The sequence below is a fragment of the Periplaneta americana genome, chromosome 5 (genome assembly GCF_040183065.1).
Source record: "Periplaneta americana isolate PAMFEO1 chromosome 5, P.americana_PAMFEO1_priV1, whole genome shotgun sequence".
In the NCBI taxonomy this organism is placed as follows: Eukaryota; Metazoa; Arthropoda; class Insecta; order Blattodea; family Blattidae; genus Periplaneta; species Periplaneta americana.
In genome coordinates, this window is record NC_091121.1 from 31247921 (window position 1) to 31320009 (window position 72089).

The following is a 72089-nucleotide window of genomic DNA, read 5'->3' on the forward strand; positions in this document are numbered from 1 at the left end:
AATTTATTTTTTAAACTAGACATTGTTCGACAGTCTCTGACATGTTGTGGTATCATGTTACCAAGAATTTTACTGCTTTAAGTTTTCTCCGCTATTCAAGGGACTTAAGGGGATACTCCACTAAAAATGATAACTTTTTCCTAATTATTTGTTTTCAACCAAATTTTGAGAGCATGTTTACTATGTAAAGGACTAACAAAATTCAAGATTTTATTTTGGAATTCTTATTTTTCTCTACTTTTTTAGAAATATTTTCAAACCATAATTTTAGTAGCAGATCTCAATTTTGAAGCTTACTTTTTATGGTTGCATTCACATGACAGAGAGAAACATTTCTATGCATTCGTTTTATTAAATATCTCATATATTCACTTTCAGAATTTCTTTTGAAAATGTTATTTTTCTATAAATCATGACAAAATAATCAATAAAATGAACTAGCAGCTTTCTTACAAAATAAATGCATAGAAACCTGCAGCTACCTCAAAAATACTTGTAATAAAAATTTCATCTAGATTAATTAATATTTGGCATAAAAAGTTGGTGTTGAATCAAGAAAAGTAAACTTACGGAAAAATGGATATGAAAATAAAATTAATATTTATCTGACACAAAAAATCCCCACCGCTACATTCATCTAGTAACTTCAGGGAGTCAACTTTAGAACAAAAAGTTAGTAATCAGAAATTTGTAAAAAAGAATTTTCTGATGAAATAATAATTTTGACAGGTTTAATGAACAAAAAAATAAACACTTTTGTAATCAGAATTGAACTAAATCCATTTCTAAGTTATGTATTTCTATAAAAATTATGGTGAACATTTATTGCAAAAATTGTAACTATTTTCTTTTTATAATCATTACAATGACTATTACACTTTTACTACGTCACATTACTTTTGACCAATAAAACGGTACGAAATGACGTCTTTCAACCAATCATGGCTGCTTATCGCACAATTTTATCGCGTCCCTAGCATTTCTTTAATTTTATCGCGTCCCTAGCATTTGTTTATTTTTATCACTACCCTAGCATTTGTTTCTTTGTTTGCCAACATTTCAAACTGCTCTGGTCTGGACGTCAAAAAACAGAAAATTACAAACCACTCCAGTCGATGCACAGCACTTCCAAATATGACTCGCATTGGCATTCAAGAACAAGAATTAATAAAGATCACTGGTCATAGCTATGCATCTTCCCTGAAACCCTATTTACAAATAAATTAGAGCACCATTCGGAAACCCTGAATAAGTTGAGGGATACACCATATACATCACCGAGTTCACTTATTTTACGCACACGTCAAATATAACATCAACTGAACCACCAACCACTAAAACATTCAAATTTGAAAATTGTACCTACTTTCAATAATTGTTTCTTTTAAAATTATTCATATTTTTTTTATTTCAACATCGTTAATTAAAACGTTTATTGTTTATTTTATCATCCCTAATTACAACTTTTCTAACACTTGTTTATATTATTAAGGTTATGTTATAGCTTCTGCTATATGATATTATGGATAGTCACGTATCAGAGATTGTTTAATACTAAGATTTGTTGAAAATCATCTGTCAAGTGACGTTGATTACTGGGATCCGGATGATTTAAGTGGAACGCAAAGGTTTTAATAAAAGTGAAACTGAATCAACGAAGCCTTTTTGGCTAGTAACCGTCCATAGAGCTCAATGAAGATTCCATAGTTGGCACAAATGATAACAAGAAAACATAATCATAAAACACTACTGCCATCTAGCGTAATGTTGAGATGGTACAATAATACACTTGAAGACAGTTGTATTTTCATAAGCCAATTAATATTTAATTGTATTGGAGTACTTTGTTACTTCTAATCTTTAGCCAATATACAGGGACATCATTTTATTTTTACTTCAATTTTTATTGTACCTGAGTTTTTGAATGTACTTCACTCTCACCCCTTCTACTAATGAAATTCCAACTGTCCTCTACACATAGATCCAAGACCGCATATAGTAAACAGCACTGAGTTAGTGAGTATAGTACGTTCCAGAAATATGTTCGCGTTTTCCAGTGACGAAAGAGCTTTCAATATTGAGTCATATTTTCGCACAGTTGCTGTCCGTTTGCCTACATCGCATCCCTATTTACTCCACCTGCTTCTGTTCGCCCCTCTGTAAAAGCAGGGCTGTCTTAGCTCTTTTCTGAAAACATTAATTTCTGTTAGGAATTGGACGTCTACGTAATATTATACAATTGTTTAAAATAACTTAAATAAAAGGGCCTCGATAAGTAATTAACTGTCACGTGACTCCCCCCCTTTCTACGATCCTGCGGCATAACCACTTGGACGGACAGTAGATAGCATGTCTGAGTAATTTTATCTGTGCGGGTCGGGCAGAAGTGAAGATTGAATTTACAGTACGTAAGGTACGTACGCTTTTGCAGAGTAGGTACATGAGTTACTAGTACGAAGGACGAAACTGGCAATTGGAATTAGATGCAATAGTCTATAGTGCGATAATATGCACAAAAGAACTGAAGCCTGTCTCTAAATGAACTGCCACCATTTTCAAAAATGTTTTTAAATATCCATATTATGATTATTTTTCAATTTAACTTCATTCTCTTTATTGTACGCTAATGTGCTGTAGACAGTATAATATACACTGCATAATGAATACGTTCGAATGGCTATCTCAGTTCGTGAGTAAAAACACTTATTCTTAATATAGTACTCTATTAAGATTAAACAAAAACCTAATGAAAATTATCGAACTCAAAATCGCGATATTTCCGAGTTTAAGTAAATGGATGAGCTACTTTTCTTCCCTCCTATATCTAGTAAAGTGATTTGTTTGTGTGTTACGCCAGTATCATCGAACTACAGTCGTGGAAGGGGGAGCAATCTGTGTTTCCGGTTCTCTAAAGGTATAGCCAGGTTAATATTAAAAATGTTAGTAAAAATAAAATGATGTCCCTATACTTTCTTCTAATCGTGTAATAGTCAATTAAATCCCACTCGAGGTTTGATTTTCTCTAGAATAATCAAAATCTCTAGTGAGATTACTGTTGATAAATTCCTGCAGTTTATTAGTTAAATGAAAGTTTGTCGTGTGTGATCCAAACCAATAATAAAATGAAAAATATGATAATATAATACAGAACAACAAGCCGGAGATTTAAAAAGGGCATTATTTTCCTTTAATAGGCCTACTTTTAATCACTAGGCTATGTCGGCCAAGTCACCATATTACACTGGTAGGCAGGCTCGGGAAGCTATTTATCAGGAGAAATTCCAGCGAGTTGCATGTTACTATGCCGACGACAGATTGATAACATCTAATACAAAATTAACTCGGAAAGGTCAACGTGGAATATTTTGCGAAAGTCTAAAAAAGTGCACCTTACATTGCGTAAAAGAAACTGTAAACATGAATCAATACTGAAGAAACTGTGAGAAAATTGAACTCTAACAATTATTGGTACAGTGTAACTCCAGAAATAGACACAGCAATGGTCCGTGTGCGAGACGAGGTACGAACGCTGTCTTTCTACGGAGTACTGCGGGCATTGGTAAACATAAGGGCTGTACAATGTTTTTATGGCGTGCGGACGGAAACATAAGTAATTAACGTATATAATTTTAAATTAGTACTATGTAACGAGCCTATAATGATAGTCATTAAGATGCGAGCATGTTTGTTTATGAAACGAGCGCAAGCGAGTTTCATAATTTTCATATGAGCGTCTTATTTACCATTATAGGCAAGTTTCATACGACTTTTTATGCTCTACCATATTTCTAACTTGAAATTATTCGTAAGTATTCATGTTATGGTTATGTAAGTGAGGATGAGAACTGACCTTCTAAATTGTGAGATGTGCGCAGAAGCGAAAGTATTGATTTTTTCCGAGGAAGGAATCTCATTGACCTTGATATAATCTAGAGAATAACATGAAGATTAGTCTTGATATAACCTGGAAATTGATTTAGATTTGAAGAACGAGATGACAAATTGAATTTATTTGAATATTATTTACAATTAATGCTAATTATTATAGTAACAGAACATAACCTTCTGCGACAGTATTGGATTTCCAGCCTCCGTGACTTTCCGCTAGTTGTCTTTCGATTGCATATCAGAGAATAATCGATACATGCGCTTTTATAATGGTACAATGATTATTTCCCATTGGCTGAGCAACTGAACTATAATGAATACGTGTACTTTAATGAGGTGCATTAAAAGGCTACTACCAGGTGTATAATTACTACATTTCGGCATGGTCGAGCATAAAATATATTGTAGTATATGCAAAATATACAGAGTGTTTCAAAAATACGGGGCATAATTTCAGGTATGTATTTCCCACATGTAGACAATCAAAATAGTTCATTACAACATTGAAATTCACCGGAACGTTTTTCTTTCCGCAGGTCGTTGCCGTCAAAGCAGACATTAAGAGGGCACTCTGACAATTCATTCCGAGGCGAAGGTTACATTCAGTGTTGTGTAGGCGTTAGACTGTGCGACATGTATTCAAATCAAGAGCTGGCAGGGATACACTTCATGTACGGTAAGGCGGATGGCAATGCTGCGCCGGCTCGTCGTTTGTATCAGGAGAGGTACCCACAGCGACAATGTCCAGATCGGAAAACATTTGTACGTCTCCATTACCGTCTGTGCGAGTATGGAAAATTTACCTCTCCTGGTTTGGGAAGGGGCCGACCAAGATCTACAACTCCAGAAGTACAGGAGGAGATTCTGGAGGCTGTGAACATGACTCCTATCAGCACACGAAGGGTAGCGTTGCAAGTCAATGTTCCTCATACGACTGTCTGGAGGCTGTTGAAAGAATATCAATTGTATCCTTATCATTTGCAACGTGTACAGGACTTGTCACCAGCAGATTACCCTGCACGAGTTAGGTTCTGTCAGTGGTTCTTGCAGCAGTGTGGTGTAAATCCGAACTTTCCTGCCTTAGTATTATTTACAGATGAAGCACAGTTCACACGAGATGGCATAACAAATTTCCACAATCAGCATGTATGGGCGTATGAAAACCCACGTGCAACTGTTCCATCTCATCACCAGGTGCGGTTCTCCCTCAACATGTGGGCCGGTATCATTGGTGATCGATTAGTTGGACCCCATGTACTTGTAAACAGACTTACGGGGTAGGCGTACACAAATTTCCTGGAAAACACCATACCTCATATTTTAGAAGACACTCCACTGATCAATCGTCAACACATTCACTTCTTGCATGATGGCGCTCCTGCACACTTCAGTCGTACGGCTCGCCGGTACTTGGATCGAAGGTTTCCTGATCGATGGATAGGTAGAGATGGCCCAATTGCTTGGCCTCCACGCTCACCTGATCTGAACCCTCTCGATTTCTACTTGTGGGGGGGGGCATTTAAAATCATTGGTTTATTCGTCTCCGGTGCCTGATTTGGAATCCCTTCGGAATCGAATTGTGGCATGTTCTGAGGAGATACGCTATACTCCTGGAGTTTCGGATCGTGTTCGCAGGTCAATGAGACATCGATGTGAGGTCTGTGTGCAAGCAGGAGGTGGACATTTTGAATATCTTCTGTAATGACAACGTCGGAAATAAAGCATTTCCGGACATATGTTGTAATGAACTATTTTGATTGTCTACATGTGGGAAATACATACCTGAAATTATGCCCCGTATTTTTAAACACACTGTATAACAAAACAAATCCGTGATTAATTATAATACATACGTGATACATCTGAAACATAAAACAAGATTCTGGAGGAAAAACTCTCTAAATATATCTACATACATTTCAAAACTTCCCACTCTAAATAACGAGTTAATTAAATTGAATTCAATTTGAACCAAAAAAAAACACCTAAATTTAGATATCAAGGGGGAATTCTTAAACCAGGCTTAATTGCATTTTAGATTTCACCTCCCACTCCCAGCCACTCCCACTTTGAAATTGCAAATGGCACCCCACTAATTCAGTAGCATTCTTTACTTTTTTTTGTAACACTTACCTCTCTGAAAATAGGTATATTTGCACTAATCTCAAAAAAATTATTTGCAGCTATGCACTTGTAGGAATTTCATTGTTAAAACAAAATCAATGGTTCAATGAACTTGTAAAAATTTCTGTGGGTAAGTACTCTTTGTCCCTTGTGGCAGCTCACGAATGGTGAGAAGATTTATAAATTTATTTAGACTTAAATTTGAAAGATCATTCAATTGTTTATACACCACATTCATTTGTTTTCGCATCTTTTCTATCGTCGCCTGGTAACCTACATTTTTGTTATTGTTGATTACAGTCGAAGAGAATAAAGCTACGAAAACTTATTGAGCATTTCTCGTAATAGATGTGTTTGTGTATTAAATTGTTTGAAAATGCTGTATACCCTTCAAGAGAGAACATAAATCATCCCTATTGATTAAATTTAGGAAATATACAAAATAAGCTGTGTTTTCATCCTACAGTCAACTGATAATAACAAAGCTTCTTATAATCACTACATAATGCCTCGTAATTAGATGAATTTTGTTTTATCCTATGCACTGTTCTGATCGAAATGTCAAATTCTTGAGGGATGGCTCTGATTGATTCACCTTTTTAAACCGTTCCAATATTTGTAACGTCTGCTTCAACATAAGTACATATTTTTTGTTCCCTGCCTTGCTGTCAACGTGTACGGGTATCTGCACACTACTGCACTGGTTCAACCGGTTAGCCCTGTGCAGCGCGGGACAGGATGCGTTGACTTACCTTGTATCGTGAAGTATACTAGAGTGAGCGTCTGTTTGTGGAGTTCTCCTGTATATGGAAAAATTTCTCATTAGAAATGGCAAATATAGCATTCTTATGGTCTACATTTCAATCTTCAAGACCTGCTAAGGAAACGATATTCACTCGCCTCTTACAAGGGAACGTTCAACACTGAAAGGATGCGTAGGATCTTCGAATTTTGCACAATGATACGTCTTATTGGTGCAAGATGTGTAAATAATATGCAAGGAATTAAAACGATGTTCCGAACATCGCTGTGAATCTAGTAGTTGCGGAGTCTTTTGAATGTAGCGTGTGGCAGAGACGAGCGCAAAACAAAGCTGCAACTCAATATCTGTAGACGCAGACTTAAATAGGGTCATCATTACGAACAAAATAAGAACTGATTTTATGGAATTAAACAACCTCATAGTACATTAAATTAGTAAGCTATGTTTAATTGACTCAGGCCCGGTTTCTTCAACCTTTGTTAAATTATAACAGTGTGTTATTTCATTTTAACTGTAAATTTAACAGTTGAAGCACTTCTTCAAATACTGTTAGTACTAACAGGCTGTTAAAACCTATGTTAATTTAACTGCCCAATTTCATGCACTTAAATCATTTAACTCTCTGTTAGCATAGAAGTATCCAATATGGCTGGTGCGTTAGATGCTGAACTTATGTATCTGGATTATTTAGAAAATGATATCCATGAATACATAAAGAGAGGGGATGATTTCTGTGATTTGACAGACCAGAAGTTCATACAAAGGTATAGGCTATTTTCTGCCAAGCCTCACATTTCGCTTTCAACTTAGATTCGTTTCTTTGTTTATTCTCATTAATTGGTTTATATTGCGAAATAATTTCCAGCAGAAGGTTTCTTCGAACGAAGAGAAATTAGTCCCACGATTTCTTTTTGTTCCAGTGTTTTCCATTTCACAACAGCAATACCAATACGCCGCTCCACGCTATTGTGATACAGACGAGGAAAGAAGCAGAAATCAAACCTGAGAGAATAGAAAGATTTCTATTCTCTCTGAATCAAACAACGGAAACAAGCGAGAATCACAATTGTCAGAGATCAGAAAACAGAGAAAACAGAAGTGAGCCTATACTTGTTTATAGGTTATGGTTAAACTCTAGAATATCTGGTCCTAATAGAGAGTTAACAAACAGAATGTTAAAATGTGAAATGTAAAGTCGAAGAAACGCAACATTTTTAACAGGAATTTATACTTTTAACGTACAGTTAATTAACTCTATGTTAGGTGCATTTTAACAAAGGTTGAAAAAACCGGGCCTCACAAATTAAACGTATAACAGTATATTTTACAAAATGTAGGCCTACACAAATACAATATAAAGCCCACCAACACAGATTCGTATTTCTTAGAACCTGTCACTATCCTTTCTTTATTTCTCTTATTCTGTCCTTCCACCCCTTCTCCAAGTGGCCCGGGTTCGAATCCCGGTCTGGGCAAGTTACCAGGTTGAAGTTTTTCCGGCGTTTTCCCTCAACCCAATACGAGCAAATGCTGGGTAACTTTCGGTGCTGGACCCCGGACTCATTTCACTGGCATTATCACCTTCATTTCATTCAGACGCTAAATAACCTATATGTTGATACAGCGTCGTAAAATAACCCAATAAAATAAAAAAAATCCACCCCTTCTGGTTGTTTATACACACTACAATCTCACTGAACATAAACAGAAGAAAACTGTGAATTTTTCATGCAGGGACGAAAAGAAAAATCTTATTCCACACGCACAGCAAATAAAAGTGTTGTTGCTGGATCCTACATAGTTTATTTTTAATCCGGTAATATGTTTAATGGACTCCCTTTTTATGTTCATAAAAAGTGATTTAAACTATTGCCCAGAAGAACTAGGATAGTACGAAGTTCAGGAAAGCCACCGGCGTGGCTCAGTCGGTTAAGGCGCTTGCCTGCCGGTCTGAAGTTGCGTTCGGGCGCGGGTTCGATCTCCGCTTGTGCTGATTACCTGGTTGGCTCTTTTCCGAGGTTTTCCCCAACCGTAATGTGAATGCAAGGTAATCTAGGGCGAATCCTCGGCCTCATCTCGCCAAACATCATCTCGCTATCACCAACCTCATTGACGCTAAATAAGCTAGTAGTTGATACAGCGTCGTTAAATAACCAACTAAAAATAAATGAATAAAAAAAACTTCAGGAGAAAATGTTAGATGATAAATTTGTAGTAATTACTATGTGTTATAGCTTTCGTCGTAATATGCATGTTTCTGCCTCATATAATGCCACACTCCACACAAAGCATTTGATTAGTCTCTTCCTTGGTTCTTTTTCCAGAGGTCTGCAGAAGGTGCTCCTTTCCTTTGCCATTGCTATCCTCCTTTTCACTTCCTGGCAGCAGTTCATGTGACTCTTATGGTATACCTCAAGTATTTGTTCTACTGCCTCATTTAGTATTCGCAAGTTTACCTTCTTGGTATCACTTGTGAGGTTCAGACCTGTCTTCGGACAATTGACTAAAGAACCACCTTCTTTATTTTTCTTGCTACAACCATGGTCTTCGTGTTGTTTGCATTTATCTTCATCCAATTATAGATATTATACTTGGCGTCTCTGCACACACATCTTATACCATAATCATGTATGACGTATGATGTTGTATATTATACTATCAGAACTCAGGAGAATATTAAATTATCGATATTTAGTTTCATATTAAGTTGATGACGAATTTCAGTAGAACATTCAATGCGGTGTAATTCTTCTATTTGTCTTTCTGGGTTTAGGAATCTTCTCCAGTAAGGACATCAGAGGAGCATCCTGTGTCGATAAGGAAGCAGACTACTACTTCATCGCTGGAATCTCTGTCCTTGTAAGTGATCAGTTTTATTCTTTATTGTATACGATATTCATAGTTTCGTTGTAGGTATGTTTTAATATCAAATTTCTTGTTTCAAGTTCACTGCTGTAGTAAATGCTTTTGATTGTGTTCTTAAACTTTTCTCATAGTGCTTTGCGGCAGTATCCAATCATAGGACATAAAAATATTGTGTTATGGATTTAAAAACTGCTTTTTTATTACCGAATGCCGACTTATGGTTTTACGAAATTTCAATTAAGTAGACCTATCTCGTAGAATATATATGGTCATTAGGGACCGGATTTATATGTTTTTAATAAGTCCATTTTAGGATTTTGGAATAGAGGAAATAGGTTTCTTTAGGTTTTATGTCCAACCTGTGAAAGGGGTCGCAAAAACTGCCCGATCGTTAAAAATGTATCATTATGGTTATTCTTAAAAATAAATATGTATTATTAAGGCTATGTGGACCACGTAACTGACCTCGTTAAGAACCAAACTGTATATCGAAATGTATAAGATTCGAAATTTTTGCTCCTTCCCCTTTAACATTATTTGTAGTTTGAATAAATTATTGTAACAGTTAACATTTTATCTAATATAATTTGTCTTGATATAACTACATAAATTTAAATTTTGAATAGATAAAAGGTACACTACACACACAGCTTTTGAATTAAATTTGTTGAGACTCGATCAAGAATTATTTAAAAAAATAACTAACAAACAAACAAAGAACATTATTTACTGGTACTGTTCCTGGTTGCATTCTTCACCTGACATAATTAGGAACATTAAATCCTCCAGACTTTTGAGATGGGCAGGGCATGTAGCACGTATGGACGAATCCAGAAATGCATATAAAGTGTTACTTGGGAGAAATAGATCTTTGAGGAGGCCGACACGTAAATGAGAAGATAATATTAAAATGGATTTGAGGGAGGTGGGATATGATAATAGAGACTGGATTAATCTTGCTCAGGATAGGGACCAATGGCGGACTTATGTGAGGGCGGAAATGAACCTCCGGGTTCCTTAAAAGCCAGTAAGTAAGTAAGTTCCTGGTTGCAATATATGACCAAGTACTTTTCAAGATTCTCGACTGAAAAGTGTTTTTCTATTGTCTCTCAAAATGCATTTCAAGGATGAAAAGTTTCTTTTGGCAACACACGACGTCATTTTTGCACAATTTCATTGTTGTCACTGCAGCAGGTAGCCACGGCAACTGACAATTGAAGCTTTCCCCCTGGAGAATGTAGCACACATTTATATCTTGTATTAAGTATAGATACTAACCCCTTGCGTTGTAGTAGTATTTTGTAAAACTCTTGTGTATATATTTCAACTAGACTGTGACTGTAAATAAGACTTCTTAGTAAGTCTACTATTGAGGAACATTAGGCCTGAGTTTTGAAATTTCTACAATTTTAAACCGATTTATTTCAGTTTTTAATTGTTTGTTAGATGAATTCAGAACAAAGTGTGTGCAAATTTTGACCTCAATCGAACAGCTACTTTCGAAGTTAATTTAATTTTAATTATGCAAATTAGTGATGTAATTAAAATGTGCCATGAGCATTAAATTCAGATATAGTAATTCATTTTGTTATGGACCCTAACACAACCGGATTACTTTAACATTGAGAAAATCATAATATGTAATTTATTTTAGGCACAATAAATTTTTGAAATTAGTCTTTTATTTATTCATAATTTTAATAACTTAATAATTTTTAGCTCTCAATTTTTAAGAAAAACAAAATACCTCAATATTAGATCATAGATAATACATGCGTGGATACATACGAGTGTTTTCATTGATTTTGGTGAAAATTGCATGCTCATGGAGAATTTTGAAAATAGAAAATGTAGTTTCGAGAAAAAAGTAAATTTGAGAAAAGAGGTACAATACTGACATATGGAGCAAGCCTATATAAAAATCGCTCCTGAAGCTGAAAGAAGACTCAGAGGAGAAAAACTCTTTACTCCAACTTCCTTCAGTTCCTGAGGAATATTTTGGTACAATAAATCGAAACACGATATTCTGGATTTTTTTTTTTTGTAAAAATTCAGTCCTAGTATCCCTTAAATATTCTTGACATGTTCCATATTCTAACTGTGAAGCGATGTATGAATACCAAGAAATGTAAATAAATACAATATGTATAATACAATACAGAATGAAAAACTTTACCATAAATTGCTCTGCATAACATAATTATAGTCTTAAGTGCTAATAGTAAATTGTTATCAGTTATCTTTGTTAAAATGTGCAATGAACTTTAAAATTCCTTGATGTTACAGACCTCTAGTCCTGTAGGCCTATAAATATGCAGTAATGTATTTTTCAGGATGAGAGTCAAGATTATATCTGTTAAGTTTGAATATATAATTCTGTTCGAAATAATTCCGAAATTCATCAAATTTTATACCGAAATTTGAGATATTTTTTCACCTTAAAATAGGATCCCTAAGCATGACAAGTATAGAAATTTTAAAAGATCTTGATCTAACTGTTAAGAACATTGAAATATCACTGCAGTTTATGCCTATACTTAATGAATGAGAAAACTTGGAAACAGAAGGGAACATACTGCATTTCACAAAGTAATCAACAGAAAATACATATGAATTAATAGCTGATGCCTTCAATTTTTTCACGAATATTGAAATGTAATCTTATTTTTAGACTTTCATTTGGAAACCAGCCTAAATTATGAAAATAACTATCGATTATTATACTTGGCAATAGGCATTGAAAGTATGAACGATCATTTGGTATTTATAATTCATGTGTCCTTATAAACGTATTAAATAGCTTTGTCTCTTGTATATTTCCGAGGTACAAAATTGATTGCATGTTAACCCATGAATTATTTTAGTTCGCCTAAAGCCTCGATCCTTGTGTTTGTGCTCGGTACAATGGAATGGTTCTGTACATACGAGAGAGAGAGAGAGAGAGAGAGAGAGAGAGAGAGAGAGAGAGAGAGAGAGAGAGAGAGAGAGAGAACTCAAATCGATACGCTTTCACATCATCAGTCGACTGTTCGACCCGCTGCGTGCATATATTGTAAACTCTCTCCCCCCCACCTTCACTTTTTCCACCTAAAACTTCCTCGTTTTACGCACCTCACAGTGATTTGCACTGTTCCAGCTGGGAGAGTAATATCTTTTTCCAACGGTCATCTAACATCATTAGAGTTCTTGTCCCTGCGTAAATATTTTTGACTTTTCCTAAATACTTTTTTTAAACTTCTGTAAGCTACGTGACAAGATTGAACGATATTCTACGAGTAGAATCCTGAATTCGGATCCTGGTCAACGGAAAACTGGATGGATGGATGGATGGATGGATAGATAGATAGATAGATAGATAGATAGATAGATAGATAGATAGATAGATAGATAGATAGATAGATAGATAGATAGATAGATAGATAGATAGATAGATAGATAGATAGATAGATAGATAGATTTGATTGATTGATTGATTGATAGATAGATAGATAGATAGATAGATAGATAGATAGATAGATAGATAGATAGATAGATAGATAGATAGATAGATAGATAGATAGATAGATTGATTGATTGATTGATTGATTGATTGATTGATTGATTGATTGATTGATTGATTGATTGATTGATTGATTGATTGATTGATTGATTGATAGATAGATAGATAGATAGATAGATAGATAGATAGATAGATAAAGTGCATTTATTGATGCATGATAAATTATACAAACTCATGTACTCAAGATCCTTCGCACGAGCCCGTACGGCCATTCGTGCTATAACTATGCACAGTTAGAATCTTCAAAACAAAAATAATACTACTAATAATAAAATAGTAAAACAACAGTTATTATTATTATTACTACCGTTATCATTAATTATCACAATTACAACTAATCTAACTTCAAACCAAATTTCACAAAAATAATAAAAAAAAAATAAATTTAAGATATGAAAAAAGAAAAAGAAACACACACACACACACACACACACACACACACACACACACATATATATATATATATATATATATAAACAATTCAATTCCTTATTGAAACTGCACGAAATAATCCAACTAATACATATAAAGGTAATACATAAAAAAACATACATACGCAATAAAATACAAATAGAAAAAAGACAATAAATATAAAAAGAACATTATTCCCTAATTACGTCATTCGTTCAGTGTTAATACTACTCATTACAACATTAATTAATAATTCTTTCCCTTATTTCCTCGGCTCCCTCCCCCTCGGCCAGTTCCACCCTCAACTGTCGAACTTTTGCCATAAATTTTCCCACACTGTCACAAAATTTAACGGTATTTAACATATTGTATGTTGTCAAGTGCCCCCTGCCAGATGTAATGAAGGACTCTGGCAGGAATAGTTTCCTCAGAGCTTCTGTGGCTTCACACTCCCATAAAGTATGGTGTGATGTCTCGCCTCTACCACAAAGAGGACATACTGGACCACATGATTGAACTCGGCCGGTCTAAATTCACCTGACATGATGCCTTAGATACAGTAAATTAATCTGCCTAAGATTTTCACATGGCTTTTACAGATCGATATGGAAATGACAAAGTCACCTGATATAATTCAGGCATTTCCAACTGCTGACTCTGTGACGTCACACATCTCTGCTCTCGAGCTCCTTGAGAGGGGAAGCATAGCTGTAACAGGAAAGTAGGAGGAGTGGCAGTGGAAGAGATGGGGATGTTTAAATAGCGGAGACATAGCATTACCCTCCCTCACGTGCTCTACCAGACCTGCTCCAAGAGGGGTAGTGCGCTCCGATGTCACAGGTTGGCTAGTTGGAAATGACTGTGATAGATTGATCTGACTAGTAGATTAATTGACGACTCTTCTCTCTGACGAAATCTCCTCCCTAACTGACGGAATGTCCTGACTTGCGGACTCTCCTTACTGACTGGCGGAGTGTCCTGAATTATGAAGTATCCTGACTGATGGACTCTTCTCTTAGATGTACTGTACTTCCCCGTGTGACTGACGGAGCGTCCTGACTGACGAAGTATCTTGACTGACGAGTGTCCTGACTGATAAGTGTCCTGACTGACGAAGTGTCCTGACTGATGAGTGTCCTGACTGACGAAGTATCTTGACGGATGAGTATCTTGACTGATGAGTGTCCTAACTGACAAAGTATCTTGACTGATGAGTGTCCTGACTGACGAAGTGTCCTAACTGACGAAGTATCTTGGCTGACGAGTGTCCTGACTGATGAAGTATCTTGACTGACCAGTGTCCTGACTGGCGAAGTATCTTGACTGATGAGTGTTCTAACTGTCGAAGTGTCCTGACTAATGAGTGTCCTGACTGACGAAGTATCTTGACTGACGAGTGTCCTGACTGACGAAGTGTCCTGACTGATGAGTGTCCTAACTGACGAAGTATCTTGGCTGACGAGTGTCCTGACTGATGAAGTATCTTTACTGACCAGTGTCCTGACTGACGAAGTGTCCTGACTGACGAAGTATCTTGACTGATGAGTGTCCTGACTGACGAAGTGTCCTGACTGATGAGTGTCCTAACTGACGAAGTATCTTGGCTGACGAGTGTCCTGACTGATGAAGTATCTTGACTGACCAGTGTCCTGACTGGCGAAGTATCTTGACTGATGAGTGTTCTAACTGTCGAAGTGTCCTGACTAATGAGTGTCCTGACTGACGAAGTATCTTGACTGACGAGTGTCCTGACTGACGAAGTGTCCTGACTGATGAGTGTCCTAACTGACGAAGTATCTTGGCTGACGAGTGTCCTGACTGATGAAGTATCTTTACTGACCAGTGTCCTGACTGACGAAGTGTCCTGACTGACGAAGTATCTTGACTGATGAGTGTCCTGACTGACGAAGTGTCCTGACTGATGAGTGTCCTAACTGACGAAGTATCTTGGCTGACGAGTGTCCTGACTGATGAAGTATCTTGACTGACCAGTGTCCTGACTGGCGAAGTATCTTGACTGATGAGTGTTCTAACTGTCGAAGTGTCCTGACTAATGAGTGTCCTGACTGACGAAGTATCTTGACTGACGAGTGTTCTGACTGACGAAGTGTCCTGACTGATGAGTGTCCTAACTGACGAAGTATCTTGGCTGACGAGTGTCCTGACTGATGAAGTATCTTTACTGACCAGTGTCCTGACTGACGAAGTGTCCTGACTGACGAAGTATCTTGACTGATGAGTGTTCTGACTGTCGAAGTGTCCTGACTAATGAGTGTCCTGACTGACGAAGTATCTTGTCTGACGAGTGTCCTGACTGACGAAGTATCTTGACTGATAAGTGTCCTGACTGACGAAGTGTCCTGACTGATGAAGTATCTTGACTGATGAGTGCCCTGACTGACGAAGTGTCCTGACTGATGAGTGTCCTGACTGACGAAGTATCTTGGCTGATGAGTGTCCTGACTGACGAAGTATCTTGACTGATGAGTGTCCTGACTGACTAAGTATCTTGGCTGACGAGTGTTCTGACTGACGAAGTGTCCTGACTGACGAAGTATCTTGACTGATGAGTGTCCTGACTGACGAAGTATCTTGACTGATGAGTGTCCTGACTGAGGGTGTCCTGACTGATGGGTGTCCTGACTGATGGGTGTCCTGACTGATGGATGTCCTGACTGATGAGTGTCCTGACTGATGGGTGTCCTGACTGATGAGTGTCCTGACTGATGGCTGTCCTGACTGATGAGCGTCCTGACTGATGAGCGTCCTGACTGATGGGTGTCCTGACTGACTCTACTCAATGACTGACGGAGTGTCCTCACTGATTGTCCTGACTGAAGGATTCTTCTTATTGACGAACTTTTTTTCAATGACGGATTATCCTCACTGGCGGACTCCTCTCGCTAATTACTCTCACGACTGATGAAGTACAGCAGAAACGAACCGATCTGACTGATAGACTGTCCGGTCTAACTTATTTAACTGATTTGCACAATGACTGAAATCTGTCCTAAACCTCTGTTCTTGCTGGTGATTTACATAATCACAATTGCTGTAAGATTGCTTTAGAAGGCGTTGATATGTTAGATAATATTAATAAAACCAGTCCCGATTTACGTATATTCTTATGCAGTACACGTCGAAATTACCATAGATAAAAACGCAGTACATGTAAAAAAGTGCACACGAAGATAGACACTTTAATGCTTACATTATGCAAGGAAGAAATTCAGTATAATCTTTATGTTGAGAATATGTAATGTGTGCAGGATTATGCCCCGTGTTGTGCACTGCACATTAAGAATATAAGCGCACGGAGAGTTCGCAGTAAATGTATGTACTACTTAGGAAGCAAAAATATAAAATTGTCTCTCCATCCATGCATTTTAAATGGAACACTCCACTAACGTATTCCGGAAGCCCATCCTCCTGGATGCAGACCCGGAATACCCGGCTGACGTAGGGATATGACCCCGCCATTATGTGCTCCATGCCAGACCACGAGCAAACGAGTCTAATAATTTCAATCAACAGAGCGCACGTGCTACATATGTCAGAAATGTACACGGCCACAGCCGTATCCTTTTGTTCGCATTGAGTTCATGTGGCTGCTCTTCTCGCTAATAATTTCTAACACAGTTAGCCACGCCTCACTTACTGTGGGTAAACGTAAACTGAACTACTAACTGGAGAAATCTATAAATCAGTGCTGTCACCGTAGAACCTGGTCACAAATTAAAATCAATTTTGCAGTCGTTCTGGATGGAATAGCTGTAGGACCAAAGTACGTGGGTTCAAATTACTCTCGTGCATTTCAAAATGATGCGTAAAATTATTGGCGTATCACTGAATGAGAAAATCCCAAATGCGACACTGTACCAACTAGCAGATACACAGGACATCACACGAGTAGCCGTTTCCCTCAACTTAATATGAGCAAATGCTGGGTAACTTTCGGTGCTGGTTCCCGGACTCATTTAAAAAAAAATAGGTTCTAGCCGCCAAATTACTCTTCAAGGAACGACCACTCATATAAATTGAGGGAAAGAAGACAGAGGACGGACACTAGAAAGTTTTCTTTTCTCAATCGTACTATCAGGGACTGGAATGCTTTACCTGCAGACTTACTAAAAGCTTTACCAACAACCAAAAATGTGTTTAAAAATAGGCTTAAGGACTTTACCAATAGACGGTAATTATACATAGTATTTTTTATTGTAAATGATATTTTGTTATTGAAGTGTTGTATCAGTGAAGAATTATGTTGTGTCAGTGAAGTGTGTTGTGTAAGTGAAACGTATTCCTGTCAGTGAAGCTTTATAGTTTATAGTGGCAGTGCAAAGTATTTGAACAGTGAAATGCTTTTGAAGTGTTAGTGAAATCAGAATAGAATCAGTGAAATGTGTCGTAGTTCCAGTGCAGTGAGTGAGTTGACAGCGAAATGAGTACTTGTGCAGATATGAACATGTCATACTCGTGGGTTTTAGTTCGAACTTAGGTTTAAGATACAAATTAGATTTATTTTAAATGTTATTTTAAGTGATCGTGCTTCATTTAATTTAGGATATTCTCTGTTATTGTTATTATTATTATTATTATTATAAATTGTCAGTATTAATTATTAGTATTATTATTAATTGTATTTTTAATTAAGTTTATTATTGTCATTATTGAGTGTAATTAGTTACCACTGCCACCGGGTATATACCCATTGCAGTGTGAATAAATACATACATTACATTCAAATGGAAATGGGGTGGACACGTGGCCAGGCTACCAGGCGACAGATGGACATACCGAGCTACCATGTGGGACCCCCGTATAGGAAGGAGACTTCAGGGCACACCTCGGCGCCGATGGGCAGACTTCTTCAAAGAAGAGGCAGGTCAACAGTGGTCTAGAGAGGCAGGAGACAGAAGAAAGTAGAAACTACTAGAGGGACATTTGTGCATAGACAGGAAGTTGTGAAAGGCAGTAAGAGAATCATTGTTAAAGAAATTCAAATTCCTAGAATTAAATATCACGTCTAACGTGAACTAGTTCATCACGTTAGGCAAATAGAGCTTTCCCTTATTTAAGGAGGTCTTTGTCCTTCATGGAACGCAATAGGCTATCTTTGTCTTATCTTTATGTTATGTTCGGTTCAAGTTTGTCGAAAGTGATCAGAACAGAAGACCGCTAAGGAAAAGCTAATCTATTCAGCTCGCTCGAACTTGCCTCTTGAAATTCGCTGGACTCTCCTATCCTCCCGACTCACCCCTCCATGCTTTTAGCTGCGTAAGGATTTTAGAACAAGTCATGTGAAGTTTTATTAAGATGTAAGGACAGGCAATTTTTATTACAAAAATGAGATTAAGCATCCACAGAAAAATACGTGCATGTAGGTAAATTACGTCATGTCTTAAACCTACATTACAGTTGAGACAGGAAAATCAAAAACTCCCTAACTCTAATAAACCAAATTTTACAGGAGAGAGAAAAAACTCACTATTTCTCTTACTAACTTTAAATATTATACATTTATCTATTAATATTTTATAAAGTTACATTTTTTATCAATTACATACTTCAAAAACTAAATTTTTCATTACCTTACGATACAATTTGAAATAAACACTGCTGGAGTTAGTGGTTTTCTGACTTCCACAGTGTATGAATTAAGAAAAGTGAATAAATATGAGCCATGTGAAGAAAAAAGACAAGTATATCATAATTCCCTTATGAAATATTGGAATATACGAGAAAATGGAACTTTATTATTAAGATTAATATTGCTACATTTTTTTTTAAATTTCAAATATGAGACAGAAAATCACAAATTACCATAAAGCACATCAAAATACACAAATAAAATCACAAACAATATTAAAATGTTAACACAGTCTCATTCATGTTACAGATTAGGTTTTTTTTCCCTCCCACTCTCATGTTCCTTCTGTGCATCTAGATTCTAGATTATTACTATCCGAAAAGAGAATTTGGTAGGTTTCTGAAAGTTAATAGACTCGATATTGTGCCTTTAATAGTCTTACTTACATGGATTTCATAGATTTTTGTGACATTCTGAATACCCTATCGTATCACTTTACTCAGCTGGTTGAGTGATAGTGTTGCCACCTATCGGGAAATTAAGCTTGGAATCCAAAAACTCTCTTTTTTCATGAAGTAAGTGGAGTTCTGACCTCCACGAGTTTTAAAACAGCCCCCAGAATGCAGATGAATGTCGATATTAGCGTATTCTTACCTTCCATGCATGCAGGACAAACAAAAAAGCATCATCCGTCCCATAACTCAATTTTGTAAAAAATTGGAGTTAGTGGGTTTTTTTATCTCGCTGTCTGAGTTGTTACTGTACCAATTACAGACAGAAAGCAGCTATAATTACATTCTTCACTTAATAGTCAAATAAATCACGGTAACAATAGTTCTGTGACTATACGGATGATGAAAGTATTAACGTCGTGTATTACAGACTATATGTTCTGTTCAAGTTTGTCGAGGAGTGTGACGAAGTTCGATATTCGCCGATGTTCGCTCTACAGGAGAAGGCTGTCGAGTTTGATCCACCTTGTTATAAAATATTCGCTGTTATCTAGTCTTTAACAGCTTAAGGCTTTGAGCATATACCTTTCCATTAGTTTTTCATATGGAAAAGTTTGTGAAACGAGCAGGTCCGAGTTCAAATCCTGATTGGGATAAGTTACCGGGCTGCGGTTTCTCCGGGCTTTTCTCGCAATCCATTAACAGTGCAAATGCTGGGTAACTTTCGGCGCTGGACCCTGGACTCGTTTCGCCGGCATTATCACCTTTATCTCACTCAGACGCTAAATAACCATAACAGTTGATAAATCGTCGTAAAATAACCAATTAAAAAATACGAAGTTTGTAATGTCTTGGTAGGTAATTCTTTCTCATGTTTGAACATTGCACAATATTAGTCAGTACTATAAAATTGCGTTTGTAAATATATTTTGTTTGATTTATTTGTATTTTTGTGAATGTTTAATATTAGCAACAAGAAAAATTACCTATACTTATTATTGTGCGCAACTTCGCAAGATATGTGCGTGACATCCTTATGCAGCTATAGCATAAAGGCGCGGGGAGAGGCGGAACTAAAAAGGCACCGAGAATATATAAGGAAAGGGAAAGGTTGAACAAACCCAGAAGGAGCTTCGGTTCTAGAGACACTCGGCAAACATGACTTCTACATATTGTTCAATTCAATTTATTTGGCCATTAGACATACAGTTTTAGGCTTCGTCAGAATACATCGAAAAACATATAAATACATTAAAAAAAAACACTAATAAAAGAGACTGTAAAATTTAAATAATACAATGAAAACGTGAAATAATTTCAAACTTTTAAATTAAAGAAAACTAACTAAATTGAAATTAAACTTATTTATTAAAATACAATTTCATACAAATTTGTGTTGAAAAACTCAGCCACAGAATAAAAAGGATTATTTAATAACGAGTTGTAAAATCTAATTTTGAAGCTATTGATTGGTAATTTATAATATTGACTGGGAAGCTAATTATAAAATTTCATCCCCATAATTAAAAAGGTTGTGTTGCTCTTGTCTAATCTACAATATGGAATATTAATTTGTTCACTATTTCTAATTTCATGATCATGTATATTGGCCACTAATGAGTAATTGTCGATATTTTGTCGAGTGTAAAGTACTAGATCATATATATATACAAATTTATGATTGTTAAAATCCGTGATTGTCTGAAAAGTGGCCGACAATATTCCAGATAGTTTGATTTACATAAAATTCTAATGGCTTTCTTTTGTAAAATCAAGACGCTTCCAATTTTGGTTCCATTTCCCCAGAAAATTAGGGCATATCGGATTATCGACTGAAAGAAAGAAAAGTAAGCACATCTTAAATAATTTGGGAAACGCAAGTCGTTAATTTCTTTAACAAATATAAAACTCTTGATAGCTTTGTGCATATGTATTCATGTTAAACTGGAGTCTATAAAAAGTCCTAGAAATTTTGTGTAGTTGAGTCTGTTGTCCTTGTTTATTAGATAATTTAGGCTGAAATTATGTTGATAGTTTTTTCTTGATTAAGCAAGAAACCATTAGATTCAAACCATAAAGCCATCTGTGATAGAGTGTCGTTTTTGAGAGCATGTAATTGATTTAGAGCAGAGGAAGAACATAGGATGCCTAATGAATATGGCGAAGTTCGTACTATCTAGATATTCTCTCTCATGTTCGAAAATTGCGTGACACAATACTTCGTTCCATAATGTCTGATAGACGTAAACATTGCTGGTAGAGGAAGAGAGAAATATAACTGCTATTCAACCAATGGCAGAGGTCTCATTCCATGCTTGACTTGAAGTTGGACCGGGGTAGGTAGAATATCTCATAGTGTTCACAAATAACCATAATTATATTAAACATTGGTGTTTAACTTCCCTCCCTACTTCATCCTCAAAAGGAAACTGTTTTATCCCTTTGCACTCATTAAAGTAATCCCTACTCGCATTCTTCCCAAAGGGAAAAATAAAAATATTTGAAGCTTCTACTTTTGATCCATTTGTTTCTATCGTCAACATAATTTCGGTACTTTGAATAACTGTTTTGAAACAAATTCCTTTTCACCACTTGATATCGGAGCCAATCTTCAGCCACTCTAGCTTTATAATTATATATGGAGATTGAAGATAATCCTGCATCGAAGTTATTCCGGAGTTGTTAATTAAATTGATGAGTCTGATAAAAAATTGGTCCACTTTCAATTAATCAGGTGTTACGAAACGCCTAGCCCCACGCTAATGGGAAACTATGCTAGTAGTCCCTGTCTGCCCTTGACACTCGAGAACCAGTTCTTCAATTGGCCTTCGGTCAGATTAAAATCTTCTACTGTCTTCTGTGAGGAGAATGAGTGCACTAGACCGCAAGAGGTAGTTGAAAATAATTTTTCCTTTTTTATAGTTTACTGCTGATATAAGCTTAAATTTTGTAAAACCTCCTTCCCGCTAGTACTGCTAATACGAAATATATTGTCAGTTTTACTTACATTGCTCTTAATACCAATCAGAGGTCTACATCGGACGTTTTCGCTCGAGCGCCAAGTAGTCCATAGCATAATCCGATAGGTAGCGCACATGCATGATGGGTAAAATTGTCACGAGCGATAAATCCTCGAATGGTATAAGCCGAACGTTAGACATTGGTTCTTGTTACAGTGTTGAACTGTGTAGTAACATCATAGATGTTTATCATTTCAAAACTTTGCAGTGTTTAACTGACCTCTCCATAGTACAACTACAAAACTTGCTTTAAAATGTAATATAAATGTTGTAGGTAAACGTTTTTTTTTTTATTTTCCACACAGGAATGATTTTGTTTTTGCCACATCTGATAGATGTTATTGGATGTAAATGTAATTATTATAAACGTAGAACACAGTCACGATAATGCAAGAATATATCAAGTTTTCTAGTAATAATAATAATAATAATAATAATAATAATAATAATAATACTAATAAACAGTTGTGCAGCATGATTATTCGTTTGACTATATTTTCTGTGACGTTATCTCTGTACTAATATTGTTATTAATCTACTGCTATATCAATAATATTTTGTAAAACGTTTCTACATTGTCGCAGTATATAGGCGGAACACTATGTATGGGCCTATCATATTATATATGTGGTAAATCATATATTGAATAATTATTAATTAGGAATAATAACTGTACAGTATATCGAAGTTTTTCATACTATTTTATTTATAACTGTTTTGGTACGTTCCATTGACTGTTCCATTAAACGTTTGTCATAAACGCAGAAAATAAAGCCTTGTTTTTACCGTGTGAGCAAAACATAAGTGTATCTTATCTGTCGCCTTCCATACAAGATAAGACATGTCGATGAGATGACCTTGTACTGTGCTTCTATTTATTACGAGCGTATCACGACCGATCGTATCTCACTAGAGGGTGCGACACTCGACCGAGTTCCAGCGAGCGATTTAACTCCAATGCAGCATTTTTATAGCTACTTAAATCTACAATATTGTTATGTCTTATATTTAATTATCAGCTTATAATAGGTGGCCTAGTAAAAAATTTACGCAAGAAGAAATAAGATGATTCATGGAATGAATTCCAGTTCAGTGTTTATAAAACAATCGTAAATTAATTAATTAATAGAAAAATATATATTTTACTTAAATAATAAAATTCCTATAGCTACTTAAATCTACATTAGCGTTATGTTTTCATTTTATATAGGAGAGGGTGGTGTCATACAAAATGTAGACCTACACAAGATAAAGTAGTAGTATCCATGAAATAAAATCCTGTTCGGTATTTATAAAACAACCTTGGACTAAGTATTTAATATAAATGTATTTATTTTATAGAAATACTAGAATTAACATAGCTATTTAAATGTGCAATATCACTGTATTAATTTTTTTATCATTCCGACGTACCTTCCTCTTCCGAACCGGCAAGCTTCTACCACAGTCTAGTATATACAGTCACGAAGCTCAATACGTAGTAAATATGCATCCATATATAGTTGCTAACCACTAAGATCGCTACTATCGCCTCATTATAGACAATACGAAATATTATCTGCACAGTCTATTGTCCCTAGTACCCTCATAAACTCATGCTTCGTGACTGTATATACTAGACTGTGCTTTTACCACGACTCTCCTGCTCCTAAAGAACGGTCGTTCTCAATCAGCGCTGTTTGTGTAGGGCTGCTATAGTAGAGGCTCCAGCGTTTGATCATTGCTAGAACTCAGTCTTTTCATTCCGCAAACCCTGCTTCGACCAGGCATTGGCTAAAGTAATACTTGTGATCTATGACATTTCACCACCTCCCGCTCATTATACGTATTTTTCTCGAGACTTAATATATTCTAGCATTATACACGACATAGTTTTGTTTGTAGTTATAAAACAAATAGCATTTAAACCATACTTAACTCCATCACAGTTACGGACGTAAAATTTTCACAACTGCCAGTTCATATACCCTTATTTATAATGTATTATATGTTTCATAAAATCAGAGTGCCTAATGTATTATTTAATTTTATGGGAATTTCAGAGTATTTGAACTGCAAAATATATTTTAACTTTTTATTATAAAGAGAAACGGTTGCAACGGCAGTTAACTGACACCCAGTCAGCAACCGTGCATTCCGTTATATCGATTGTTTTACACGGGCCCTCCCCATCCTTTACTACAGGCTTTAATTAACTGCAGTCGCTGGGATTCAAACCCGCCAGAGGTCTGCATCGGACCTTTTCGCACGAGCGCCAAGTAGTTCATAGCATAATTCGATAGGTAGCGCACATGCATGATGGGTAAAATTGTCACGAGCGATAAATCCTCGAACGGTGTAAGCCGAGCTTTAGACATTCGTTCTTGTTACAGTGATGGACTGTGTAGTAACATCATAGATGTTTATCATTTCAAAACTTTGCAGTGTTTAACTAACCTCTCCATAGTACAACTACAAAACTTGCTTTAAAATGTAATATAAATGTTGTAGGTAATTTTTTTTTTTCCCACACAGGAGTGATTTTGTTTTTGCCACATATGATAGATGTTATTGGATGTAAATATAATTATTATAAACGGAGAACATAATCACGATAATGCAAGAATGTATCAAATATTCTAGTAATAATAATAATAATAATAATAATAATGATAATAATAATAATAATAATAATAATAATAATCTCTAGTAATTAGTGTATCAATCTTTGCGTCTGTAACAGTTGTGCAGCATGATGATCCGTTTTATTATATTTTCTGTGACGTTATCTCTGTACTAATATTGTTATTAATCTACTGCTATATCAATAATATTTTGTAAAACGTTTCTACATTGTCGCAGTATATAGGCGCAACATTATGTATGGACCTATCATATTATATATGTGGTAAATCAAATATTGAATAATTATTAATTAGCAATAATAACTGTATATCGAAGTTTTTCATACTATTTTATTTATAACTTCATGTTCCTGTTTAGGTACGTTCCATTGACTGTTCCATTAAACGTTTGACATAAACGCAGAAAATAAAGCCTTATTTTTACAGTGTGAGCAAAACATGTGTATCTTATCTGTCGCCTTCCATACAAGATAAGACATGTCCGTGAGATGACCTTGTACTGTGCTTTTATTTAATACGAGCGTATCACGACCGATCGTATCTCACTCGAGGGTGCGACACCCGACCGAGTTCAAGCGAGCGATTTAACTCAATGCAGCACTCTGAAACCAGCTATCTCTAGCACGATATGTTGGCCGGATATCGACAATAAGAACTGTGATGGACGAATACCATTAAGCTGTGTTGCCAAATATTTCCTAGGGATTATTGTTATCTTTATGTTTACGTTGGCGCTTTAGTTATATCGCCATCGGCTTTTATGATAGCTCTTTTAAACAATGATCGGCGCAAACGTAATTCACAGTAAATAGCCATGAAAGTTAAATGTTTTTTTTTGACATTTCTCTGAACTACGGATACGGATTACTGAACCTGTTGAAAGACTTCATGAAAAATGAAGCTGAGTTGCCGTTTAGTGCAGTGAGAAATGGTTGAACATTGAAGTAAGTTCTTTCTAGATGCCGTGAATAATTACACACGTGTGAGATCTATTCCATATTCACTTTACAGGTTATCTCCTTGTACCTGCGCGAGAGGATGTTCACGTTTCATGAACATGTGTAACAAGAGGATGTGAATAGAACATACTGAAAACACAAAAATAAAAATTAAAACTTTAAATTGTAATTTGAAAATGTAGAAACTGTGTTACACAAATATGACAGTAGCAACGGTAGCTGCATCAGTGGAAGGGGAAAAAGTTTTAACGCAGAAGTTGAGGAACATGTGCACAGGTCATGGAAAGCACCTTGTGAGGACGTTTTGACAGTGGTATCATGCAAAATGGTCTCAGGCCCCCAGCAAAAATAACTCTGCAAACCTAACTTCATTTTATTCTACAAAAAGAGGAAAAGAAAAGCGAAAATAATTTCATAAAGGCCTCCAGGCAGTTTGAATATTTCATGACAAAAACGAATGACACAACTCATTGCTCGTCAAAGAAAGGATAGAATGGTTCAACCGTTAGAGTATGTGACATTTCTCTGTATTCCATAACATAATATATTGAAATTATATACTGTATCTCCAGCTGTATCTTTTATTCGTATATCTTCTAAAGTTTTAATACTATCTTTATTCAGTTTCATTTGTTTATTAATACTTGAGGGCGAATTTTAGGTTCAACCACAGGAATCATATTAATATAAAGACCATATTACAGTACCTTTCCATACACAAGTAGTCGCTTATTATTATTCATAGAACAAAAGGGTCTAGGGGTTTTTGCCACCGGAAATTTCGTCACATATATAAATAGACACATTGTTTTAGTCATAGCATGTATCATCACACTGTGTATTTTGGTCACGGATAAGTAGTCACATTGTAAAATAGTCACAATGGCCGTTTTCGTCACTGGAAAATTCAACACAGGCATAGATGGTCACAGATAAATATTAATATTCTTTCTGAGTGGATTCTACAATTTTGCAACTAAAAATTCCCAGCAGTGTTGTGCCCAATCGCTAACACGTAACCGAGAATATCATCACTATTCTTATAATTCTCACAACATTCCACACAATCCTATAAATCCTGGTATATGTATTATGATACTTTTTCTTCTTGATGGGTGAAAAGCCGGACTGCAATCTTTCGATGTCCCGATCAATTACCGCTACCTCATTCCTTTGCTGTTGAAGAACATAAAAAAATGAAGGATGTGGTTTAACCATCAAGGTATTAATTCTCCAATACCATAATCCGCAAGTATTAGTTCTTGGTGAATTGTGAAGAGTATATTGATAACAGTTATACAGAGAATTTAAAAAATACGGGGCATAATTTCAGGTATGTATTTCCCACATGTAGACAATCAAAATAGTTCATTACAACATGTGTCCGGAAATGCTTCATTTCCGAGTTATGGCCTTCACAACATTGAAATTCACCGGAACGTTTTTCTTTCCGCAGGTCGTTGTCATTAAAGAAGATGTTCAAAATGTCCACCTCCTGCTTGAATACAGACCTCACATCGATGTCTCATTGACCTGCGAACACGATCCCAAACTCCAGGAGTATTGCGTATGTCCTCAGAACATGCCACAATTCGATTCCGAAGGGATTCCAAATCAGGCACCGGAGACGAATAAACCAATGATTTTAAATGTCCCCACAAGTAGAAATCGAGAGGGTTCAGATCAGGTGAGCGTGGAGGCCAAGCAATTGGGCCACCTCTACCTATCCATCGATCAGGAAACCTTCGATCCAAGTACAGTACCGGCGAGTCGTATGACTGAAGTGAGCAGGAGCGCCATCATGCAAGAAGTGAATGTGTTGACGATTGATCAGTGGAGTGTCTGCTAAAACATGAGATATGGTTCCGGTGAATTTCAATGTTGTGAAGGCCATAACTCGGAAATAAAGCATTTCCGGACACATGTTGTAATGAACTATTTTGTTTGTCTACATGTGGGAAATACATATCTGAAATAATGCCCCGTATTTTTTAAACACTCTGTATATATTGAAGGGATAATTAATAATTGTTGATGTTCTCTACCGCGTCTACGTCCTCTGATAAAATTATCAACATAGTTAGAGATAATAAATCATCTACATTTTCTATCAGCAGATCAAAAGATTCTAAAATATAGTCCGTTGGAACGAAAATCATTGCCAATAAGGAGTGGAATTGTATTCTTAATTGTTCATTTTTTTCCTGCGATATTCTGCAGATAGTCCTAATTGTATGCATGAAATATTAGGCCTGTGTCGAAAATGGAATGTGTGACGAAGAGGCCTGTGTCCAAAATGTAATATGTGACGATGAGGCCTGTGTCCAAAATGTAATATGTGCCGATGAGGCCTGTGTCCAAAATGTAATGTGTGACGATGAGGCCTGTGTCCAAATTGTAATGTGTGACGATGAGGCCTGTGCCCAAAATGTAATATGTGCCGATGAGGCCTGTGTCCAAAATGTAATATGTTACGATGAGGCCTGTATCCAAAATGTAATATGTGCCGATGAGGCCTGTGTCCAAAATGTAATGTGTGACGATGAGGCCTGTGTCCAAATTGTAATGTGTTACGATGAGACCTGTGTCCAAAATGTAATATGTGATGAGGCCTGTGTCCAAAATGTAATATGTGATGAGGCCTGTGTCCAAAATGTAATATGTGACGATGAGGCCTGTGTCCAAAATGTAATATGTGACGATGAGACCTGTGTCCAAAATGTAATATGTGACGATGAGGCCTGTGTCCAAAATGTAATATGTGACGATGAGGCCTGTGTCGAAAATGTAATACGTGACGATGAGGCCTGTGTCCAAAATGTAATATGTGACGATGGGGTCTGTGTCTAAAATGTAATATGTGACGATGAGGCCTGTGTCCAAAATGAAATATGTGATGATGAGGCCTGTGTCCAAAATGTAATATGTGACGATGAGGCCTGTGTCCAAAGTGTAATATGTGATGATGAGGCCTGTGTCCAAAATGTAATATGTGACGATGAGGCCTGTGTCCAAAATGTAATATGTGACGATGAGTCCTGTGTCCAAAATGTAATATGTGACGATGAGGCCTTCGTCCAAAATGTAATATGTGATGATGAGGCCTGTGTCCAAAATGTAATATGTGATGATGAGGCCTGTGTCCAAAATGTATTGTGACGATGAGGCCTGTGTCCAAAATGTATTGTGACGATGAGGCCTGTGTCCAAAATGTAATATGTGACGATGAGGCCTGTGTCCAAAATGTAATATGTGACGATGAGGCCTGTGTCCAAAATGTAATATGTTACGATGGGGTCTGTGTCTAAAATGTAATATGTGACGATAAGGCCTGTGTCCAAAATGTAATATGTTACGATGAGGCCTGTGTCCAAAATGTAATATGTGATGATGAGGCCTGTGTCCAAAATGTAATATGTGACGATGAGGCCTGTGTCCAAAACGTAATATGTGATGATGAGGCCTGTGTCCAAAATGTAATATGTGACGATGAGGCCTGTGTCCGAAATGTAACATGTGACGATGAGGCCTGTGTCCAAAATGTAATATGTGACGATGAGTCCTGTGTCCAAAATGTAATATGTTACGATGAGGCCTGTGTCCAAAATGTAATATGTGACGATGAGGTCTGTGTCCAAAATGTAATATGTGACGATGAGGCCTGTGTCCAAAATGTAATATGTGACGATGAGGCCTGTGTCGAAAATGTAATATGTGACGATGAGGCCTGTGTCCAAAATATAATATGTGACGATGAGGCCTGTGTCCAAAATGTAATATGTGACGATGAGGTCTGTGTCGAAAATGTAATATGTGACGATGAGGCCAGTGTCCAAAATGTAATATGTGACGATGAGGCCTGTGTCCAAAATGTAATATATGATGATGAGGCCTGTGTCCAAAATGTAATATGTGACGATGAGGCCTGTGTCCAAAATGTAATATATGATGATGAGGCCTGTGTCCAAAATGTAATATGTGACGATGAGGCCTGTGTCGAAAATGTAATATGTGACGATGAGGCCTGTGTCCAAAATGTAATATGTGATGATGAGGCCTGTGTCCAAAATGTAATATGTGATGATGAGGCTTGTGTCCAAAATGTATTGTGACGAAAATTCCGTACGTAAAAAAATTTATGACGAAAATACCGGATCCCAGAACAAGGACAGTTTCTTTTTCTTCTTTTTTTCTTTTTATTTAGTCAACTGTCCGAAGACAGGTCTGAACCTGAACCTGACAAGTGATACCAAGGCACCACTTATGAGACAACTAGGCCAGGAGATAATTGTGTTAGGTTGGCCAATTCCATTTCCTCTCCATTGCATACATCGTCGATTAGCTGCATATTCCACTAATCAGACTTCAGATGTAAACAAACAATTGTTCTTACTCTGACACATATCGTCAAGAGAGATGTACTACCTGATAATAGATGTACATATCAGCCAGAACCTCAGAGGCTTTTTATGGCGGAGATAAACATCTCAGTAGGAATGCAGTGTAAATGATATTAAATTAAGATCTAAATATACCGAAACAAGAAACTCTCACAATTCCATAACAGCATTGAGTTCGGAACTTAGTAACTTTGGAATAGTTGTGCAAAAACCTTTTCGAAGTTAATTATTGGAATAGTAGTTCTCAGCCTTTTCCTATGACGTACCACTATTTTTAATTTAGGATTTTAGCTGTATCACTAACCAAATTTATTACGGGAAAACGTCATGTTTCGCTCCCAGAATCACAAATTGCATTTCTATTCTCCAAAATCAATAACAATCGATTGCTTTATTTAGGCACGTTTAGTTACGAAACAGTCTCTCTTTTAATTTATTTATTGGAATGTTCTATAAAAAATAAATAAAACTGTATATAGGCCTCGCCATATTTGTTACATAATGGTAAAATGATTAAATATTAAAAAAATTACATCATAAATATATAATATCCCTGCTGGTGCTACAGACTGTAATTGGAATATATAAACAGTTTCAATGTGAAGGTTGTGCTTGTTTAGCAAAACAAAACTTCTTTATATCAGGTTTCAATTGAGTTACTCCGAGTCTTACAAGACTAACGGAGGAAAGGCAAGAGAAGACATGAGGAGAACGAGTGAAGGAATGAAGCGACTACCAGATATTAGTGATTGTGAGGACAGAATAGATAGGGCTTTGGAGAGGTTATTAGCGAAGAAGAAGAGTGCTAAAAAGTGAGTGCAGGAAAGTTAGGGGTGGCAAAAGTGTAAGAAAAGGAACAGAGAAGAAAGTGTTAAGTTTAAGAGGATAGGGTAAGAGTGTAATAAGATAAACTATCAAACAATGAATACTGTATATATATCTGAACAAATGTGAAGTGGAATGAGAGAGAAATTGGAAGTGTAACTTAAGTGAATCACATATTTGATGTTTTTCAATGTTTTGGATTGGGAGTAGTAGCAGGGGTACTATAACTATAGGAGTATTATAGAAATAAATATATGGATAGGGGTAATAAAATAGGAAATTTAGGAGCGAAGCGAAAAGAAAGAGATAGATATGTAAATAACGCAAATTATGAAGGAAGGAATATGCAATATTTAATAGGAGTGAGAAATGGAAGGGAAACAGTCTAGGTAGGAGGGAGAGAATAGAAGAGGATAGAGGGGGAAGGACATATAGCAATTCAGTTATAACAGAACATTAGAAAACAATCAAGAAATTCTCGGCAAAGAATACATTAATAGAAAAGAGTTATATATATAAAGGAATGGTGGACCGAAAAACAGATATGTGAAGGTCCACCATAACTGTGAATTTTAAAGTTGAATGACAAATAAATATCAATATCAATACTCCGAGCCTTAAATCAGATGCAACATTCAACTTATTCCTGTGTTTATTTTTAAATAAATTAGAGAAAAAAACCCACATTCACAAAAGTAATTAGATGGGAACACCATACACAATTTTTAAAGTTTTTCTGAGATGAGGGAATATTAATTTCATCTATTATCAACCGAAAGTCTGTTAAATCCATTTTCTTGATCACTTGCCTCAGATAACCATCACAAGATACCTCGTCTTTATCAGAAATAGTTATGGATTCTAGCAAAGTGTCGTCAATAGAAAATGGGTCACTAATCCAAAAACTCTGAAATACGTAATTGTAGTTAACTTTTTCATTCTTTGACAATTTGATAATAAGTATAGTAATACTATACAGCAGAGTCCGTATAGGTCAGTTTCTATCTGATGCTTTTCCAATTCACTGCGGGCTAAAGCAGGGAGATGCACTATCACCTTTACTTTTTACCTTCGCTCTAGAATATGCCATTAGGAAAGTTCAGGATAACACGCAGGGTTTGGAATTAAACGGGTTACATCAGCTTCTTGTCTATGCGGATGACGTGAATATGTTAGGAGAAAATACACAAACGATTAGGGAAACCACGGAAATTTTACTTGAAGCAAGTAGAGCGATCGGTTTGGAAGTAAATCCCGAAAAGACAAAGTATATGATTATGTCTCGTGACCAGAATATTGTACGAAATGGAAATATAAAAATTGGAGATTTATCCTTCGAAGAGGTGGAAAAATTCAAATATCTTGGAGCAACAGTAACAAATATAAATGACACTCGGGAGGAAATTAAACGCAGAATAAATATGGGAAATGCGTGTTATTATTCGGTTGAGAAGCTCTTATCATCCAGTCTGCTGTCCAAAAATCTGAAAGTTAGAATTTATAAAACAGTTATATTACCGGTTATTCTGTATGGTTGTGAAACTTGGACTCTCACTCTGAGAGAGGAACATAGGTTCAGGGTGTTTGAGAATAAGGTGCTAAGGAAAATATTTGGGGCTAAGCGGGATGAAGTTACAGGAGAATGGAGAAAGTTACACAACACAGAACTGCACGCATTGTATTCTTCACCTGACATAATTAGGAACATTAAATCCAGACGTTTGAGATGGGCAGGGCATGTAGCACGTATGGGCGAATCCAGAAATGCATATAGAGTGTTAGTTGGGAGACCGGAGGGAAAAAGACCTTTAGGGAGGCCGAGACGTAGATGGGAGGATGATATTAAAATGGATTTGAGGGAGGTGGGGTATGATGATAGAGACTGGATTAATCTTGCACAGGATAGGGACCGCTGGCGGGCTTATGTGAGGGCGGCAATGAACCTTCGGGTTCCTTAAAAGCCACTTCTAAGTAAGTAAGTAATACTATACGGTTGTTGTACATTATTTTGTAGTAACTGTTAATGTAGTAGCCCATACTTTTGTGGAATAAGACCCAAGTAATTTGTTAAATAAATTAAGACCTAAAACATAGTAACTTTGTTAGATTCGATTACATTCCAAATGGGACTCGATTTATCAAGTACGTAAAAATGCCACCGTAGGATAAAAATTTATTGTATGCTTCTGTATTATCGAACAACTTATCACAGAAAAAAAGAACTAATCTCCACAACACGTGTTTCATTTGTAGATTACGAGAAAGCTTTCGATCGAGGTGATCATGGAAATTTCTGAGATGCCTTCAACAAAGCAGGGCGTCGAAAATTGCCTGACAGAATTCATGAAAAACTGTTGTATAGAAATATTAAAATATGCATTGACATGTAAATTATGTTGGTAAATATTATACATAAATTGTTATTAATAGAGAAAACATGGTAAATTAACAATTCTCTTCGGAATATGTATTAGATATCTTTCTTGTGTTAAATTCTATGTAACTGGTTAATACGTTTCGGTCTGTTATGGACCTTCTTCAGAACTGGTTGTTGCTGATCACAAAAACACACCCAAATGAAATTCTAAAGACACAACTGAATTTCAGAACACATACATTCTTTGACTCCACATTACACTACACAAACACACCCCCACAAGAAAGAAAACGAAAGGTGCCAAGACCAACAACAACCAGTTCTGAAGAAGGTCCATAACAGACCGAAACATGTTAACCAGGTACGATAGAATTTAACACAAGAAAGACATCTAGTACATATTCCGAAGTGATATAGTGTTAAAAATTGTGTAATCAAGATGTATTAATAATTCTCTGAAAACATAGCTAGAAGGACATTATAAAAGCATTAAACCCAATGACTGAGAGTTGGACACAGTGTTATTTCATTTTTTTTTTTTTACAACCAAGAGACTTTTAGCTTAAAAGGAAAATATGGAGAGTAAGATTGGAGACAGGAAACCGTTAAAATGTTATAAAATATTTATGCAGAAAATTTCACTTTGCCTTAAATATTTAACAAACAGAAATGGAAACGAACAGGAGTCTAATAATTTAATACAGTTGGAAAACATTGTATTTTAAACTAAATATTTCATTAAGGTAGCCAGAAGGAAAGCAGGAATTGAAATATTCCAAATTAAAATTTTATGAGACAGTGGCTAAATCTACACTGGCATAAGCTACTAAATAAGTTGAACGGACAAAGAAAAATAAAATCAACATAAATGAAATTATCAAGACCACTCACATAGTACAAATTACTGTAGAAAAGGAAAGATCCAAAATAGGTTAACTTCTCATTTTGACTATAGAAAAGCAATATTACAACAAACTACAATATCCTGATACTAAAAGAAGTTACTTACTTACTGGCTTTTAAGGAACCCAGAGGTTCATTGCCGCCCTCACATAAGCCCGCCATTGTTCCCTATCCTAAGCAAGATTAATCCATTCTCTATCATCATATCCCACCTCCTTCAAATCCATTTTAATATTATATTTCCATCTACGTCTCGGCCTCCCTAAAGGTCTTTTTCTCTCCGGCTTCCCAACTAACACTCTATATGCATTTCTGGATTCGCCCATACGTGCTACATGCCCTGCCTATCTCATACGTCTGGATTTAATGTTCCTAATTATGTCAGGTGAAGAATACAATGCGTACAGTTCTGTGTTGTGTAACTTTTTCCATTCTCCTGTAACTTCATCCTTCTTAGCCCCAAATATTTTCCTAAGAACCTTATTCTCAAACACCCTTAACCTATGTTCCTCTCTCAAAATGAGAGTCCAAGTTTCACAACCATACAGAACAACCGGTAATATAACTGTTTTATAAATTCTAACTTTCAGATTATTTGACAGCAGATTGGATGATTAAAGCTTCTCAACCGAATAATAACAGGCATTTCCCATATTTATTCTGTGTTTAATTTCCTCACGAGTATCATTTTTATTTGTTACTGTTGCTCCAAGATATTTGAACTTCTCCACCTCTTCAAAAGATAAATTTCCAATTTTTGTATTTCCATTTCTTACAATATTCTCGTCACGAGACATAATCATACACTTTGTCTTTTCGGGATTTACTTCCAAACCTATCTCTTTACTTGCTTCCAGTAAAATTCCCGTATTTTCCCTAATCGTTTGTGGATTTTCTCCTAACAACTAAAAGAGGTTACTGGGAATAAAATTAAACACGCGAAAACTAGAAGGAACTATCGATTAGCAGGTAAGGTATTGTATTCAAGAGTATAAAAAATTGCGCGCACTATATATTATCCAGGTTATAGTTGTGAAAATTGTTTTCAGATTTGCTACTACGTCTGCGGGATATCTTGAAAATTTACTGTGCACATAATACGGAATGTAGTGTCACTGTTCATAAATATTGCTCGCCATGGGGCCAATTATCCGTAATTTGAGCTTTGAACGATCTGTCGTGCGTGGCATTGAGCAAATTTATAAATTAATCGTCACTTCAAATGATAAAGAGGATGCAATGACTGGAAATTTAGTGTTAAAGTGAAAGCGCGACCGCAGCGATCTATTTACTTTTCACAGCTCCAGGATTCCGCATTTGTTTAGCACGGGTGGGTTGTTTGACACGCCTGGAAGCCATGTTCTTCACAATAAGCTGTAACAAAGTGCAGCGTTGCCTGATTTATAACATGACCGTGTAACGAATAAATCCTGTAATCACTACAGTTTTATAAAATTTGTAGAATTTACGTAAATTTCAGGATTTTATATAAAAAATAGCTGTCGAGTGTAAATTGTTGCATCTCCCATCCTTTTCCTGCGTTAATTTGCGAAAAGAATTATAGCTCATTTCACCGTTACGAAGTTCCATTCTGGTCAGAAATGTCATTGATAATATGTTTTAATTAAACGTATGGCCAGACGATGTTGTATTTTGATGATTTCCCTCGTGTCGGTCGGTATTTATCCAATGTTTAAATCAAGTGATGGCCATTGTTCCAATATGTGCAGAGCAATAATGACACCACTCACTATGGCAATTAAACATAGTTACATTTTGATACGTATTGCCAGTAGGTATTACATGTCATTTTTCATATTATAAGAAACATAAACTGAATAAAATAAATAAGAACTTTTGATTATATATTTCACCACACTCCTCGAAACATTTCATTACAGGACGTTTGAATGAAATTACTATGGCATAGGCCTATTTGCTTAACAAGTAGTATTGAACTTAGGAGTAATCAGGGTCCGTCAGTGCTTATCTGGTTAACAAATATTAATTGTAGAATACTTGTCACATTAGTTTATTCAGTTTTTAACATTTTAGGCTTGAATAAGCCATCTTCTGAAAAGTTATATGCCTAATTACATGAATTAAATTGGTACATGTGTGTATAGTACAAAACAGATGAATCAGTTAAAATTACAGGGACAGCATTTTATTTTTACTAAAATTTCTAATATTAACCTGACTATACCTTTGGATCAACGGTCGCTACCTCCTTCCACGACTGGAGTTCGATGATACTGGTGTAATATACAAATAAATCACTTTACTAGGTATAGGAGGGAAGAAAAGTAGTTCACCCATTTATGTAGGCCTAAACTAGGAAATATTGCGCTTTTGAGTTTGATCATTTTCATTAGGTTTTTGTTTAATCAAAATACAGTACATTATTAACAATGAGTGTTTTTACTCACGAACTGAGCTGTCATATAACTTTTCTAAAGATGGCTTATTCAAGCCGAAAACGTTAAAAACTGAATAAACTAATGTGACAAGTATTCTAACAATTAATATTTGTTAACCAGATAATCACTGACGGACCCTGATTACTCCTAATTTCAATGTATTAGCTTAACGTTCCTCACTATGCCTTTCAAAGTAGTATTGATCCAAAACTAGAAAAAAAATTCCAATGAAATGTCTGTAAACAAAAATGCATGTTGAGTTATGGACCATGTTGCATTATGACCTATTATCCTCATTTTTATTTCACGTAGGAGTGGTTACCACCCAATGTCACACATCCTTCAAACCTACATCTCAGAAAATTACTTACTTTACACCTGCGAACACATCTGGGTACTCCCAGATTTGCTGTCATGCATCGTATACACACACCTGCTATGTTTGTATACCTTATTTTATTTCATGGAGTGCAGTTTCATAGAAAAGACTTTGCCGACAGACCTTCTACTGCCCACTACTAATTGGTTGTCATAAATAAATGTCTTCCTTACTGTGACGGAAATCTTGTTTTCTCCTGTTAGTAACCAATCACAACCCTTGTTCAGAAGAATTGACAGGCTCCCGTCAAATCCACGTGGAGGCAGAGTTGTCGCATCTTTTCCGAATTCCAAGAATCCCATCAGATTCACTGTCTCATTTCGAGGGTCACCAGGATTGTGGCAACTGTGCAATGTTGGGACGAGGGGACAGGATGGAATTGTCAGAGTTGTTTGTGTAGGAAGTCATAAATTTGTAAGTGGGTGTTCAAAGGAGCCACCGAACTGCACTCCTTGAAATAAAATAAGGTATACGTTGTCGGTGGGTGTGGCACACACTGAGGTCTTTAAATGTCCCCATAGCCAAAAGAATCTAAAGGATTATGGCAAGGTGATCGGGGAGGACATGCTACAGGACTTCTCAATCAAGCCATCGTTCATTAAAATGTCTGGATTAGATATTTCCGTAAAATATGTAGAAAATAGGGTGGTGTCCCATCGAACATGAAACACACCCGTTATTACACTGCAAAGGTAAACGCAAGAAAGGAAGAAAGGTCAGTGAGCCTATACTACTGAATACTATATTCAAGCTACCGGTGTAGCTCAGTCGGCTAAGGCGCTTGCCTGCCGATTCAGAGTTGCGCTCGGGCGCGGATTCGATTCCCGCTTGGGTTGATTACATGGTTGGGTTTTTCCCGAGGTTTTTTCCAACCGTAAGGCAAATGTCAAGTAATCTTTGGCGAATCCTCGGCCTCATCTCGCCAAATACCATCTCGCTATCACCAATTTCATCGTCTCTAAATAACCTCGTAGTTTTTACAGCGTCGTTATATAACCAAGTAAAAGAAATACTCTATTCAAATAAGAAGTTATATCTGAAAATAGTGTACCTATAGAATTTAAGGCACATGATTTAAATAGACTTTGTTTACTTACCCGTATGCTCAGGAATGCTACCAGTTCTCAGAAACGATTGACGACAATAGGTCACAAAAAAGAATGACCCATATCTCAACAGATATTTTTGTTTCCGTATATATGTTCATACTGTTTGTCACGAAAAAGCGTCATTCATTGAAGCACCCGATATTGACATGAAATTAATTAATAGGAACATAATTAAAACCGTTTTACTAGAGGTGATTTGTTACCGCAGTTTCTCGATACTACCTCTTTAAAAGTGAAAACTGGAAACACAAGAGAAATAATTAACTCATCGGAATGTGTTACATTTTATCGATATATTCCCGCCCTCTCTTGAGATTTATTGTTTAAGAGAGAAGGTATGAGATTCATAAGTTTAAATAAACTGTTTTGGAGAGAATCGTTTCTATTCGGCCTTCAAACTAGGGGGAAAATGTAAAGTTGCAGCTATACTAGAGTGACGCGGTTACAATATGTGGGTTATTTTCAATAACCGTGTATCTATACGAAAGGAATGTCACTCATGACAAACGTAGATATGAAAGAAAATAATTACCATCGTTAAATCTGACAACTTTCGACTGTTTATCAATGAGAGTTTCTTTTAACATTTCTATTGTTTAAATAAAGATTTAGTGACTTTTCGTCACTATCTTGCAACAAAAATTAAACTTTCTCTGTTGATAATAACAGTCAAACAAGTCTTGAACTAAAATTTGTCGACTTACCTAAAAATTCAGTTGGAAGCAGAGGTCACATGATGTCGTACTACTGTTCATCAGCAATCAGTATGGTTTGCCGTATCAAGGACTTTATAATCCTTATTCGTCTTTATGGATTCATTTATTGCTCTTAAGAAGATTGTTTCTACGATATGTCAACAAGGATGCCAGAATTAGTTTTATTGTAACATGTAGTCCACACCTGTGGAGTAACGGTTAGCGCGTCTGTCCGCGAAACCAGGTTGCCCTGATTTGATTCCCCGTCGGGGTAAGTTACCTGGTTGAAGTTTTTCTGGGATTTTCCCTCAATCCAACATGAGCAAATGCTGGGTAACTTTTGGTGTTGGACCCCGGACTCATTTCACTGGCATTATCACCTTCATCTCTTTCAGACGCTAAATAACCTAAGCTGTTGATAAAGTGTCGTAAAATAACCTACTATAATAAAAATGTAACATGTAAGCAATTTATTCACCAGATGGTAACGCAATAAAAAAGTTAATCTGATATTAATACTAGTTACACAGGAATAACCCACAATGATAAAGTGGAGAGTATGACAAAAGAAGATAAGATATCCCTGAAGATAATTATCATAATTAGAGCCAGAATTTCCACGCACTATCAAATCTTAACACATGCATGCATTAATGCACTATTATATGAGCCATTCAGAGTAAAAGTGGTGTAAGTCAAAATTGGGTAATGAGGTTTAAAGTAAACATTATGGGAAATACAGCGGAAAGTAGAAATTAATATGTCCTTCTTGCTATCTACTGACTACTAATAGTTTAAATAAATTGAATATTAATTGCTACTTTGCACTGTATTTTACAGAATGTTTACTTTAACCCTCATTAGCCATTCTTGACCTTACACCACTTCTGCTCTGAACGATTCATATGACCAAACACTCACAATGAAGCGAAAAAAGAAACAGTAAAAATATGCACTATCAAAATTGAGTTCCATGTTATGTTACATTTTTATTTTATTTTGAAATACTGTACTACAACTAGTTTCTCAAACTTTTTTTTTCACTTAAGCTCATGTGTTTACCCAAAGGACGTTCTTGAACACAGGAAATGATCTTTCTACGTCAAAAGAAGTGATAGGTGCATATTTAAGCGAAGAAATTTGTAACAAAGTTTTTGCATTTCCGCAAGACCATGACACCATGTTTGTGTTTTCTGTTCTTTAACCTGGGAGGAATTAACGTCAATTAGCCTACTCTACTAATATAAGAAACTTTGTGTAATGTTGGAATATCACATCACTAACCGACATAATACGTCAGTTCGGGCGAGGCATAACTTCCTGTTTTCTCTAACACTGATCCCGAAAATGGAATATGTAGGAATTCAAATCTGGGCCAGGTATATCACTATAATTCTGTGATCTTGTCCTTCATTGAATTATAATTAATTTTCATGCAACTCCGTTTAGCCAGATATTCAATTATCTAGTCCACCTTTGCCCCATGCCAGACCATTTAGGAATTGTAGCGTAATTAACGTGGTAATAGCAGAGGTGTGTAAGCCACTGATACACTGAGACCATCGTGTGCGTGGGCGTATGATTGTCGCTGCATTGTTTGTTAATTAGCAATCAGCAAACCGTTTCTGTAGCATGTCTTTCATTATTGACGACCCGTCAGTGCAGGATGTCAGTCAGCTCCTGCATGTACTCGATGTCCACCTTCCCGCAACGCGTCACATACTTTCACAGCAAGAGACCTCTATATCCATGACGTGGACCTCCTCCTTGACCGTAGAAACTTCAACAGGATGTAGAGAAAAGCGAAATAAAGCTCTTGTTGTAGTGACAGGGTAGAGTTTTGACGACGTCGCAGGCCTCTTTATGACGATGACAAATTCAGGTAAATCAAACTCTTTTTCTCTTGTTCATTTTCCTTGTTCGAAATAATATATTTTGCGATCCTGTGTTCTGTTATGGTGTTTTGAATTCATTCTTCTGTATTAATCGATATCACAACAACCATGAGCCATTTGTATCATAAATAACATAAGCATATGATTGTGTTAAATCCTTTCCAAATCTGACTGTCGTCCGTCCTCATGCCCATCCACCTGTTCGTCTGTCCGTCTGTCTCACCACTCGCTCGCCCAACTCTTCCCTCGCTGTCTGCTTTCCTGTCCATATCCCCGATTGTCTGTCTGGCTGTCTGTCTGTCTGACTCTGGTTCTGTGTACCTGTTTCATGATTGGTGAATATTTTGTTTGTCTATCTGCTATAATTCTGAAAAAAATATGTTTTTTTTTTTAAGATAAGGCATAGCATAAGGAACAACTGACAAACCCTACCAAGTGACATTACCAAGTTTTCAGACTTTCATTGACTCGAAATCTTGCAAGAATTGAAATATATAAAACATTAGTAAGGTCTGTCACAAACTATATTAGCGAAGCCTGGACGATACGAAAATATGACATGTTCAGAATTGTGGCTAGTGAAATATTAAAATGAACAGCAGGTTATACACAATTGAGTGAGAAAAAAATGTTACATTTACTGAGAGAATTACACGTAACTTCTGTTACTTACTAGACAGAGTGAACCGTAATAATTATTGTCATTCATTTCAGGTGTTATTCTTTTATCTATTTCAAACAAAAATAGTTTAATACAATTTTGCTCATTTTTGCTTCCTTTTCGGGATAAAAATGTTTGATATAATAAATATTTCATAGCGTATTTTTGGAAAGCCATTGATTTAATTCCCAATATGCTCAGTCAATTTAAGAGAACATTGTATTATAACAAATGATTGAAAGAATTTTAGTTTTGTCTCTTAAATGTGTAGATATTTGATCCGAACAAATGTAAGTTTTCGTTCAGCAGAGGAATTTTAGAAAGTTACATTTGCTTATTTTAATGCAATGAAACCATTTTCAGAGAAATGGTATGTGGACCCTTTTGTGGATCAATTCAATTGTAAACCAGTATATTCTTGCATTTCTTTACATGCCATATTTCATATTCTACATTGCACTTATTTCCTTTGTTATCATGTTCATGTGTTCCATATCAGTTATGAAGATAAGTGTAGGGGCCTAGGCCTGTATCAAACAAATGCAATTTTTAAATCACACATAGTCAATTTTCTTCACTTGTTACTCTGCTTGTGTACTCAGAAATTGTCAGTGTTCTGTCTCGCTTGCAAAACATTAGGGGTAACCGGTTGAAGGTCGAAAATTCGGTCGGATACTCTACTTTGTCGGATGTTCTCTGTCCGGTCGAAAATAAACCGGTTTTAAGCCCTATTCTGCAGCTCTCTGGTCACTACCCAAGACTTAGCTTCGATACTTCACTGAATACTTTTACTCCTCTGCCTTTGAGAGGGTGAATTTTGTTATATGTGGGAATTATCTTTATTTTCTATTATTGTAAAAAATAGTTCCCTTTTTATGCAATCGAAAGCATTTTCATTATTCACAAACAAATATATAAATTACATTATTTTCTTTTTATATCTATAGTTTCAACCAGTCAGAGTGTTGGATCTGTACAGGAATGGTCTTTACGTAATGCGTTCTGTGTTTCCGTCATGTTTTCTGAATACGCTTGAAGTTTTATGTTATTGTGTAGTAGAAGTATTCTAGTAAATTACTGAATCCGTGTAAGTTCATGTGAGTAAATTTATAAAAAAGTGTGTGGATAAAAAGAGAGGAATGATGAGTTAAGTAATTGGATGAATTAAGTAATTGCCAATTATGTAACCCGTGAAGATAATTGACTACAGGTGCGGAAACAAGGAGTGCGATTGCGAGATTAAGAGTGGTATACTTAATGTGAGTGGGTGAGTGAGTTTGCGGGAGTTCTGTGTAAATGTAGGAGGAATACAGAAGAAAAGCGGACGATTAAATGTACAAGTGTTTGAATGTCAGTTAAAGGGAGAGCATGATGAAATCTAGAACTTATTTTTTATTTGTTTAATACTTTCATTTTTTGGTACGTCACAGTGAATTGGAACTTTAAATCCACTACCAAAATTGTTTGAAAATTGAAGGGTGGTCCAAATTTAAGAAAGGAATCCCTGGCATAGGTATTTAAATCGCTCAGTTTTTAAGCTATTCACTTTTTTTTTCATAATCTTACTCACAAAAAAGTGATATACAAATTGTTTAGTTTACGTTTTTAATACCTCACCTGGGCACAATAACGTTAGCTTATGAACATGATTAATAATTATTACTTTATGGTCAGTGATTTTCATATATTACAAAATTATAATGTAAAATTCTCGCATTATACGCAGTTATTTATGTATACATTTAGCTCGGTCACCCTGTACACCACGGACACGGTCAGTAGACAAGTGCAACAACTGAGCAGAATTTAACTCCACTGTGCTCGCAACGTAAATTGTAACACCATTACTCGCGCGGTTTACATTATAATCCATCTATTTTTGTTTAATAATAATCAATTGTTTCATTATGAATAAAATGTAATTTTACAACATATATAAAATTACTCTACTGATTCTATTAAAGTGTTTGTGATATAACAGTGTAACTGTATTTGAAATTTGATATTTAAATAAGTACTTACTTACTTACTGGCTTTTAAGGGACCCGGAGGTTCATTGTCGCCCTCACATAAGCCCGCCATTGGTACCTATCCTGAGCAAGATTAATCCAGCCTCTACCATCATATCCCACCTCCCTCAAATCCATTTTAATATTATCTTCCCATCTACGTCTCGGCCTCCCCAATGGTCTTTTTTCCCTGCGGCCTCCCAACTAACACTCTATATGCATTTCTGGATTCGCCCATACGTGCTACATACCCTGCCCATCTCAAACGTCTGGATTTAATGTTCCTAATTATGTCAGGTGAAGAATACAATGCGTGCAGTTCTATGTTGTGTAACTTTCTCCATTCTCCTGTAACTTCATCCTTCTAACCCCCAAATATTTCCTAAGCGCCTTATTCTCAAACACCCTTAACCTATGTTCCTCTCTCAAAGTGAGAGTCCAAGTTTCACAGCCATACAGAACAACCGGTAATATAACTGTTTTATAAATTTTAACTTTCAGATTTTTTGACAGCAGACTAGATGACAAAAGCTTCTCAACCGAATAATAACAGGCATTTCCCATATTTATTCTGCGTTTAATTTCCTCCCGAGTGTCATTTATATTTGTCACTGTTGCTCCAAGATATTTGAATTTTTCCACCTCTTCGTAGGATAAATTTCCCATTTTTATAGTTCCATTTCGTACAATATTCTGGTCACGAGACGGTCTTTTCGGGATATTTAAATAAGTGGTCAGCATAATACAATGGTTGGTACTATGATGCTAAGAATGTAATTAAAATTATATTATTATTATTATTATTATTATTATTATTATTATTATTATATACATTTAATTAAACTACACTCTACAGCTATTAGGCCTATGTTCTACTCCTAAAATTTAAGTTACTATTGGGTTGAAGTACATGTCTGTTTTATAAGAGAAGAAGTCATTGTGCTGTATTATCAAATATGACCACGTAATCATTTAAATTGTAGGATAAATTAACCACTGCAACATTTGAAAATACATTTAAAAATGTTTTATGAACGGTTTATGGGAATAAATCAATTACAAATAAGGAAATCGAAATTATGCTTTTGTATTCTCTTCTATTAAAATCACTGGCGTTAGTACTCGCGTGGATTACATTTGTAATCCACTTTAAAAACATATATATTGCTACACAGAAAAAAGTCACATCTACATACAAACACTCTAGACATCAGGGCTAAGCTATAATAGGAAGGTACTGAAAATTCCACGCTATCAGCGTTGATGTCATAACGTAATTAATATCAGTGAATTGCAAATGTATACCTCACGAAAATTGGAAGGTTGAAAGGACAACAGAGGAAACAGAAACTTAGTTGTAGAGACGAGACAAAGCCTTTAGACTTGATTTAAGATAAGTATTTGTATTACCTTACAAAGCCAGGAAGAGATATTAACAAAACTAACAATGGCGACTTAATTATAATTATGTAATTGGTATAATTTTAGAGAATGTGTAAGACAGAACCAGGAACATTGCAGGTTTAATATGAGAGGTGTGTTGCGGCTAAGGTATGTGCAAATATGCCTAACAATGTTGAAAAAGAGACAAAAACACAGGAAACATTATGATACAGTCTTTATAAATTTATAAGATCTTAGGCTGTAATAGTAATATGCGTTATAAGAGCGGTATGTTGAAGTTTTCATGTTCGAGGAAAAGTTTGAAAAAGCGAAACGTAGTTGAGCTTTTTTAATTTCCGAGAATTGCAAGAAAACATAACGCTCGTGTATCGTACATTATTTTGTGCGAAATTCGTTTATTACATACCTGAAAGAGGAATTTCTAATTAGTTGCAGTGAAATCTCCATCTTGGTTTCTGTTCAATGACGGCAAAATTTGTAAAACAAAAATATCTACCTTCAACATTGTTGCTTTAAGATGTTTTCTGTGTTTACTATACTCCAGCAGGCCGTGATATACGTATGTCTTTTTTTCCCCCGAGTCTATGGAATCTTGTTGATTTTTTCACGGCTTCCTTAATGCTATTTGCATCACGAATGCAGTAACTTTAGTGGAGTTGTAGAGTTTACTTAATTTTTGCAAATATTTAAAAACAATAATGAACAATGCAATTTAGGTGAAATTGCAGTGGTAAGTTTCCAATTTATAATTATTACTATATTGAACGTCTCTAAAAATAATATGTTAAAAGCCTTAAGCAGTAAAATCAATATGTCACTTAAGCGGTAAGAAGATGGAAATTGTTATGTGTGTTAGGTTGGGAATTCTGAATGTGGAATTTTAGACTTTCCGCGGATTGGTTTTGTGCGGAAACCAAGCAAATACGCACGATCTCGCACAAAATATGTTTCCTAACTGATCCATGTAATTTAATATATAATTTCTTTTTAATTTTAGCGTTTCTTGACAAGTTATCCGTTGCCAATTTTCCATGCTCTACCGTAAAACCAATAATCTCGAAAATAATTATTTCTTTGAGAGTTTTTTTCCTAACTAGATTTTGCTCACACGGTTATGGACCCCTCTCAGTTCTACTGTTCCCAGTACTGCCTGCAGAACCAGAAGCTCGTATGGGCAGTGACGTCGTTTTCTATACCAAGGCAGTCACGCGAATCATTTTCCCTACTACTCATAAATGATTTGATGTGGCACGGAAAATTCAAGACATCTGGAAGTAAGATTAGAATACTCCAGTCTTTCCCAACTTCTGCGTCGCTGTGCCTCAGGGCTCCACAGCGAAATCAAACGGGCGCTACTACGAGATCGAGAATATTAATGTGGAGCAGGAAATGAGGGTGGTAATTTTCCGTCTCTTTCCACGGTTGGGAATCTCTAGAATTTCCAATAGGCGTATATATTTCTTTAGTAATTGTAGTAATTTAAAAAGTTGAAGATATTTTTAACTTGCTCTATCGTTTTATGAAATCCCTACATCTCAAGAGTAAACAATTTAACTCGTTTGAACATTAATTTAGTAATAATAATAATAATAATAATATAATTTATAATTTTAATTTGTACCCACTAGCCAGCTAGTTAAATAAATTACATTAATAATGGTAATAATAATAATAATAATAATAATAATAATAATAATAATAACAATAATAATAATAATAATCTCCTATTTCACGTCTATTCTCGCTTCATATTTCAGCTCTTTCTTGGTATTTTAAGAAGCTGGTAAGAGAGAGAGGAAGGGAAGTACATGAGGAGATTCAGTGTGTGTCTTAAACGTTTCTCATACGAAGAGGTACATAATCACTATCAATAGAAGAACTCGGAAAGCGATGGTCTTAGAGTACAAAGCAAAGTTTTCTAGGTACTGTATATATTTTAAGTGTAACTAATATTCCATAACAAAACTCTTGTCACATTATGCTTTTAAGGTGATATTGGTGAGCAACTTCCTATCATCAGAATATTAAATTATTTTCTCGAAACCTGCTGAAGCTATAGAGCTGACGTTTTTACAACACATGGGCACGTATCTTTTGCTTATGATGTAACAGTAGTTGCTTGGTTAATTCATTTCCTTACAAACAATTTCCACGCGAATATTTTCAAAATTATCAATACACTATCTTCAGTAATACGTATTTACGGTATATCAGATTTATGATAACATTCTATAAGGCTACTAAATAAATAGGCCTATATCTTAAAATTTCACTTTTCTATAAAAAGAAGTTGAGAAAATATTTCTTTTGAACAAAAAAATCAAACTTGTGAAAAATGAACATTAAAATTAAAGCTCACATTCTTATAATGCACTTATACTTCTCAGACAAATTTGAAAATTAACATGTATACAGTTTTAATAAATTCTCTTTCCTTCATCTATTGAATCAGTGCTGGCCATCCCTGAATATAGCTCGACCAAGCGGCATATACTACCTCTTTCGTCTGTCTCTTTCCTTTCCGCTATAAAGCGCTCAGGCTCTCCTGGGCTCTGAAGCGCGCGCCTGTTCCTATGTGCATCAATTGACATGACTGCCCTACGATATGCCTTGAGCGAGACACAAATCATGCATAGCAGATAAAAAATGTTAAAATGTTATATTTTATTTAACGACGCTTGCAACTGCAGAGGTTATATATCAGCGTCGCCGGTGTGCAGGAATTTTAGTGTTAATAATTTTAAATTATTTATTATTCACTTAATTATTGTATCATCATTACATATTAAATTTATATCTGTTTGTATTCTGTATTCAATTATATTTATTTATTAACTTATATCCAGTCTTGGTTTGTTTTGTCGTTTTCATTGCGCAATTTTGATAAAATCCTCTTTCACCTTTTTTTACATCTGACGAAATTCTAGCAAATGGTAAAATCTTAAAATATTAATTACGCGGAGATGCAGTGCTAGTTCATTCAAAGAGATGCAGGCATTTGTTGTATACCAACATTTTTATTACCACCATCATTCTTACAAGTTTTAGCAGGTCATCACGCATTATAAATGTCTTTGAAAATTAGCGTAATAGATATCAGCGTTAAATTTTCACCCACCACAGGTCAATTTGAAAATTTGTGGATTTCATTAGAAAAGACCATAGAAATAACGAAACTACCCTTATGTAGGTAGTTAGCGGCCACCAAAATATTACACACAACATTTACGACAAGTACACAGAGTTCAGAACTATTTTATATACAAGAATGAAGATAACAGCAAATTATCTTAAGGAAATTACCTATCGTCTCAATTTTTACGAAGATCTATATCTATATTTATACCGAATGAACAGTAGTAACGCAGCTCTAAACGTAAAAAAAAAACACAGCACAATAAACATGTACAGTCGGGTGGTAAGCAAACTTGTCTCTGTGCCAATGGTCTATGGCAGCGTTGTCAGACACAGCCTAAACGGAGCGAAGCGCTCCACTATAACTCGTTGCGAGCTCCGGTGCTTCCACAGACATAAGCAAGTTCACGCTCCGACTGGACGTCTCTAGCACCACAACCGGTTTCGGAGCTTACAACTCTGACACCACTGGTGTATGGCCATAATACAGTGTGAACATAAATGATTGCCCTAGTTACGAAAATTATTTGTGGACTAACGATTTAACATAGAAAATATTTAGATATACAAGTAGATAGAGAAACTCTCCAAGTTTTTTAACATACCTTATAGGTGCTCGATGTGTGCTCCCCTTGTGACCCTGCAGACATCAAGCCAGTAGTCCAATTCGTCCCACACACGATGAAGTGTATCCATGTCGATTGCAGAGATGGCGTTGATGATGCGGTCGCGTAACTCTGGCAGATTTGCCGGTAATGGAGGTACAAAAACAGAGTCTTTAACATATCCCCACAGGTAAAAATCACAGGGTGTTATGTCAGGGGAACGTGGAGGCCAGGACAATAGCTGCATATCGTCTCTGCTCTCACGACCAATCCATCTGTTTGGCAATCTGTTGTTCAATTTGTTGCTGAAATCGTCATCTTCTGCCATGCGATGCAAATGTTAGAACAGAAATCTAACCGCAGATGGTAGTCATTAGGCTGTAATGCTTGCAAGAGCTTTATGCGGTATGGTCACAAATTGATTGTACCATCGCCTAATGGTCTTGGGGTCTGGTGGATCTTTATGGAATCTTGTTCGAAAATTTCGCTGCACTGTTATGACTGATCTTGTGAAATGAAATTCCAACGCTACAAATGCACGCTCAACACCAGTCGCCATTTCTGTAAACTCTGTAAACTCAGGTCCTCTACCGGTAAGAAGTGGAATTACGCCGCGCGGATAATTTCAAATAAAACTTTGAGAGATACCTTATTTGGTAATATTAGTACCATTGTTGTATCAAACTAGGGCAATCAATTATGCTCACCGTGTATATAGTATATTATACTATATATTGTGGCTTACACCATTATATATTACATATTATGTAGCAAGGGTATTCTTCCAGACAACTCAGGACTTCACTCATCTCCACAATTCTGGACTGCAGCAGAATGACTGTTAAAAGCAATTCAATTGTTTAAAGGAATATTGCTACATTCCAACATAATACATATATCGTAAAAAATTATGTACACTTGACTCAGGTTTTAAAGAAGAAGGTTTCTCTTCATCGCTGTATTTGCCATGTAAAGAAAGGTGTTCCGCCTGTTTTTTCATTGCACAGTATTCCTGAATTACTGGACTATTCGTTTTATAGCTTAAACGTCCACGTTACACAATTTCCAGTAACATCTTTCTCTCTGGTTACCAGCAAATTACTGAAGTATTGCATTCAACTTTCTGCGATTGGAGGATTTAACTTCTATCACGTTGAAAACCGGTCACTAAACTGCACGTCTCCACTGCGAACGTTAGCGCGTAATAAAAGTGCTTTCTGTTGTGAATATTATTGTAATGTAGTGACGAGTCATCCATCCATAGTTGCAGATGTACTGTAAGTTGTTTATATGAACAGAGTAGGCAGTATGCTAGTGTAATAGATCTATATGCCTGGTTGGACTCAACCTGAAAGCAATGTTTTGATACAAAATTCCTAAGACTGGTCATAAGCCGTATGAGCTTTAGCTAAAGTGTGTTTGAATTACTTAAATTTTGGAGCTTACTAGGACAACTAAACCTGAATAATTGTTGGATAAACATAGGAATAAATAAATCAGAATCAGTAAAAAAAAATACGTTACATCGAATTTACACATTATCAGGAAGCAGAATTCCGAACTGAATGTTATTATTCTTATCGAAAGGGAAAAATATTACAGCGGAAAAGAAAAATAAAACCATTGCAAGTTTCTTCCTACGCAGAACAAGTTGGAAGTTCAGAAAGACAGTTATTAGTTTACTGTAGCTAAAGAATGTCATTATCTTGATTTTGTCTGTAGAGATTCGAGTGGTGCATGTAATATTTATGATTTAAATTATATATTGCATGTATGATTGCACATTCGGATCGTCATCAGGAAAAATTGCAGCTGTAACGTTCACTCTAATAACTAAAATTTCCAATTACCGCAACAATTCACCGTGTCTGTAGACACAGAATATTAGCATGTGAGGTCCGGTGATTGTGAGGTTATTTCAGGTGTGTATGCGAATATTATTTCTGAAGTTAGGCAATAACATTTTTACATTACTTGATATGTAAGTTAATTATTTTAACATATATTTGGCAGTGAAAGTAAAATTATCAATTCATTTATTAATTTCCATAGCAACAATTCTTGAACTGGTCTGAAATAATAATAATAATAATAATAATAATAATAATAATAATAATAATAATAATAATAATAATAATTCGCAGTGTCTGTAGACACACAATATTAGCATGTGAGGTCCGGTGATTGAAAGGTTATTTCAGGTGTGTATGTGAATATTATTTCTGAAGTTAGATAAAATATTTTTACAATACTTGATATGTAAGTTAATTATTTTTAACATATATTTGGCAGTGAAAGCAAAATTTACAATTCATTCATTAATTTCCATAGCAACAATTCTTGAACTGGTGTGAAATAATAATAATAATAATAATAATAATAATAATAATAATAATAATAATAATAATAATAATAACTGCTTCCCATTGGAAGTAGCCCAGAAGGACTCAGTATACTCTCCTACATGAATTTTACAATATTAAATGTTTACATAAATTTTGTAGAAAGAAAATTAAAATAAACATATATGAATTATAAAGTGAAGAAAAAAAATAAACAGAGTGAATATGATGTCTCTGAATTTGGCAAGAGCGTTTCAAAACTGAAGTTATGATGTCAGCAGTAAGTGCCTGTGTAGTTCAAAAGTTTTCCTGAAGCTTTCAAAGAACTTGGGAATCACACCACGAGTTCCAATAAGAAGACCAATCACCCCAATGTCTTCAAGCTGGTATTTTGCTTACAGTACGATTTGGAAAAGACAGAGCACACAACAGAATAGTAACCTAACAACCAAACCTTGAATTAATGGATATTTACTAAATATACAAATGCATCGATCACTTAGGCCTATTGGTTGTAATGTGAAATATGCAATTGACATGTTAACATTAAGAACGTCATCTGTATTAGTGTGTCTCCTCAGGTAGCTCAGTTATGCCTTGAGGATGTGCGAGTTGAAGGACGTAAAACCCTCATAACATAAAATATATTGATCAGCCTAATTCACTTTCAAGACAGTTTTTATCAGTTTCATTATGCTGCCATCTAGCGACTGCAAAATAAGTCAAATTATAATCCTGTTGGAATTGCATGTAGTAATAACTTCCAGCAGTAATTCCATCTAGCGGTCGTTACAAAAAAAATCATTTTCGACAGTAGAGATCCTGGTGGTTCTTCTCTTTTTATAGGCTATGTTGCCATTTTCATAACATTGTAATGGCGAATCTGATATTATAGTGATCAGGGCGTAAATCTACCCTTCGATATCTATCCTTTCTCTCATCTTACCTCGAGTTCGAGATTAGTTAATGATTAGGACTTCCTTTCGCCCTCTTCCTAGACACAGTAAAATTAACGCAATTTTAAATTAAAACGTAGTACTTTGTTCTATATCGGTAACAGTTGTACGATAAAATGTCAATATCGACGCTGTCAGCTGTCACTATTCTGTATACATACACAATAAATTGCCACTTGGAAATATTTTCATTTACCCAGTTCCATATTATTACATACGTTATACTGTAATAATCGATATTAATCGATATTACTGAAGAGGCAATGTGGAAAACGTGACGTATTGAATATGTGAAGTCCCATTTTGTGTCCATCAAATGATTGCTCACAATTATCTATATTGTACATTCGTGTCTTCCTGTACTTTCGAAGCAGAATTTCAGTTAATATTGTATTCCTTCAACGTCAATCTATTTGTTCATTACAATTTCATCTGATAGAATTTAGTATTGGTTGCACTGTGAGTCACAATTCCTTCACGTTGGCCTAATTACTATCCTGTTTGAAACTATATTCGAACATACTCTACCATAGTCTGTCGTTTGTCATGAAATATCGGGATTCAATTCCATACACATATTTTTATTAGTACAGTATATAGTTTGAAGTAATACAGGGAATTTCCACATGTGAAGAAAGTACCCATTTCTGTTTTCATTTCTTGTTATTTTTCTTCCTATGTTGATGTTACACGAAATAGGTGAGGTAGGCCTATTGTTTTTATTTTGGATCGTTATCAGGGAAGTTACCATGAAATAATACCCACACAAATTTAAATCCGAGGCCATTTTTATACTTTCACATTCTACATACAATAATATTAAAGTGCAACTAAAACATTTTTCAGGACACTTCCAACCGAATATTCTGATTAATTTTATTATTGTTGCCATTAGGAAAGTTCAGGATAACAGACAGGGTTTGGAATTGAACGGGTTACATCAGCTTGTTTTCTATGCGGATGACGTGAATATGTTAGGAGAAAATCCACAAACGATTATGGAAACACGGGAATTTTACTTGAAACAAGTAAAGCAATTGGTTTGGAAGTAAATCAAGAAAAGACAAAGTATATGATTATATCTCGTGACCAGAATTTTGTACGAAATGGAAACATAAAAATTGGAGATTTTTCACTCGAAGAGGTGGAAAAATTAAAATATCTTGGAGCAACAGTAACAAATATAAATGGCACTCGGGAGGAAATTAAACATAGAATAAATATGGGAAATCCCTGCTATTATTCGGTTGAGAAGCCTTTATCATCTAATCTGCAGTCAAAAAATCTGACAGTTAGATTTTATAAAACAGTTATATTACCGATTGTTCTTTATGGTTGTGAAACTTGGACTCTCACTTTGATAGAGCAACAGCGATTAAGGGTTTTTGAGAATAAGGTGCTTAGGAAAATATTTGGGGCTAAGAGGGATGAAGTTACAGGAGAATGGAGAAAGTTATGCAATACAGAACTGCACGCATTGTATTCTTCACCTGACAATTAGGAACATTAAATACAGACGTTTGAGATGGGCAGGGCATGTAGCACGTATGGGCGAATTCAGAAATGTATATAGAGTGTTAATTGGAAGACCGAAAGGAAAAAGACCTTTGTGGAGGCCGAGACATAGATGGGAGGGTAATATTAAAATTGATTTGAGGAAAGTGGTATATGATGATAGAGAGTGGATTAATCTTGCATAGGATATGGACCGATGGCGGGCAATGAACTTGCAGGGTCCTTGAAAGCCATTTGTAAGTAAGTATGCATTTAATGTAAAACTTGCTTATGGACATTATTTTCAAATTAGCAATATTTATAATTTAATTTATTATATGCCTAAATTTTAGCCCCAACTACATTTTAAAAGTTCCTATAAGTTGTAACATACAGAGTGAATCGTAAGTAACGTCGTTAATTTCAGGGAGTTGTTCTTTGAAATATTGAAAAAAAATATATTATTTTAATGTAATGTTGCTCGTTTTGCAACAGCTCCTTCAAGTGCCCTCAGAAAAAAAAAAAACGAACCCTTGGAAACATATCTGGCTTCTGAAACGTCATGTGAATAGCCCTCCATATCCAATCCACTAACATTGATGTAGCTTATTCAACCACTGACCTGGATATAATTTCGGATATTTTTGTGTTGGAATAGCAGCTGTTTTTAATGGAAATTTCGTGCTTGAGGGACAATTGGAAAAAAAAAAGTTGCGGAAATGCCAAGATGTGACGCCACTTGCTTAGCAATGACATTTAGTCACAGTATTCTGACGTCACTTGCTTAGCAACGGATATTGCTTTGATATAGTGTTTATTATAGGGATAGGACTATTTTTTTGTATGAGTTATATTTTTTATTCCTTTTTTTTCATAGACCCATACTAACGGTTCGCCAGTAAATCATTTCAAATTAAACGTAGTGTTTTCATTGAAAACACGGAATTGCACACACATGTATATGTATATTCAATAAAAATAAAGGAATGATAGTAATCAATAATGGAACATATAAATTACATCAAGTGTATTCCATTCACAATTATACAGTATTCTCAGTCATTAATATAATAATAAGTAAATATCAAAATAATACCCAATTGAGAGTACAAATTCACGTTTCATGTGATTACACATAGCCTTGTAGTCCCCTATGACATTTTAGTAGCTTATTTAACAACGCCGTCATCTATTAGGTCTTTTTAGCGTCGACGAAATTGGTGATAGCGAGATGCTATTTGGCTAAATGCTGCTGAGTATTCGCCATATATTACCAGAAATTACAGTTAGGAGAAGCCTCGAAAGAACACTAACCAGATAATCGGCCTAAACCAGAATCGAACTGACTTCCGAGCACAACTAGCTCGATTGTTCTAAGTAGATCTATTTAGAATCAATGTTATGTCGCAATATTTTCTTGCGTGTATAGCATAGTAATTCCATTACAACGGAGCTTTTCTCGTTATTGTATGTCTTTTAAATAAGTATTTCACAATAATAGAAAAAATTAGAATAATGTGTTGCTCCGGGTGAATGTGACATATCGCGAAAACTAAGAGTTGCAGTTTAAAATTTGTAGAATAACTCTATATACTTCCTAACAAAAAAATCTCTATGAAGGGCTTGTGCAAACTTTTGTACTCCTCCTATATACATACTGTAATATTCCTTTATTTCGTACCTTAAGCTTGTGCATCGTGTTGTACATCTGTAAAGAAACAAAAAAAATATAATATGAACTTATCACCTAAACGAATTAGGTAGAGAGATCATTTCAATGGGAAAATTTTAATTTGTCTCATTTTGGGGGGGGGCACAATTGAATTCATTTGCTTCTGCTCGTATGTACGCTGCACATTATCCAAAACATTTGGACATAAGATTTTCAGGTTGGTGGATTGAGAGGAATGGACCACTTCCGTGGCCGGCAAGAGCACCCGATCTTACACCTTGTTAATTTTGGTTATTCGCTCATTTAAAGTGTTTGGAGTATACTGGAAGATATCACACTCGAGTCCTCTTGTGTCAATCAATTGTGGAAGTATAGACTGGGATTCAAAACTCTTCTCTATTCTTCCAAAATCGAAGAATTGCAAGTCAGAGACAGGCACGCCTGTGCTTCGATTGTAGTGATGGATACACCAACTATGATACAAGAAATTGCGGCAATAAATATTTACGTTGTCAGGAACATCTTTCTATCATGTCTCTGTAACTAAGGAAATCAGTTCATATGATAGTCTACATTTTTCTTTCTTTGAAAATGTATCGCACGTTATGTTTAAGGTACACAACAACGGGACACTCAGAATTGAGAAGGGACAGAAATATCGGAATAATTACCAAGGATATACAGTACATACATTATACAATCAACGATTATGAACTTCAATAATTTCTCTCTTAAATTGAATGTACGTATAATAACCTCTGCATGTGATAGTGTTCCTAAATGAAATACTATCATCATTATCAGTTTTGAATGTCTTTCTCTTTCGTTTCCAAACAATGTAAATAACATTTTTCGCTATTATTCCATCGTCTTCTAAATTATTCTCTCCCATTGTGAGTTAAATGCGAATTGTTCTCTTATACCAGTACAAAGCAGATGTAGATATGTAATGTCCTTTTTTCCATTATCTTCGATCCTGTTTCATTGCCTCAAAATAACACTTATTATAGTTTATTTTCTAATACTTTACAACCTTGAAATTATAGTAATTTCAACTGTGTTTATCTGTGACAAGTTTAGTAGGCTCGCTTTATTTTCAGTCCCTGTCACTTAACGTATTTGTAATCTGAATAACGAGCGGTTGTAAGTAATTTTTATGAAAGCAATAATTGAATATTTGAAAATGTAACGTGTCATGTACAATAAAGCTGTATTAATTTTGTTTAAATATATTTTACTACAGGCAGATGCAGATCGCTGCGGGATATATGGTTTTGTCAGGGAAATAATAGGATATGGGGCATGCAAATTAATAACGGTACACTTGTATATACAGTATTATTTTGAAGTGGTTTCATCTTTCATTTAAACTTTCATGGTATACTCGCTTCATGCATTGATGGTTTGTAAGATTAAATGTAGTACTTTTTATTCCTTGTGATATGTCAAGTTATGGCTTAGGAATATAATATATGTTGATTACTTTAAAGTGTTAATTTGAAATAAGTTTTTAAATAATCTACCTAGGCCCGATTGTATAAACCATTTAATCTTAGATCAGAGGTTAAATTGATCCTTATTTCAGCTGAACTTGGAATTTTGTGTTGTATAAAATCTAATCTGAGATTAATTTGTCTCAAACTAAAGTCAACTTTGACTGAAGAAATTTCTCCGATTAAGTTAGGTGATCCAAGTTCAGTTCTTTCTTTTCTGTTTGAAATATACGAGTGACAGATTGTGCAAATAAAATATCCATTATTATTAATATTAATAGATATGTTAGGTACATTTATATATATATATATATATATATATATATATATATATATATATATATATATATATATATTCAATTTCTTGCCTTAATACACAAACATTCTTATATTTTATAAGGCTCTATCGTGTTCAGCAGTATCAAATAACATAAACTATAATTATATTATGTTTATAACAACCATTAATTATTAATGGATATGATAGGTGCATTCATAAATGTTCAATTAACTGTATTACTAAACGAAAATTGTCGTTTTATAAAGCTTTAGGATTATGTTTAGCAGTATCAAACACCATAACATGGTAACAACTTGGAGAACAGTCAACCTTCTTCTTATTGTCCGCCATTATTTACATTACAAAAAAAAAAACAGTGTCTCCAACAGAGTGTAATACGGGAAGTCGCGAAAAAGTAGTTGTAAATTCGCTAGATTTCTCATTATCAACAAAGAAAGATTAAATTTTGTCACTATGGGGTGCTAAAAAGTTCACTAAATCCCTATTTATGGAATATAAAAGTTAAAAGAAATTGTTGTTGAAAAAGAGTTAAAATCGCTAGATTGGCGACACTGAACAAACCTGTATAACATGGTCCGCGCATCACGTATTTCACCTGTTTATGCGATGTTGCCAAATCCTTTTCACGTGAACTTAGATTGCATTTGAACCAAGGTAATTTGATCGCAGAAATGTTTTATACAATAGAAGTGTCTGAACTTGGTTTACTTTTCGATCTTCGATCAAAGTTGATCTTTAGTCAAGGAGTTTTATACAATTGGGCCCTAGTTGACTAGTTTCACTTGGGAGCCATCTTCAAAACTCCGTGGTCCTTACGTCTTCTGGTGTCTTCACTCCCGGAGGAGTGCGTTTGTGTTTTGAGGTGTGGAGTCAAATAGTGTTTGTGTTCTGAAATTAATTTTTGTTTTGAGAATTTGTTGTGAGTGTGTTTACTGTGTGTCTGTATATTTCGTATTGTTCTAATGTGTTTTGTTTCTGGTTTTTCGTTTCGATATGTAGAATTTCCATGTCTATGTCTATGTTGCTGTACTGTAAGTGTGGTTGGTTTCGTGATGTGTTCTGCGTATGTGGACGTGTTGTGTGATTTGGTTATGGCTGTGATGTGTTTTTTTAACGTGTTTGAAATGATCTGCCTGTCTGTCCGATGTAGAAGCAGCTATTATATGCGAGTTTGTATAACCTGTGAAGTTGTATTTGTTTGTGTTGTTTGTGTGTTGAGATGCTTTCGTAGAGTGTTTTGTGTTCTGTATGCAATGTTGTAGTTTAATTAAACAGAAAATGATTATCATCATCTAAAATACTTACTTCTGATAATTGTAAGTACTAAGAAAGCGATAGAGGACATTTCCAATAATACTATTACAAGGATTCGTCCCTCAAAAGTACTGTCATTGAACAATTTCCTCCATGTATGTACCGTATTCGGCTTATAGGTTTAACATTACAAACATAATGTTCGCTGCATTATAATCTTTTCAAACGAGGTAGGTACCAAGATGCGGTTTCATTCTACTTTAATGACGATAGAACAGTTGCGTTGATTCGTGAACTAACTTTCAGCGTATTCCGAATCTCACCGGTCCGGTGGTATCAATGATGTCACGTTGCAGCGAAATAAGGAACAAAACTGCTGGAAGGATCGATGGCTGTCATGGCGACAGTACATGTTGTTGTCTGTGCTACGCTAGCAAAATTTTGCGAAATTTTCGTACTGCCATCTCGTTCAAAGAAAAGATAGCATAAACAATTTATTTCTTGAACCGGTAGTAATAACTGGTCCGTTGACATGTTCGCTCATAAGCCATTAACATATTGTTTTTACGTTGTGCTAATTACAAACAATACAGCAGAACTAAAGCAGAACACACCGCCATGACACAACAGTGCACGATGTCATTCGTCTGCTAATTCCCGCCCTATACAAGAACCAATCAGATTCACTGATGGCGTCTGATGGAGACTGCCACCACCTCTGCAAGTTGATGGCACCGGTGCGACAACGGTGGAGCAACAATGACGTCATCGGTGGAATTCGGAACACCGTGATGCCATCGAATTGCTCACCGGTGGGATTCAGAATACACTCTTTTATTGAAACGATTTTGCAAATGAAAGTTTACTGTTTTAGACTGAAAATTGAAGAGAAATAATTTTTTCTATTTACTTATTTACAAATGACATTTAAGGAACTCGGAGATTCATTGCCGCCCTCACATAAGCCCGCCATCGGTCCCTATCATGTGCAAGATTAATCCAGTCTCCCTCAAATCCATTTTAATATTATCCTCCCATCTACGCCTCGGCCTCCCCAAAGGTCTTTTTTCCTCCGGTTTCACAACTAACACACTAGGTATATGCATTTCTGGATTCGCCCTTACGTGCTACATGCCCTGCCCATCCCAAACGTCTCCATTTAATATTCCTAATTATGTGAGGTGAAGAATACAATGCGTGCAGTTCTGCGTTGTGTAACTTTCTCCCTTCTCTTGTACCTTCATCCCTCTTAGCCCCAAATATTTTCCTAAGAACCTTATTCTCAAAAACCCTTAATCTCTGTTCCTCTTTCAAAGTGAGAGTCCAAGTTTCACAACCATACAGAACAACCGGTAATGTAACTGTTTTATAAATTCTAACGTTCAGACTTTTTGACAGCAGACTATATGACAAAAGCTTCTCAACCGAATGACAGGCATTTCCCATATTTATTCTGCATTTAATTTCCTCCCGAGTGTCATTTATATTTGTTACTGTTGTTCCAAGATATTCGAATTTTCTCGCCTCTTCGGAAGATAAATTGGCAATTTTTATATTTCCATTTCGTACAATATTGTGGTCACGAGACATAATCATATACTTCGCCTTTTCGGGGTTTACTTCTAAACCTATCGCTTTACTTGCTTCATCTATAATGCTTGTAAAATGAGTAAGAACTTCAGACACTAAAAGGAGTGTCCTAACAACTACCCAACAATCAATGTCTAATGTTATATAGTTTTCAATTCTACTCGTGATCTATTGTTTCTTAAAAAACATTTTTATTTTGGGGGTTCAAATATGCCAATAAAATTCATACCTCAGGAGCTCTTTGGGCATCAAAATAATCAACAATACTTGATATCTGTACTATTCATTTTAGTAATAGGTCTATAAAAATTACTAATTTAGCGTCATTCTCAAAAATTCTAACATATACCGGTGTACATAATTTTATTAGCAACACTGTATTGTAACTTCTAATGCACTACAGGATTAGTTGTTGCGGAGTTGTCACATGGGTGTAGTGGACGTTTACAGAGCAGCATTCTTATATTCAAACAAGGAGCTGTCGAGGGGTTCATATCGATCGTTGGTAGCTGTTTTATTGCATCGTGTACCGATAAACTCTCCCTTTTATGTTTTGTATTTGTGCATGTTGTTCAACATAGGAATTGCTTGATCAGCAAATCGATATTGAAGCGCCTGTGTACTCGTTCTTTGTAAGAATTATGATGTCCATGGAAGAACACAGGAGTGGCCAGTAACTTTTGCGTATTTCCCATCCTATATTTTTAATGAAAAGCTTTGCGCCACTTCACTGTCCACATGTATGTCACATGTGACTCGAAAGCAGAAGTTAAGTTTCAGCAAAGGAGAATAAAAGGAAAGAATATAAAGTATAAAGTATTTTCCACTCTTCACTCATTAAACAGATTGTACCACTATCCAGCTAAATTAAAGCAGACGCTTGTAGAGACTCTTACTATGCCTCATTTCGATTATTGTGACGCTTTATTCAGTGATCTCAGGGTGGATTTATCCCAGAAACTGCAACGTGTACATAATGCGTGTGTTCGTTTCATTTGTAATGTCCGCTACTACGATCACATTTCGCCTTCTTTCGATAAATTATTGTGGCTCAGGTTAAATGAGAGGAGAAAGTTACATTCCCTTTCTCTCTTATACCGAATTTTGCACACCTCTACTCCCACTTACTTATCTGTCCTATTCCACAGTCTTTCTAGGTATGATAACTTAAATACTCGATCACAATATGACAACACGCTAGAAATACCACTCCACACATCGTCTCTTTATTCTTAATCTTTCACTGTTGCTACTTCTCGTCACTGGAATTCTCTACCACCTGAAGTCAAGGGCTGCCGAACTTTAATTTCTTTTAAATGTAAATTAGAAAAATATCCTATGATGAGTTGCCAGACCTAACGCGTTGCAGATATTTAATGGAATGTGTTCCACTGTATTTATTTATATACATTTTTTTATATTTTTACTGTGTTGTTTTTATTATTAATCTATTTTTTTACATTTTATTCTATTGCCTTATTCTGGTTTAATTATGTGAACCCTACTTAATTGCAATCTAATACTAATATGTATACCAATATGTTTACGTTTATTTTTACTGTGTACATTTTTTATTGAATTATCGGCTTCTGTTTTTAGGTGATTCGTATTTGATTCTAACAATATTAATATGTATTCCACTATGTTTATTTTTATTTTATGAGGTAAATGTTTATGTAACTACCTCTTTTGATCTTATTATGTACCTAAATTGTATCAGTATGTAATTACTTAATTCCGATCCAGTTGTATGTTCAACTATGTAAGCAAGTTAATCTTAGTTGGGTGTAAGAGAAGGCCTTAAGGCCTTAACTCTGCCAGGGTAAATAAAGCCATTATTATTATTATTATTATTATTATTATTATCATTATTATTATTATTATTATTATTATTATTATTATTATTATTATTATTATTACATCGATTAAAAGAAAAGGTAAAAGCAAAGGGAAAAACGAAAAAAAAAGAACAAGCCAGAAAAAGAAATTAGAGTAATTAAACATAATTAAGTAATGGATGTCTTTAATATGTACGAGGGAAAATTACTTTTCTACGTTTAAATTATATTTAATTGTTTTATTTATTTATTATTTATTTGGTTTTTCGCTGCATGGATACCTATTTTTGGTGGCGTGGAAGAGAAAGTCTGACGGTCCTAGCAGCAACATAATAATAATAATAATAATAATAATAATAATAATATTATTATTATTATTATTATTATTATTATTATTATTATTATTATTATTATTATTTAAAGAACACACTCTCGTAGTCCCAACATTGCTGACGGGCGTGAAACTTTGGCATTACGAAAAGGACATTAGAATAAAAACAGTCAGTAGAAAATTAAATTTCAGAGAACTATCTAGGAATGGATATTTTAAATTATATAAAATTAGGAAAGAAGACTTTTGTAACGAGCTTGACATCTTTTTCCTTCACGAAAAGTAGCCGAATATTGGCACAGATGGAACTTCCATGTTTTAAGAATGCCAATATCTGGTATTCCATGATAAGGTTATGAATAAAAGCATCAGGAAGACGCAAACTTAGACGACCGAAGAAAAGACGGTAAAAGTCCATTTCACCTGTAATACAATAATATACGCATAAACAGAAGGTTCAAGTATCAACAAATTCTGACCTGAATGCAAGAAGTAGGTAACACAATATTTTACACTGAAGAGATCGAAAAAAAACTTACTTTGACTGGACTCAACACTGGTTACAATTACAGTAAAAGTAAATTTTCTATGCACTCTGGCAGAAGATTTTATACCTCCTGATAATTGATATATGATGAAAAAGTTCGCTCCATGTTACCATTATTATGGGAGTATTATAGGCCAGTTTCTATCTGATGCTTTTACAATTCACTGCGGGCTAAAGCAGGGAGATGCACTGTCACTTTTCCTTTTTAACTTCGCTCTAGAATATGGCATTAGGAAAGTTCAAGATAACACAGAGAGTTTGGAATTGAACGGAGCTTCTTGTCTATGCGGATGACGTGAATATGTTAGGAGAAAATCCACAAACGATTAGGGAAAGAGCGGAAATTCTACTTGAAGCAAGTAAAGCGATAGGGTTGAAGGTATATCCCGAAAAGACTAAGTATACGATTATGTCTCGTGACCAGAATATTGTACGAAATGGAACTATAAAAATTGTCGATTTATCCTTCGAACAGGTGAAAAAATTCAAATATCTTGGAGCAACAGTAACAAATATAAATGACACTCGGGAGGAAATTAAACGCAGAATAAATATGGGAAATACGTGTTATTATTCGGTTGAGAAGCTTTTGTCATCTAGTCTGCTATCAAAAAATCTGAAAGTTAGAATTTATAAAACAGTTATATTACCGGTTGTTCTGTATGGTTGTGAAACTTGGACTCTCGCTTTGAGACAGGAACAGAGAGTAAGGGTGTTTGAGAATAATGTTTTTAGGAACATATTTGGGGCTAAGAGGGATGACGTTACAGGATAATGGAGAAAGTTACACAACGCAGAACTGCACGCATTGCATTCTTCACCTGACATAATTAGGAACATTAAATCCAGACGTTTGAGATGGGCAGGACATGTAGCACTTATGGGCGAATCCAGAAATGGATATAGAGTGTTAGTTGGGAGGCCGGAGGGAAAAGGACCTTTGGGGAGGCAGAGACGTAGATTGGAAGATAATATTAAAATGGATTGGAGGAAGGTGGGATATGATGGTAGAGACTGGATTAATCTCCTCCTTTGCGTTGTCATTCACCTACTACTTACATTTAGACATAATATATTTTATGTGCACAGGAGCGCATATTTTAATGAGTTTATGGTCATAACGACAAAAAGAAGGAGAGTTCGATCGGCACTGGGAATCGGGTCTCGGCATAGCTCAGATGGAAGGAGCACTGAGCGCGGCAAGCTGAGGGTCTTGGGTTCGATTCCTGGTGCTGCAAATAATTTTTCTCTATTAATAAGTAAATATTATGATTTGCTTTCCCAGTAGAATTCATTTATGAAATAATTCCTTCCACAGTACGAATTCAATTTTCGTATGATACTGTGGATCATAAATTTAAAGCATTCATTCCTAAATTTTATTTATTTATTTATTTATTTATTTATTTATTTATTTATTTATTTATTTATTTATTTATTTATTTATTTATTTATTTATTTATTTATTTATTTATTTATTTATTTATTTAATGTGACAGGATTAAGGCCATAAGGCTTTCTCTTCCATCCTACCAGGTAGCACATATAAATTCAAAAAAGAAATACAAACACTGATAAAATTATAAAAATTAAATTAAAGCTCTAGAGAGGGTCAACAAAGTCAAAAGAACACAATAGAGCTCTCATCGAGTTAATACAAGAAAAAAAGCAGAGATAGCAATGATGATAGTAATAACTAATGATGATTATGATGATGATGATGATAATAATAATAATAATAATAATAATACTTACTTACTGGCTTTTAAGGAACCCGGAGGTTCATTGCCGCCCTCACATAAGCCCGCCATTGGTCCCTATCCTGAGCAAGATTAATCTAGTCCCTGCCATCATATCCCACCTCCCTCAAATCCATTTTAATATTATCTTCCCATCTACGTCTCGGCCTTCCCAAAGGTCTTTTCCCCTCTGGTCTCCCAACTAACACTCTATATGCACTTCTGGATTCGCCCATACGTGCTACATGTCCAGCCCATCTCAAACGTCTGGATTTAATGTTCCTAATTATGTCAGGTGAAGGATAAAATGCGTGCAGCTCTGCGTTGTGTAACTTTCTCCATTCTCCTGTAACTTCATCCCTCTTAGCCCCAAATATTTTCCTAAGAACCTTATTATCAAAAACCCTCAATCTCTGTTCCTCTCTCAAAGTGAGAGTCCAAGTTTCACAGCCATACAGAATAATAATAATAATAATAATAATAATAATAATAATAATAATAATAATAATAATAATAATAATAATAGTAAATACATCACATGAATTTTCCAGTCTTTTAAATTATAATTATTCAAATGTTAATTTGGTAGTGTTTGTTACAATATAGACACTCTTCCTTGAGCGAAGAGTGCAGATTACCTGTTAAAACAACGGCCTCTGCAGTCATATTGTTTTTCATTACCTTTATGTAACGCATGAAACGTTATTTCGCTTCCATATAAAATTTCAGAACTTTTACTTTTCATAACATTTAATTAATATAGTGATAAATTAGGTTAATATAACAATATATTGTTCAGTTATTTTATTCGGAGAAAAATTAAATGAAATCATGTAACACAGGTCAGACAAATTCTCAAATTAATTTTGCATTGCCATTGATAAAAAAAATATTCCAACAAATATAATTCACTGTCGTCTGACTTCATATTTTAATTAACTCTATCATAACTCTCTCCAGAAGCATGGATATTTCGAATATATTTAAAATTGCCCACAGTAGTTGCATCACAAACATTCCAACCCATCCTTCCCATTCCGAATTGATGAAGTGGGGACATACAGCTTTGAGTAATGAAAAATTTGTGAAGTTTAATATGTTTTGTAGGCAATGAATAGATTTGTAATCTTGAAATTTTGTATTCGCAGTATATGCCACTTCCGTAATTTTATATCATTGTCAGATTCATTAAAAAGTGTTTGTGCTCGACTATGCCGATATGTAGTAATTATACACCTGGTAGCAGTCCTTTAATGGACCTCATTCAAGTACACCTATTCATTAAAGTTCAGGTGTTCCACCAATCAGAAAATACCATTGTAGCAATATGAAAGCGCAAGTATCGATTATTCTCGGATATGCAATCGAAGGACAACTAGTTCTGTGACTATAATAATTAGCGTTAATTGTAAATAATATTCAAATAAATTCAATTTGACATCTCGTTTTTCAATGTCTAATTCAATTTCAAGGTTATATCAAGAATAATGTTTATTTTACTCTCTAGATTATATATAAAGGTCAATGTCGACATTTGTTTCTCGGAAAAAATTAATACTTTCGCGCCTGCGCACATCTCACAATTTACGAGGTATTGCACAAGGTCAGTTCCGCTCCTCAGTCACATAATAATAACATGAATACTTATGAATAATTTCAAGTTAGAAATATGGTCGAGCATAAAAAGTCGTATGAAACTTGACTATAATGGTAATTAAGACGCTCGTATGAAAATTATGAAACTCGCTTGCGCTCGTTTCATAAACGTATTCGCGTCTTAATTACTACCATTATAGGTTCGTTGCATAATGTACTATTTCAGGCTCATTAAAAGCTATTTTCCTTATGGGTAAATAGCAATGAATTTTGCACAATGAAATGCAGCGTCCCTAGTAATTTTTCTCAAATAACTTTTCTATGTGATTACTTTGTCTGTTTATTCCTGAATGTCATATGAACATCATCACATACAATCTTTGAAATGTACTACACAGAAATAATTTTTATTTTAACTCTGTCTCAATGACTACCTATTTTATTGTTTTAGTAGAACGAAATATAAAAAAAATGAAGTATGTGTTAAACTATATATTTCTCGCGAGTATAAAATACAGTTTCACGCAGTTTATATTTCCATTTCGTACAATATTCTAGTCACGAGACGTAATCATATACCTACTTTGTTTTTTTCGGGATTTACTTCCAAACTTATCGCTTTACTTGGTTCAAGTAAAATTTCCGTGTTTTCCCTAATAGTTTGTGGATTTTCTCCTAACATATTCACGTCATCCGCATAGACAAGAAGCTGATGTAACCCGTTCAATTCCAAATCCTTTCTGCTATCTTGAACTCTCCTAATGGCGTAATCTAGTGCGAAGTTAAAAAGTAAAGGTGATAGTGCATCTCCTTGTTTTAGCCCTCAGTGAATTGGAAAAGCATCAGATAGAAGCAGGTCTGTAGACATTCAGGAATAAAGAGACAAAATAGTCACTCAGAAATGTTATTTTTGAAATTTATTAGAGGAGCTGCATTTCTAGGTACAAAATTCATTGCTAATTACCCATAACGAAATAGTTATTTATGGTACTTGTGAGGTTAGTGCATCTTTATTGCACGACTGGAAAGATTTAAGCACGAGGCGTCAGCAGAGTGCTTAAATTACACGAGTGAAGATTCTTTTCATCATTGGAGCAAATTGAAAAGTAAAGGTTTGGGAGTTGTTTTCTATTCTCACTGGAAGAAAGGTAATTCGTGGATGTCAACCAAAAAGGGACTTTCGAGCAGTCAGTAGACGCAAGCCATTAAGATGAACTGTAATACAATACCTGTACGTACTCTCCCTGGTAGAACTCTTGACTCAACCCGTTGCAGAAGATGCGACGAGCAAGAAACGCTTCCTCACGTCTTGGGTTTCTGCCGTCATGGAGAATTGCTCCGAATCAACAGACATAATACGGTTCGTTCTCTCATCGCTGCTTCAATCCGTCAGAATGCTTCCTATGAGGTTTATGAGGAGGTTGGTTGCGTCTCTTCTGATGGCTTTACTAGACGGGCTGATATCATCATAATTGATCGGCAGAAGGATAAGGGTGTCATTCTTGATCCCACAATCCGTTTTGAGATGCATGAGCAACAGCCACAAGAGGTGTGTCGTGAAAAACAAGTCATATATAAGCCTTGTTGTCAGCATCTTGGAGCATAATACCACATTACACATTGGACAGTTTTTGGGCTCATGTTCGGTGCCCGTGGCACGATCCCACGTGAAACTTTAAATCAACTTAAACAATATAAAATTTCTGATGCAACGATTGATGCCATAGGATCTCACGTGTTAAAGTCATCCTAAGGTACAATTAGTAATCATTTGTACCCAACAAAATTTTTATTGTAAATGATTTCCTACGTTTTCTTATCTTAATGTTTTTTCTTTTTCTTTCCAAGTGTCACAAAATTGTTTTGTTTACTTATTATTCTTTATGAAGTGATTAGTAGGCCGATCTATCGAACCCTTATTTAGGGCGGCTTTTGTTTCTACAAATTATCTCTTCTAGCTAAGTTGGCTAACGCGTGTTGTTTTAAAATCCTATAAACCCAACTTCGCAGGTTCAAGTCTCCTCGCATCCCAAATGGTAAATTATTACAAAATTTTAAAAAGATGCATATTAGATATGGATGTAATGTACAAATTACGACGTAGCAGATAGAGAAAGAGAAGGAGATTGAGTGTATATTTAAGAAATGGTAATAAAGAAGTAGAGGTAGTGACATCTAGTAACTAATATATTAACTTCTTGAGTAATAGTTCAATGGAAAAGTATACGTGTGTACCCAGTTACTAGGAAAATGCTAATGAACTGTGAGATAAAGTACATACTGTGAGGTAAAGTCTTTATGTCACTAGTGAAATAAAGTAATGTTGAATAAAAGCCTACTTTACAAACGCAAAAGTGTTTAGTAAAGGCATGTTTTTCGTTATGGTCATGGATAAACAGTATTTAATACATTATGCACTGCTTTCTTCACGTAACACTTCATTTTTTCCACGTAGTTTCCATGGCGATTGAGGCATTGGTGGTCTGTGAGATGGTGTCTTGACCGTTGAGCCAGCTTTTCATCGCAGAATAACTGAACACATTTTCATTAACTGATGCTTCGTTCTCCAAGAAATCGACCAACAACCATCTTTCTGATCCCAGAAGACGTTAGCCGCCACCTTTCCAGTCGATTTCACGACCTTAAATTTCTTGGTTCCCGGAGAACCTGCATTCTACCACTCCGTGTTTGCCCTTTTCGTTTCTGGGACGTGTTTGTGAACCTATACAAAGTCTTGGCCGCCAATAGCATATTGTTGCAAGAATGATAGTGCAGAAGCCATTTTCTGATCTTCACGGTATCCATCGTGCACATAGTTTGTGGAATCCCAACTGCTCAATAATGCGGTTAACTGTTCCACATAACAGACTCAAGTCATGACTAAATTCTGCTAGAATTGTACGAGTTTACAGATGATCAGCGTACTTTTGGGACAACCGTAGTATATTTGTAGATCTGCACAACAGAGAAATATATAAAGTGACTTTTCCTATTAACTGACTTCTTTTCGGAATGTCATTATTAGACTTCGTGGAATTGCCACGAGAATCGTAAAGTTTACTACGCACGCGGTATAGACTGTATGAGAAGGGAGCGCGCAACGGATGGAGTATGCCTCTGATGTAAACACTGAGCAGTATACTGCGATTACAATAAAACCTGTATCCTGCATTCAAGAAATATAATGAATGATCATTGAAGTAGGAAATGTCTAAACAATTATTTCGTAGTGAGATATATTAACTCTTAAAATTTAATGTAATATACTCACATCATCCTTGAATATGTGCATTGCAGTGAAGAGTTACGTACATTTTGAGCGACTGCAAAGAGAACCTCCTTCGATGGTCACTCAGACAGTTTTTATATTGGGAAAATGTACGTTCAACATTACACGATGTAATAGGTGCATATTTGAAGAACGGAAAGTCACTACTTTTTAGTACATCAACTTTAGACATCTTGTCGTGACCTGATAGTACATCATTTATAATACGAAGTTGTGAATAGGCAGAATTTTCAGCATTAATGTTTCTCAACTTACATTTCACTTTATCTGAAATTAGTGAATTGTTATTTTGGATAACGGTTTGTGATATTTTATACACTATATTAAGGGCTTCTGAGAGTTGTACTGGCTGCGGGGTAGGGTATTCCAGGGGCAATTGTTTGGAACAGCAACACTCTCATTGTAGCATGTTTGATTGAATTCTTGTCTTCACTGAACAAATGTTAAGCTTTGACTATTCCAACCACAGTAATGCAAAAACAAGTGCTTATATAGGTACGGTATACATTAGCTGTAGCTGCTCCATCTATTTGGACCGGTCACATCTCTTAACATGAACTGCTTATACTACGAGACAGGGCGGTCGCTCACCTCTTCTATACTACCGTACATCGGCAACCTGATAGCATGCTGCGTGTGGCAATTCAACGAAGTCTAGTCATTATACAGGGACATCATTTTATTTTTACTTCAATTTTTATTGCACCTGAGTTTTTGAATGTACTTTACTCCCACCCCTTCTACTAATGAAGTCCAACTGTCCTCCACACAGATCCAATACCGCATATAGGCCTACAGTCATAATAGCCTTACGGTCATAGTAAACAGTACGTTCCAAAAATATGTTCGCGTTCCAGTGACGAAAGAGCTTTCATATTGCATCATTTTCCATTTGCCTACGTCGCATCCCTGTTTCTCCCACCTGCTTCTATTCGCCTCTCTGTAAATGCTAGTGGCTGGGCTGTCTTAGCTCTTTTCTGAGAACATTAATTTCTGTTAGGAATTGGACGTCTACGTAATATTATACCCATACAATTGTTTAAAATAACATAAATAAAAGGGCCTCGTTGAGTAATTAATTGTCACGTGATTTCCTCCCTTTCTACGACACTGCGACGTAACCACTTGGACGGACAGTAGATAGCATGTCTGAGTAATTTTATCTTTTCGGATCGGGCAGAAGTGAAGATTGAATTTACAGTACGTAACTTACTCTTTTATAGAGTAGCTACAGAATTATTTCAACATGAGTTACTGATACGAAGTACGAACCTGGTAATTGGAATTACGTACAACAGTCTATAGTACGATAATATGCACATTAGAACTGAAGCCTGTATCGAAATGAACGGCCACCATTTTAAAACATGTGTATAAATATCCATATTATGATTATTTTTTAATTTAACTTCATTCTCTATAGCGTACGCTAATGTACTGTAGACAGTATAATACATACTGCATAATAAATACGTCCGCAGAGAAAGCTCAGTTCGTGAGTAAAAACACTCATTGTTAATACTATACTCTACTTTGATTAAAGAAAAACCTAATGAAAATTATCAAACTCAAAATCGCGATATTTCCTAGTTTACGTAAATGGATGAACTACTTTTCTTCCATCCTATACCTAGTAAAGTAATTTGTTTGTATATTACGCCAGTATCATCGAACTCCAGTCGTGGAAGAGGGTAGCAAACGGTGTTTCCGGTTCTTAATCGTTGATCCAAAGGTATAGCCAGGTTAATATTAGATATGTTAGTAAAAATAAAATGATGTCCCTGTATATACGCTGAGAGTGGAAGGTTTGCATCTAAGGCAGGAAAAACTTAAAATTTGCAACAAATCATCCATTCACTTGAGGGAGTAGTTGAACCCATGACTGCGAGCACCATGCGGCTTGGAAACTGCGCTCTAACCGCCTTGTGTAGTACCACTGGCTCTTCTACCGGATAAAAGAAACAGATGTGCCCCTTTTTTTGAGGTTGTGCGAACGTTTAATTTGTTTAAAGGAACATAGTACTTGACGTGGTAAACGGTTACAATGAAATTGACGCGTTCATAAGCTATTGATCTGCTTGTAATTGCTTATAATAGCTGTGTTTTGTGTACTCAGTGTCTAATATCTTATATACAGAACATTTTACAAATTACTGCTCAATGCTATTACTGGTATAACAGTAATCTACTCTATTTTTTATTACCTTCCACAATAAAACGAAGTAGATGGGAGAAAATTTTACAATGAAATTATCCGATAATCGATTTCCATTATAAAGAAATATTTACCAAATAAATTTCACATAATATTATGTACCAGTATGTTGTCAGAAATTTCGGCGTGTTCGACAGTGTTTTTGTGTAAAGACATAAATTGAATTTGTATACAGGATGATTCTTGAAGTATGAACCGCGCTTTATAAATCAATTCCACAAACTATTTCTAGATAGAAATGTCATATTAAAATAATATCTTACTATATTACATTATAAAATAAGTGATATTTATTTGTGTTTTCGTTACAGAGATAGGTTACCTAATGTTCAAAAATTAAAATGAAATACAAACTCAAAA